General features: G+C 39.7%; 1 pseudogene; it reads right to left on the bottom strand.

Moving 5' to 3' along the window:
• PANTROV1R-PS258 (vomeronasal 1 receptor panTroV1R-ps258 pseudogene) lies at positions 33,442 to 34,270 on the bottom strand (annotated as a pseudogene).

Here is a 72,089-nt window from a genome sequence, read left to right as displayed (position 1 = left end):
GGACTTTCCCACACTGTGCCTTTATGATCAGTCTGAAAGAGTGTAGGCTGGAACACCTACCCACATGGACCTGGAAAGAGTGAGAAGTGATTGAAAAGAGCTTCAGGAAAGCTTAGATGCCCAGTGGGTTAATGCCAGACCAAGGATACTCAGAGCTACCTGCCATCAAGTCGTTGGGTTCCCGAGACGTGGGTGTGAGAGAAAGAAAGAGAGCATGTGTGTTTTGCCATGAACTGTGGCCCCAATATATAGTGTTTCAGTGGGGGAGAAGCTGAAGGACAAAGACTCTTCCCAAGTTAGCCTGTCTCCTCTCCTGTCACCCTATGAGCCCCTGAGCCCCATAGGGATGAAGACTATTGAAGGCTCCATTGCAAACCTGGTCTTTCCTCAGTGCTGCAAGACCTATGCCAAGGAGAAAGGAAAGGTATGCCTTTGGGTGTTCCAGACACACATCTTTCTGAAATATTTCTCCAGCCAGTTGTTGCAGACAAAAGATGACATTTCTGGGAAGATGGGGACTTATGTACAGACCAGTACCCAAGCCATCAGGTCTTGTGGCCTAAAGGCTATGCTTACTTAAGTCCAGCCAAGTGCCTGGGATGGATGCTTTCTGCATCTCCCCAAGACTCACCACTCAGCCATAGCCTCAAACCTGTGGGGAAGGAAGTTGTCTCCCCACCCTGCAAGAGGACAAATAACTGATTTCTGTTCATTTTACTCTGTTTTAAAATTCTCTTAAAAAAAAAAAAAAGCCTATCTGAAACTAAAAAAAAAAAACAAAAAACAAGGAAAAAAGATGTCATACTTACATAGGTGAAAAACACACAGATATATCAATAAGCAACAAACACAGCTAATTCACATGTATATTAAACATCACATTGAGATAAAATGTATCGAGCTAAAAATTATCATTCAACTCATGATATCAAGTTTTAAAAGCAAAAATACAATTAACTGATCTGAGAAAACTTATCCCCCAAGAAAAGAAACACAATAACACGGAATCGAAAATAAGAAGAGAGATTTTAATGCATAAAATCCTGAATACAACATAGATTTACAATGAAAAATACCTTTTTTTTTTTTTTTTGAGACAGAGTCTTGCCCTGTTGCCCAGGCTGGAGTGCAGTGGCGCAATCACGGCTCACTGCAAACTCTGCCCACTGGCTTCATGGCATTCTCCTGCCTCAGACTCTCGAGTAGCTGGGAATACAGGCACCTGCCACTATGCCTGGCTAATTTGTTGTATATTTAGTAGAGACGGGGTTTCACTGTGTTAGTCACGATGGCCTCGATCTCCTGACCTCATGATCCACCCACCTTGGCCTCCCAAAGTGCTGGGAATACAGGCATGAGCCACCACACTCAGCTGAAAAATGACTCTTTAGATATCTACAGCATTCAACTGTGTGCACTCATGAAAAGCAGACATTTTAAGTCATTGGAATTTAATAAATTGCAGTAAAATTATACAGAAAATACATTACAATCATTAATAACAGGCTCTAATGAGAATAATTTAATAAATAATCATTAAAAAGACAGGAGAATTTTATTATGTTCTCAATATGTTGCTGCTCTTCTTACCACAAAATATAATAAAACTATACAACTATAATATAGTTTTCAGGAGCTAAAAAAGCCTTATATTTCCAAATAAAAGAACAACATAAATTTTGCAAAATACGATGAGCATTACTGAAGTATAAAGTCACTATCTGGAATTAAAATATACCATCATTTAGATAAAGACTAAAAAAAGAATATAAATGTTAATGATTCCTTTCTGCCTACACTGAGCTTAAAATTACAACCAAAAATTTTAATAAATATGTAGCACCTACAAGAAATTTTATTAATAGATTACATAATGTGTAAATTTTAGCAATTTATTTTAGAAGTTTTGAATCTAAAAATCACCAGCTTGACATTCATTTGAGAAAGTGAAACATAAAGGAGAGTAACATAAGCAAGATGACAGAATGGGAGGTTCTGCATGCACATCCCCTACCACATAATGCAGCTGCCACAGCAACATAAGTGGACTCATGAAAGCCTTGGGATCCAGTTCAGAGTTTGTGACATCCAGCTGGAGGCAAAGACCAAGGAAGACATCTTTAGAGGGTAAGCACTTGACCAAGTGACAAGCTTGCCAATCATGGTCCCGGCTTCAAAACAGAATACTGCCACATCTTACTGTAGACTTGGCTATAACTCATTTGACCTTGGTCCTGACAGTGCAACAATCTGCAAAAAACACAAGAGAATTCATACTCACCTGAGACTTAGGTGACAGGCCTGCAGAACTTGGTTCTCTCTATAGTCCCTGAATTAGGCAAAACACACCTTCTTTCCTTCTCCAGCCATGGTATGGAAGAAATATTCACATTGATATGATGAAATGCTAACTAACAATATGAAAAATACTAAAATATAAATGTCACTAAAAATGGTAAATACATACTGAAATTCAGAATACTCTAAATTGTTATCATCTTAAACTAGACTATTAAAATACAAGATGTTTTACATAAGTCTTATGATAACAACTAGGAAAAAAAAAACCATAGTAAAGAAAAAGAGAAAGCAATTAAAGCATACACAAACAACAAAAATTACACATTGGATATGGTGTCTCCTGCTTATAATTCCAACACTTTGGGAGGCCAAGGTAGAAGACTCATAAGCTCCTTGGGTGTTGTGGTACGTGTCTGTAGTCCAAGCTACTTGGGTGGCTAAGGTAGGAGGATTGCTTGAGCCCAGGAGGTTGAGGCTACAGTGAGCTGTGATATGCCACTGTACTTCAGTCTGAGCAAGAAAGCATAACTTTGTCTCAACAAAAATTAGCAATACCACAGGAAAGACAGAACCAGAAAAAAAGGAAGCAAACTTAAAATGGACCGAAAACTACAAATTTACAATAGTAACTGCTTACCTGTCACTACCTTACAAATAAAAAGATTAAGTTATCTACTCAACAGATACTGCTGTAGACTGAATGTCATCTCCAAAATTTAGGATAAAATTTAATAGCCAATATGATAGAATTAAGAGGTGGAACCTTTAAAATTTAATTAAGCTATAAGCACTCTGCCCTCATGAATGGATTAATGTTCTTATTATGGGAATGGGCTAATTTTAACAAGAATGGATCAGTTATATATTAAAAAAAATAGCTCTCTCTCCCTTACATCTTTGGCCGTGTTAATATCCAGCAACTAGACCTTCAACAGATGCCAGTATCATGTTGTTTTGCCTTCCCAGCCTCCAGAATCATGAGTCAAATAAAATTCTATTCTTTATTAATTACCAGTCTGTGATATTCTGTTATAGCAGCCAAAAGAGACTAAAGCAGACAGAGTGGATAAATGAATCTTTTAAACCTCGTAATATGCTGCTTACAGGAGACTCAATTATGAATAAACAGCATAGTCTAAAAGTGAAAGGATAGAAAATGATATTCCATGCAAATAATAACCAAAGGAGTGCAATGGCAGTTATGCTTAAATTAGACAAAATAGACTTTCTAGCAAAGTCTCTCACAAGCATGAAATGAGTTTACCATACAATAATAATAGAGGTTAATTTGTCAAGAGATTATAGCTATATTTATGCACCCAAAACAGAGGCTTCTAAATATAAAAAGCAAATATTGCCAGATCTGTAGGGAGAAGTAGAAAGAAATCCAATAATAGAAAACTTTAATGAAATGTATAATAAAGGACAAATAGTTAATAGCATTGTAAATGGGCAAGGGAAAGCTGGTCTCATGTGTTGCATTTGAGAATGCAGCAAAGAAAGTGGGAACTGATAATTTTACTGCAAGCCTGAGTTAGGCTGAAAAACAAGGTGGTTGATTAGAGGTCCCACTTGCCATACATTAAAAAAACACAGGAGAAAACCAGTCCTCCTCTGGAGTGTTAAAATAATTAAAGAGCAGAATATTAGACTAAAGTGGCTCTAGTGCCCTGTGTTCATAGTTAAAAAAAAAAAAAATCTAAAACCTAACTCAAATACATTTCCTATAAACCATTATCTTACTTAGCCTGAAACAAAATGTGGGTTTAACCAATGACAAACATGCAATTAACCTCTGAATATGTAACCAGGAAATTTCCATCTAGATAGTTCAAATAAGGCAACTACATAACTGTAACCAATTCTTGAATTTGGGTTGCTGTCTCATGCATCTTATGAAAGTGTTTCCTTTATGCCCCTTGGGTGGACCACAAATCATGGCTGGGTGCTTTCCAGTTCACCAATCACTGTTTGTTCAGATAAACTGGTTAACGTTTTAATATAGACTCCCATTAATTTTTAACAAGAGAGACTGGGGACCGTATGGGCCGCAGCTCCTCCCATGCAAAAACCCAGTCGCGGGTTTTCCCTGATGACCCACCTGGCATCCCTGAACAATCTGGGAAATACTCATGGCTGTGGGCGCAGAGCAGGGCACTGCCCAGGGACAGCACCGGATGGGCCAGGCCGGATGTGGGGGTCCTCGCTGCTGGCCCAGCGGCCATCTTGCAGCCACAGGGGACTGAGGGCCAAGCTGCGGGAGACTCGGAGCTAACCGTGGGGTGGCCGGTCCTGCCAGTTTCACGGCCTGCTCTCCCCTCTCGGGATGCCGAACCCCGCATACTCACCATTTCCCAGCTTCCAGGATGTCCTGATGCCCTAACTATGCGTCCCCAATAACCTACAGATCACAGGGCAACAGGGGCTGTAAGAGAGTAGCCCAGGGCTCCCAAGGTGGAGGAGGAGTAAAAGGAGACGGATCCCAAACTCCTATGCCAGCGCCAGCGAGAGACAAAGACCCCGCCAAACACTGGAAGCCACGCTCTCCTTTCGTCTCGTCTCCAACTGCAGGCCTGATTGGGCGGTTCCCACATCAGTGTCACTGATTGGATAAAACTCCGGGACACACCCACCCCCGCCTGACTCCTGCCCCTACCCCCACTCCCGCTCAGCGTTAGTGCATTTTTGTTAGTTTGTTTTACTTTAAGTTCTGGAATACGTGTGCAGAAAGTGCAGGTTTGTTACATAGTTTTACATGTGCCATGGTGGTTTGCTGCACCTATCAACCTGCCATGTAGGTTTTAAGCCCCACATGCATTAGATATGTGTCCTAATTCTTTCCCTCCCCTTGACCTCAACCCCATAACAGGCCCCAGTGTGTGATGTTTTGTTCCCGGTGTCCAAGTGTTCTCATTGTTCAACTCCCACATATAATTGAGAACATGTGGTGTTTGGTTTCCTGTTCCCGTGTTAGTTTGCTGAAGATAATGGTTTCCAGCGTCATTCATGTCCCTGCAAAGGACATAAACTCATTCCTTTTATGCCTGAATATTATTTCATGGTGTATATATGCCACATTTTCTTTTTCCAGTCTATCAATGCTGGGCATTAGGGTTGGTTCCAAGTCTTTGTTATTGTAAACAGTGTTGCAATAAACATATGAGTGCATGTGTCTTTATGCTAGAATGATTTATATTCCTTTGGGTGTATACCCAGTAATGAGATTGTGGGGTCAAATGGTATTTCTGGTTCTAGATATTTGAGGAATCACCACACTATCTTCCATAACAGTTGAACTAATTTACACTCCCTCCAGCAGTGTAAAAGCGTTTCTATTTCTCCACAGCCTCACCAGCATCTGTTGTTTCCTGACTTTTTAATAATTGCCATTCCAAATGGTGTGAGATGGTGTCCCATTGTGGTTTTGATTTGCATTTCTCTAATCATCAGTGATGATGAGCTTTTTTCTTTTTTCTTCTCGTGTGTTTGTTGACCACATAAATGTCTTCTTCTTCCTCCTCCTCTTCTTCTTCTTCTTCTTCTTCTTTCTTCTTCTTCTTCCTTTTCTTTTTATTTACTTTACTTATTATTATTATTTTTAAGACAGAATCTTGCTCTGTCAGCCAGGCTGGAGTGCAGTGGCAGGATATCTGCTCACTGCAACATCTGCCACCCAGGTTCAAGTAATTCTCCTTCCTTAGCCTCCCAAGAAGCTGGATTTACAGGCCACCCGCCAACACACCCTGCTAATTTTTTGTGTTTTTAGTAGAGACAAGGTTTCACCATGTTGCCCAGGCTAGTCTTGAACACCTGACCTCATGATCCACCTGCCTACAAGGCTGAAAGTGCTGGGATTACAGGCTTGATCAACTATGCCCAGCCAAATGTCTTCTTTGAGAAGAGTCTGTTCATATTCTTTGCTCACTTTTTGATGGTTGTGTGTGTGTGTGTGTGTGTGTGTGTGTGTGTGAATTTGTTTAAGTTCCTTGTAGATTCTGGATATTAGACCTCTGACACATGGATAGATTGCAAAAATTTTCTCTCATTCTGTAAGTTGCCTGGTCCCTCTGATGATAGCTTCTTTTGCTGTGCAGAAGAAGCTCATTAGTTTAATTAGATTTCATTTGTCAATTTTAGCTTTTGCTGCAATTCCTTTTGGTATTTTATTCATGAAGTCTTTGCTCATGCCTATGTCCTGAATGGTATTGCCTAGGTTTTCTTCTAGGGTTTTTATGGTTTGGTGATTTACATTTAAGGCTTTAATCCATCTTGAGATAATGTTTGTATAAGGTGTAAGGAAGGGGTCCAGTTTCTGTTTTCTGAATGTGGCTAGCCAGTTCTTTCAGCACCATTTGTTAAGTAGGAAATATTTCCCCACTGGGGAAAGATTCCCGAAAATCTTTCCCCATTTTATCAGGTTTGTCAGAGATCAGATGGTTGTAGATGTGCAACATTATTTCTGAGATCTCTGTTCTGTTCCATTGGTCTATATATCTGTTTTGGTATCAGTACTGTGCTGTTTTGGTTACTGTAGCCTTGTAGCATAGTTTGAAGTCTGGTAGCAGGATGCCTCAAGCTTTGTTGTTTTTGCTTAGGATTGTTTTGAGTTGACAGGAAAACAAGCTTGTATAGTTGGGGTCACATGCCCAGAGTATCACAGCTAATTAAGAAGTGAGCTGAGACTTGAAATGCACATGCTCTTTCCCTTACCTGGGTCATTGTATAATGCATCTTAGCAGCTATTTAACAGTAGGAATTAGAACATTTGGACATCTTTTTAGCAACCTTTTAACCTGCATTTTGGTAATGCAGTAAAGACCTTCATCCCATCCCTGAGCCCCTCTCTCCCAATGCTGCACCCCACTGCTGACCACACTGTGGTGTGGCCGTTAGGAATCAGGGGGTCAGTGGGCGGCGGAAATAAATAAGCAAGGATTATGTTGCCCAAATTTGCTCATCTTAGAAAGTCTCCTCAACCATTGTGTGTGAAGTGATTATTCCACGGTAATTGTGCCCTGACTGTGCTGCATCTCATTCTGACTTGTCTTTTTGAAAATCACTGGATTACTCTCATGAACGGGGGCATTTCTCTTTCTATTTGAAAATGGTCAACTGTCCTCTGCAGGTGTCCTGACTTGCTAGTTTAGACCCTGAAGGTAGCGGTGAGAAAATATTTGGGCCACATCAGAATACCTATTCTCACCTGGAGGATATATAGAAATGTCTTAACAATATCTAACCATTTTCTCGATAACCATTATATTTAACAGTGATAGCTTGGAGGGAAGGGAAGGACACAGATGACACAGTCTTAAAAGTTTAGTTTGTTTATAAGGTTTTTTTTTTGTTCTTGTTTAGTTTTGCTTAGTTTTTGGATACGAGGTCTTGCTCTGGTGCCCAGGCTGGAGGGCAGTGGCATAACTCATCATCATAACTCATAATTTGGTTGTAACGGTTCTTTAACATATATTTTTGCTGAGAGTGGTAGCTCACACCGGTAATCTAAACAGTTTTGGTGGTCAAGGTGGGATGATCGCTTGATCCCAGGAGTTCAAGACAAGTCTGGGCAACATAAGTAGGCTCAGTCTCTAGAAAAAAATTTAAAAATTGGCTGGGTGTAGCTTTGCATGCTTGTAGTCCCAGCTACTTGAGAGGCTGATTTGAAAGCATCACTGGAGCCTAAGAGTTTGAAGATGCAGTGACCCATGATTCAGCCACTGCACTGACAGAGTGAGATGTGTTTGTTTGTATGTGTGTGTGTATAAACAATTTGTATGTGAAAAAAATTCAAGCACAGGATAAAAGTGAAAGCCCATGGTGGGGGATGTGGAGAAAGGTGAGTATGGCTCCAGCAACTCAGTGAGACTTGGTTTTCCATCTTGAAGAATTGCCCATCCACAGTGAAACCACAGCCTAGCAAATGCCAGTTCTCAAACTACACTTGCTGGGATACCAGTATGTAGCCTTTTGAAAAAAATAAAATCTTTCACCTAAAAGAAGGACAAGAGAAAAAGAGGGTTTCACATCCAAAGCCTTCATTTTCTTTACGAATCAACAGCCACTTGTCATTTGAGTTGTCCAAAGGCGACTGACAGCACTAACACACTTAATGAATCAACCAGGAAAAATGGGCCTCTCAGGTAAGGAGGAGGCACAATGGTCACAAAACCCAATCCATTCTCAGCTTTGCAACGTGCTCGCATCTCAAGAAGTGGTGTTAGCCATGTGAACCGTATTCACTGGACAAGGCCAGAGGAAAGAATATTTAGTACAACACAACTACGAGGCTGCAGATCAAACTGGTAGTGGGAGCATGCATGAGGCTTCAGTGGCCGAGACACTGGTGGCTACCCTTGGGTGTCACTTAAACCTTCCAGGTGAAGGAACTTTTTTTTCCCAATTGGCTCAGAGAAACTAATCAACATTAAAATTGAGATTTGTTTTTCTTTTCAAAATTTCTAAGACATAGAGGACTCTCTAACACTTCAAAAGACATTGAGCTATACATGCAGCTGACGACCTGCCTGCTCTGTAGAGGGATGGCAGGGCAGCAGCCACCAGCTTTAGTAGCTTTAAGCTCCTCCTCTCATAGGGACAGGCCACCCCCACACAACCCCCCTAACTTCATAGGCTCTGGCTGTCAGGTGCACCTGGGGGACTGTCTTTCTCCCATCTCATTCATTAGCTCTCCAAGACAGTCTAGCTAAATCTAAAACCTACCTCAGGATGGTGAGTTGTAGACTCTCCTCCATTCTCCCGGTGCAGTGTGACGACTGGAGAGTGCTCCTCCATCCTCTTACCTCAAATGATGTGAAAAGCACCGGTTCCTGGGCAGTTAGATGTTCACTGACATAACAGGCCCAGCATGTGCAGGGCCTGGCCCCACAGCCTGGCACCTCTCCCCTACCTGGCCTTCACGCCGGACTTTTCTCTTCTGCCACCAATGTCAGGTGATGGTCACCTGTGCCACACTCTCATGAACTTGGTAAGTAGCAGGGGTGTAAACCCCAACAGATTTCCTGTGACTCTACCCTCTTACCTCCCACTCAAGTGACATTATAAGCATAATTTTACATTTGATCTAATTGACGCATAATTTTTTTAATAACATTTCTGACAGCCCACACAACCAAATGAGTCTGGGTTACAGTACACAGGGGCGAGGCTGGGGTAGCAGGTTTCACTTACTTTATTCCAATGTGAAATGAAGATTGATGATTTAAAAACAAGACAAAGTTGTTTATCGGCTGTGGGGTTGCTATACTTGCTAGCTCATGCTCGCTTCCTTTGAAACAAGGTATCTGCACAGACCATATTCATAAGCAGCTCTTCGCAAAACCCCAGACAGAAGCCCCAGTCAGACACAGCTCCCTCAGGCTCACAGGGCAGCAACCTCCTCCTCCATGTTAGGCTCTGACAGCAGGCAAGGGAAGGAGCACAGGCAGCAGGGGACACGGAGATGTCCAGGACTGTAGGGACCCCCAAATGCCCCAGAGCTATTCTCTGTAGAAGGGCGCACGCACGTCTCACTCTGTCAGTGCAGTGGCTGAATCATGGGTCACTGCAGCCTCAAACTCTTAGGCTTCAGTGATGCTTTTACCTCAGCCTCTCAAGTAGCTGTGTGGCAAAAAGCCTCCTATTTTTTTCCTTAAAACCTGGACTTTAAGCCAGGTTGGGCCTGGGGATAGTGGCAGCAAAAGCAGCAGCCAAATGTATACGCTCCAGATGTCTACACTCATGGGAACAGGCACATTCCACAGTTGCTGGAGCACGAGAGGCCTGAGAGGCACCTGTTTCCCAGCTGCTAACTGATGTCCACAAACCCCATTCACGTGTCTTCACTTAGGTCTCTGCATCGTATATTCGCTCAGCCAGTGCAAACACATCTTCTGGGAGGCATCATTAACTGCAGCACCAGCCCCACTTGTTCTGGGAGGGAGTCAGGAGGAATCTGCTCAGCTCCTAATCCCCCAGGACAAAGGTGCTGCCCCCTTTTCAGCACTCACATCCAGCAATGCCATCTCGGGATGGGTTTTTCAAACACAAGCAGCATGAGGTAACAAGCACGGTGTGATAGGCTCATGGCCATGGGCAACCAGCTGCTGGGGAAGCAGCACAGGGCAGGCACATCTGTGGGTGGCATCATGACAAGCCCAGGCAGCCACAGCCCCTACTCCCAACAGCCCCAACCCAGATGGCATTCAAATCTTCCCGGATAGTATTGGGGTACCCGATGCCCATCACTCGCCCGCTCATTAGCATGGCATTTTTGGTTACTCAGGGACTAAGGAGAGGGGGTGGGGGATGTAGATCCAGGGTGGGCACCGCCTCACAGCCAGAGCCCACTTGACTGCAGTCCAGCAAGCAAGCCCAAGCAGCTCAGCTCTAGTCACCTCCGGCTGCACTTTCTGTGTGTACTTTACACAAAGGTAGCAAAAAGAGGTCAACATTAGCTGTTATGACATGAAAGTCTATGCCCCATTAAGACCTTCTTAAAATGCTATTGTCTTAAGCCCTCTTTATTCTAATAAAATTTATACAAATAAACACATACAAGCTGAAACTACTATAAATGAAATATTAGGATTTTTTAAACCCATAAACAGACACGTAAACAGTCACTGTTTGATTGCAGAGAGAGTGAGATTCTACGGCAGGTGACCACAAAACAGCCTCACAAAACCCCAGGCAGGTCAGGCAGTCTGAACACTACAAGGCCACGTGATGGTCACAGAGGATGACAGCTCCCATGACTATTCTAAGGCACTGTGTTAGCTTCTCACTCACAGTCTCAGAATACCCTGTGAGAGGAGGCCCCGCCTCACTAGAGCACAGGAGGTTCCTGAGCTCTTCCCAGAAAATGGTCATCAAAGGGTGGAGCAGGGGGAAGCCGAGACAGAACAAGTGAGTCCCTAGGGTCTCTTTAACCTCCCTCAGCTCCTCCACATGGGTCCCTGAGGGAAAATGACCAGCCTCCTAACCCCCTTGATAGGGTTCCAGTCCTGCAGGTCTGGACTCTCTCATTTTATGCTACCATAGGGGGTGACAATGCAACCCCAGGCCCCTTGTTAGCCATCCCTCAATGCCAGGCCAGGACCAGAGCCCTTTGCTGACACAGCCCAGGGGATGCTCAAGGCCCACCTCAGCGCAGTCATCTGTAGTGTACTGAGAAGAGCAAGGAGGTGCAAGTAGACACATATCCCCATGGGCATGGCCTCAGGCATGTTCCACAGGCTCAGGGCCTCGCTGATGAGCTCACGGCCCTCCTTCAGGAAGCCTGCAGATCACACCCTCAGGGAGCAGTGCTCAGATGAGCAGGCAGGCCCCACATCCCCCACCCTATGATGCTGTGCTCCACTTTGCAGGCTTCTGCATTGGCCAGTCCCCACTGCTTTCTGGTGAGATGTTCAAGTTGAAGTGAATGTTGAAGGCCACAGAGTTGATGGAGCTCGCTGCCTTGCACATGTTGTAAATCACCTCCTGGCTCCAAGGGTCAGCTGTGGAGACACAGCTTGTTGGGAGGTAGCCCCACTCCACCATCAGTGGTGCTGGATTGCCCTGATCTGCACCTTCCAGGTCCTTGCTGAGATGTCTGCATGCTTCTCTAAGGGACTCGGTCACGAGGCACCCCTGGCAAGGACCAGCTGGCAGAACAGGCTGGACACTCTCCCTCAGCCTCCCCAGTAGCCCCGCCTGTGCTGTCATCTGTGCTGATGATCTCCGTGGTAAGATTATGGGAAACTTTTTAAAGCATCTTTTCCCCGTTCACTTCCCTATCTTAATAACAGCACTGATAACTTTTAAGCCCTAGCAAGCTGAAACTGCAAGACACATGATTTTCTGCCTTAGAAGGGCCGTGTTTGGGCAGTGTGTGCCCAGGTGAGAGCCCCATGGTTGTTAGTGGAAGCGGGGAGCTGGATGGGCCTGGCCCCATAGCCTAGGGAAAAGTAGGACCCTCTCCTTCCAGAGCATGAAAGTCTTAGAGGCCGGAAAAAGGTGCTTGGGTGGCCTGCCAAGAAACAGAAGGCTAGAAGGCCTGGAAGGAGCCCCAACAGCCTTCAAGCTGCCTGAGAGGGCTGGGCTCATTCCAGCTTTCTTTGCTTTCATCCTGTTAGCAAGAAAACCTGCTCACACATGGCAGGTGGGCCTGAAGCTGCCATTCCCTCACCAGGGACTATAGGCACCTTTAATGTGGCTCTTTCTTGAAGCAGCTGCCCAGGTCGGTTCTTGCAAAGCAGTTCCCTTATTATCCACAGGTCCTTGTTCCAGCCCTGTGTCTGCAGAGGGACTAGGTAGGGAGACAAGGGCTCAGCCTGTGTCCCGCAGTCTACTCTGTGATATCTCTTTTGTTACTTCCTCACAGACAGCCTCAAACTTCCAAATGAACAGAGCAGCATGGAGCCAGGAAAGTGCACAGAATTCTACCTAGTACCCAGATGGAAAGGGGTTCCCAGTGAGAGCAGGCCCAGGCTGCATGTACCTCTCCAGGAATGTTCTCATGGTCCACCTTCAAGGTCTACATCCTCTGTGTTCATGCAGTCCATGGCAGGCTCTGCCTGGGGAACCGTCCAGCTGCACACCTGCAATGTGGTGGTGACCCTCTTGAATGGGTGGTTGTGGGCCCCATGGCAGGCAGCAGAGAGGGAGATGCTCAGCCCACCAAGCCCAGAGCCCTGCCACAGGCTTCCGTGAGGCCTCCACCTGCTCTGGGTTCTTGCCCTGAGAGGCTGCCCTGAAGTCAAACAGAAGCAGGTGGGCCTCTCTTCCAAGGCTGCTCTCTCCCCCACTGACAGCTCCCTAGAGGGGAACTCAGATGGTGGCAACAGTTTCCTCAGGCAGAAGTACTGGAGTTTCGGCTGACCAGTTCATTTCATACCACCACATGACATGACACAAAGCAGGGGCTGTGGGACAAAGGCATTGCCTTTTCTTCTGGCATGAGGAATGGCTTAGGAAGCAGGGGCTGGTGGGACTGGGGTTGAGCGATAGGTTGTGGGCCACAAGGAGTGGTTGAACACTGAGTAAGTGTCCTGGTTATCTGTCCACAGACCCAGAACAAGTGGCATCCCAGGAGCCTGGGAGGGGCTGGCAGAGACTTACTGGTTCCAGCAAAAGCCCCATGTGGATGTAGTAATGCGGCCTGCTGGTCCTTGGCTGTAATTACAAACAGGTACGTGAGTTCCCCATGCATCTTGCAGCTCTCAGAGTGTGTTCCAGCTGTTCATGGTAGGCATTTTTAGTCACTGAACATGCTTCAGGAATGGCCAAGCTTGATTAAGCCAGGTGTCTTGCTGTGAGACCCTCCACCCAACTGAGGACCCTCTTCCTTGTTCCCCCTGGCAGTTTCACCTTCCAGTTCTGGTTCTGGAGACACAATGGCCCCTCTTGGACCCCTGGAAGAATGTGCTCAGGTGACACACAGTCGACAGGGCCCATTTCCAAGCCATTCTTCCATTTCCCACTGTTTGAGGGGCCTGAGGCTGGTGAGGAGCACAGGGCCAGCTGTCTGCACCTAAATGTCATGCTGGTCTGGATGTCTCAGCTCCAGAACCCTCCAGGTGAGATGGCCTGGTCCTCAGCACCTGGCCTCCATGCTCCTTTTTCCTGTGTTCAATCCTGGCCCCAATGCCTCCCACAACTCTCAGGTCACCATTGGAGAAGATGCTCAGGAAGAGCAAGCAGCTGCAGTCAACCTGCTGAAGGTGGCTTATGGGTCCAGGCTCTTGAGCTGGTCTTGGACATGGTACATGTGGATGCAGGCTTTGGGCAGTGTGTGTAGCTCTTTCCGGAAGGAGGGGAAAAAGGTGTTACCAGGGTCCTACACCCTAGAACGACCCATCTAGCACAGAAAATAGTTAGTAAAGTGCTATCATGTGTGATTTTAATTTACAAGTTTAGGCTTTCATTTTCAAATTCCACAATAAACACGTAAGTCGGGTTCTCATTTCAACACACACATGCACACACATTCTCTCACTCTCCCTCTGTCTTAGAATCTTCCAGTGCATTCACACTGAAAGCCAAAGTCCTCCCAGAATCTTGTGAAAACCTAAATGATCTGAATAGTTTGTCATTGCTTTTCGAGATCTAGGAAAATCTCTGCACATTTCTGGAGACTGCTGTTATGCCATTTTTAATAAATCTGTTGTGCTTCAATTCAGAAGTGTGTGAGGGGAGTTGTGGAGGAATTGGCATTTGGTTTAGAAATTTCAGGAACACCAGAGACAGATGACACCTGTTTTCTGCTTTATAATGTCAAGTCTTATGAAGGCTAAAACCTAATTCTACAAAATAATTAGACTGAAAAACTTTATAGGCAAAAATTATCTTATTAAATAGGAAAATCTAATTACTTTATTTTAAAATTTTCTTTTTCTTAGTAGGATCTAATCATAGAAATTTAAACTCTGTATGGCAACAGCCTCTACTGTAGGATGGTTTATTGTATGTACTCGTTTTACAGACTTCTTACAAAAACTTTTTCCGTAAGGGAAATTAGAATACTGTTCAACATATATTGAATTCCCCATTATTATCTTATTTCTCACATATTACTTTATGATTCTGTCTTCTTTAATATGAAGATTACTATGACTGTGTTTTCGATTTCTGAATTATCATGTGTCACATTTGTCTGTAATTTCAGTTTCAAAAGTTGTAAAATAGCACGCTCCAAAGCATATATTCTGTATAAATTATATAATTAATAATTTATTAAAATATTTGGCTTGTATGTTTAATTGGCTCTAGGCACAATGTTACTATTAGCATTTTCTTCCAGTTTTCCCAAGTTTTATTTGACTAATAGTACAATTTATTTCTAATTTTTATTTTATATATCAATGTTTTATACTGTATTTACAATATTTATATTGTTACCTTATATAAAAATGTAAGACTTTTCTATTAAAGGCTAGATTACAGCCTTACCATTTTGTGTAAGAAAAGCAGCAATGCATCAGGACTATAATTTAAAACTTTCTCCAGTATTACTTAAATGCTTATTCCTTAAAGCTTTCTCATCACAGCTCTTTGTAATAATTATAATGTGTTTTCTCTGAAATGTTGTTGCCCTAACTGTATCCAAATAATTCAAAATTTACACTTTTCAAGGATTCACAGGAAAAGTTGAAAATTGTAGTTACCTAGGATTCTTTTTCAGTTGGACACTATGTTTATTCAGGATTTTATGGATTAAAGTTTCTCTTAATTATGTTTTATAATTTTATGTTTCTGCATTTTTTAGAGTAGGCTGACTCACATCAGTTAATTGTGTTTTTACTTTCTACCACTTTATTATGATTTTGAATTACATTATCCAAATAAGAATTTGGGGGTTAATATTTCTTTTAACTTTGTTTTGCAATTTTACATTTCTGTCTTTCATGTTTTAGGGAACGGCACCTTACATCAGTTTATTGTTTTTAGTTTTAATTTATATAATATAATTTTGTATGACAATATTCAACTCTGTACATCTTAAGACAGTGTGGGGCAAAAGTCAAATATGAACCATCCCTATGTCTTTTGTTAATATAATGATTTAAATGTTTCTTTTCTTGTATAAATACTGACCCTATTTTGTTTATGATTTGTATATTTTCTTCTTGTTTGATGGCCAATAATTGATTCTGTCTAAGTGAGTAATCATGGAAATTGTCTGAATTTCAACATCTATTGTTTATATTATTTTAGTGTGACAGAAAGATTTATGCGAGTTGAAGATAATTTTTCAAAAACTTTGTAACTCTGTCTCTTCGGGTGTCTTTTTTTTTTTTTTTTTTTTTTTTTTTTTTTTTTTTTTTTTGACAGACTCTCACCCTGTTGCCAAAGTGCAGTGGCACAATCTTGGAACACTGCAACCTCCACCTCCCAGGTTAAAGCAATTCTCCTGCTGCTGCCTCTTGAATAGCTGGCATTAAAGTTGTGCACCACCACGCCTGGCTAATTTTTGTATTTTTCATAGAGCTGGGGTTTCACCATGTTGACCAGGCTGGTCTTGAACTCATGTCCTCAAGTAATCTGCATGCCTCAGCCTCCCAGAATGCTGGGATTACAGGCATGAGCCATCGCTCTTGGCCCTTGGGTGTCACTTTTTAATTTTGATTGTGGTAAAAATACATAACATAAAATTTAGAACCTTTAATATTTTTCTTATACAATTCAGTCACGTTAAGTGTATTCACATTGTTATGCAACATATTTGTGAAATTTTTTTTCTTTTGCAAAACTAAAACTCAGTACACATGAAATGACAACTACCCATTTTTCTTACCACCTGGCTCCTAATAAAAATCATTCTATTTTCTGTTTCTAAGTTTCAATACTTTAGATATTACATATAAGTAGAATCATGGAGTATCTTTTTTTGTGACTAATTTTACTTAGCATCATGTTCTCGAGATTTCTCTTTATTGTGGATGGTACAAGATTTTCTGCCTTTAAAAGCTGAGTAATATTCCATTACTTTTATATTACAAATTATATTTATTTATTCATTCTATAGGGGAAGTTTGTGTTGCATTCACCTATTGGCCTTTGTAAATAATGCTGCAATGAATATAGGTGTGTAAATAACTATTTGCTCATATGTGTGAGGTTTACGTCTGTGCTAACTTCTGTTTTAATGGAAAAATTGTGGGTCTTTATGCCAGATACAAACTATTTTCATTACTGTTGCTTTGTAATGTACTTTGAAATAAAAAAAAAAGGTGAGGTCACTAATATTGTTTTTTTTTAAACATTTTTGGGCTCTTTATGGTCGCTTGAGATTCCATGTAATTTGTTGGTTCCTTTTTCTTTTTCTAAAAAAAAAAAAAAAAAAATGTTAATTTAAAAGGGACTGCATTGAATCTGTAATTCGCTTTAGGCATCATGATCATTCTTCATAATATTAAGTTTTACAACCCCTAAACATGAGCATGCTCAAAAGTGAGTTGTTTAATTTCCATATATATGTTGCTATTTTTGTTTTCTTCTGTTATTGATTACTAGTTTTATTCCATTTTGATCAGAAATAATAGTCATTGAAAGGCTAAACCACTCTGGGAAGTGACTTCCATTACAGAACATTACAAAGATATGTGAGGGCACCACTTGTGCCCTGATGGGCTACAGGGATGAGTTCTCTGAGATGATACATTGCAGACAAATGCAGGGAACAATAGAACCCCTTTTTCATGTAAATTCTTCCCTATTTTTGTAGAGTATTAGTGATAGTGGTGGCTTTTAAGTCTTGGAGAAGGTCTGGCAGTACTGTGAAGCTGCCTGCTACAGATGACACCAGGGGTGAATAATTAAAACTATACAAACTGTAGTAACATGAATAAATACAGCTTAGTGTAAAGTAAAAACTACACGAAGGCCTTCTCTGATATTTCTAGAAGAATGTAAAAAGGGACTTTACACTTAACCAAGGTGCCATTGGGACTACTTAAGGTTAGATTTTTGGGGGGCAGATCTTTGGGTTACTCATGGAAACCCCCTAAGAGAGAGCCCAGAGAAATTCCATATTTGGGTCTGGATCCTGGGCCCATCCTGGTTTTGTCAGGCCCCTCTCTGTAGAGACCCCTAGGTGCCTGCTCACACTGTAACTCACTATATGCCATGCTTGGGGGTGAGGTGAACCTGCCAGTTGTCCAAGGAGATGAGGGAGTTGAACCCATCAAATATCTGCTCACTGATTTTAATGCAGCTCTATAAAGAGTGTTCCCAGCAGCGAAGCTGAAAAAAAAAAAAGACAAAAGAGAAAAAAAAAGTCAATTGTCTGCTTTGTTTTTACCACCAGGCGACACCTCCATTAGAAATTCTGTTTCCTAGATCTGGAACATAGGAGCATCCGCATAGACCCCCAGCCAGTGAGGAAACCAGAGGACAGCTTAAGACCTTGGGATTCACATCTGAGTAGACGCACATGGTCCGCAATGCTCAACTTTGTATTCCACCAACCATGACCTGGGTATGAACATGACAGAACCACCAGGGTTCCAGTGCCTTACAACCTGCCCCTGTGAGGAAGAGGCCCCTCGTTTTCTTTCCTGCTCCCCCTGCAACACATGGCAATGGTAGGCAGGGTCGGGTTGCCCAGATTAGATGACAAGGGTGGCCTGGCATAGACGGACCTGCCCTGGGCTACACTGTGTTACCTGTGTATGCCTGTTGTCGAATGGCCGGTGGTATCAAGGATGTGGGCTGAGCCAATATGTATATTGTCAGGAAAGGCTCTCATTTTGAGCCTTTCTCAGGCAACAGCTTAGGAATATAGCATACAACGAGAACGCAGTGCTCTCTCAAGCATCTCCCATGAAATTAGCTAGATACAGGGCTGTATCTAGAAGGTGGGTGTCTGGTTCCCAAAGTTCTAAATTCTGTTAGGTTTTGTCATGAGAGAAGTCTGTTAACTTCTTCAAGGTTTTATCCCCTGAGCCCTTTTCCTACATAAATCTATGCAAAGGCCCTGCTGGGCTGCTGATTGCTCACCCTCATCTCCCATGTCAACTCTTTACCTGTAAACAGTTATGCAAACACAATTATGTCCCTTACTCCCCAAAAAGATCTAAATGCAGCCAGGGCCCCAGGTTTGAGAGAACAGAGTTGGGTTAAAATCTTCTTTTCCTTTTCATTTCTGTGACCATATAAAAATGACTGTGTGCTTTAGGTCTCCCCAGCCCTGAAGTATGCATAATGGGATTATGCCAGCATCAACTTCCAAAAACCGTCATTGGAGATATATGATATAGAATGAATCAAAATCGGTTGGAGGCAGTGGCTCTTGCCTTTAATCTTAGCAGATTGGTAGACCAAGGCGGGTGGGACACTTAAGGCCAGGGGTTTGAAACCAGCCACGGCCAGCATGGCAAAAACCCTTCTCTACTAAAAATGCAAAAATTAGCCAGATATGTTGATGCATGCCTGTAATTCCAGCCACTCAGGAGGCTGAGGTGTAAGAATCACTTAAGCCCAGGAAACAGAGATTACATTGAGCCATGATCGTGCCAATGCACTCCAGCCTGGGTGACAGAGCGAGACTCTGTCTCAAATATATATATATATATATATATATATATATATATATATATATATATATAGTTATAGTTATATATTATATATAACTATATATAACTATATTTATATATTATATAACTATATATAATATATAAACTTATACATATATATCTTTATATATAAAAGATATGTATTTTATATATATGGCCTTATTTTTCCATTCCATAGCAGAAGAGGTTTTTGCATTCTACAGCAGAAGAGGTTTTTCCATGCTACAGCATTTTTGCATTCTACAGCAGAAGAGGTTGAAATCAAAAGAAAATCAGACACTGTCTTCTGGCATTAAATATTCCAGTGCTATCCATTATATTTAGAATGATATCTATATGCCTCATCTCAGCCTATGTGGTGGACGCCTCCAACAAAGTCTCACAACAACACTAAGTTATGAGTGACTCTGCTATTTAAAAATGCAGCTCACCACTCAGTGCCTCAGAAGCCAGTACTATAACACCGGGTTTCCAACAAAGAGATGGGATTCCAGATCGTCTGTTTCCCTGTGCTTACTTAAAGGTAGTAATATTCTCAGAAAGGTTTAAGAGGTGGCTTCCGGTTTAGCAGGGAATTGCTGAAAGGAAAAATGTATGGAAAGTCATTGGGCATGAGCAGCCATCTTTTCTTGCTACACAGAGATCACATGTGCAAATTTGGGGAGACTTAGTATAAAACATGTGATAGAAATTTGGGCTCTGACATCAGTGAGCTTATTTCACACAGACTCCAGTTGACCATATTAGTTCCGACAAATTTTAGCCAGTTTTTAGAAGTCTCATAAGTGGAATACATTTCAGTCTTTCAACAAGTTGTATCTTTTCTTATCTGTCATTCTGCAAACTGAAGAATTTCTGCTAGTCATTGGTTGAACTCTTTGGGGACCTAGTTCTAGTTTCTGTCAAATAGAATACAACAAATGTGATAGGTTTTCACTTCTGACTTAGTTCAGGCTTCTATACCAAAAAACATAGACTAGGCAACTTATAAACAAAAGACTTTAGTTATGAAGGCTAGAAATTTGAGATTGGGCTTCCAGCATGGTTGGAGTCTGCTAAGGACTCTCTTCTGAGTTTCAAACTCCAGACTTCAGGTTGTATTCTCATTTAGCAGAGAGAGGGAGAGACAGCCTACTGCAGTTTCTTTTAAAAAGCCAGTAATCTCTATCATGAGGGCCTCATTTTTAGGACTTAATTACCTCTGATCTGCTAAGGCCATTACACTGGGGATTAAGGTTCTGGAATGTGAATATGGTGGGGAATCACATAGTCTATTGCAACTTCCAAAGTTATATTTCTAAAAAAGCTTATTTTCCCCCTACCTGCTCTGTCCTGTGCTTCCTCTCTCAATCTCTCTTGTCTCCCTTTCTCTCTTTTTCTGTGCATATGTCTGTCTATCTCTTTCATTTTCCATCTCTCTATTGTAATCCTCAAGATGAGGAAGCGATCTCCAGTGTCCTAAGATGCTCTAGGCACAGACTCACATGATAGAGAACTGAGGAGATGCCCAGGCCAATCGACAGGAAGCAACTTGGGCTCTCACTTCACACTAAATTGTGCCAATTTCCATGAGGCAGAGTGGAGGCTGATCTCTCCCCAAATCCAGCTTCAGTTGAAATCACAGCTCCAGCCTCATAAGAGACCTTAAGGCAGAGGCACCCAACTAAGCTATATCGAGATTCTGGTTCACAAAAATTGTGAGATAGTATTTGTCATCAAAATGTGCTAAAATTCAGGGCTATGTTGTTAGAGCGGGGCAAATGACTAACCTCCTCTTTCAGGCCCCAGGATCCTCCCTCCCCTCTGTTCCTTTCTTTCTCAGGCTGCCTGCAGCCACACTTGTCCCTTTATAACCTCCTCTGTTGAACTCTCTTTTGCCTGTGAGTCTCTTCACAAAGAGTGGCTTTTCTCTGACACACTTTCCACACCTGCACAGGACTGGCTCTCTGTTGTCATTCTGGTCACAACATAATGTCAGCTCAGTGAGGCATTCATGTCCCCTCCAGGCAACCTCTCCCCAACCCTCCCTCCCAACATTCTAATTTATTTCCATTATACAATGCTCTTTTCTTTCGCATGTACTTGCTTTAGTGTTTTTGTTCAGCAGTCCTCAGACTGTGGGCTCCCCGCGGGGATGCAGGGATAACATAATCATTTTTGGTACCACATGGTGAATCTACCAAAGCAGCTGCCACAGGGTGAGTGCTAGGGGAAGAGTCGCTGAGTAAAATAACATGGAAAATCACGAAGTCCTTCTTCCTGCTTTTGGCCGCCCAATAATATGGAGATCAAGAATGATAACAGGAGGTGAAGGATCTCAGGCTGACTCTCCCCCTGGCTCCAGCGGCTCCTATAAAGCCCAGCGAGCATAAGAAACACGGGGTCTGCCGCCACCTAGAGGCCTCCACTAGCACTGTAGTCGCAGGAAGAAGCATCACAAAACAGGTACCTGTATTGGGGAATTCTCAAGGCAGTGGCTCTTCAGGGACCCCTGGGGAAAAGGAGCAGTATCTGAAGGCTCCAAGGGCCATAAAAGTGACCTCGGAAGCCTCCCTTGATTCCTATTTTCCTCAGCCTCTTTGGGTGTGCTGTGCACTCATTAAACATTTTAGCAGCATTCAGAGACATTATTTTCTTCCACTTCTGAATGAGGACCTCAAGGACAGCCCCCAAAACTAGTATTTTTTCTGGGCCCCACACTCCAGAGTCCAGTGCATTGTCACATTCTGCTTTATTCCAAGTCCTCATCTGCCCAAGTCTCTAGGCCTCTCTCTTCTCTGAAGGACCTCTAGAAACTGAAAAGCCTCTTCCAAGAGTCTCAAAGCACAGTGAGTTACCAATGAAAAGCCAAGGGCAGCAGACACTTATGAGTATCTAGAATCCTTGGTATTATCCCTTTTGAGTACCCCTATTTATGAGGGAGAAAACAAAGCCTTTCTTTCCCGTAGCCTCTCTTTATATCACATGGGGTGGTGCGGGGAGGGCATAGCTCATTTTAGTTCCAGGTGCCCACAGAGGTGGGAGTCACAAACCCAGTCCTGTCTTCTTGAAACAGCTGGGGAGGTCCCCAGGCCTGGCAGAACCCAGGGAACTTGGAGGATCCTTCATCACATGCTGTCAGCTCCTGGACATGTGGCTGGGGGAGTGGATGCCTCTGCCTCATGGCAAAGCTGCCTCTACTATTTCTTCCCCTTTTGTCACTTCTCTGGTTTCCTCTTCCCTAACCTCACCTCCATGATCTCAACCTTAGAATCGTGTGTGTGTGTGTGTGTGTGTGTGTGTGTGGTGTGTTTGTGTGTGCATGCCTGCACACCTATGTGAGAATAAGGAAGAGTAGAAAGCCCAGGTAGAAAGTAGAGCACAGGGTTTTCCAGGACTTAGGGGTGCTCATTTCCAAAGCAAACCTGATGGGTGGGGTGCATGCAAGAGCTAGGAAGCTGGCTCCCTTCCTAATACTCTGTGCTCTTCCCAATTTCTGGGATCTGGACCAGTCTTTGCCTTTTTGGGGGGCCTCAGTCTTCCTGTTGTAAAATGAAGAGTTCGTCACAAAACTGTATAAAAGCACATGCTCAGTGAAGACAGGGTGTCATGCTCAATACCAGATAGAATATCGGGATGGGGAGAGTTTGGGCAGACTTAGGTGTGCACGGGTGCTCAGGCCTCTGAACAGGGCCAATGCAGGTGAACATAAAGCACAGCACAGCCAGATTTTCTTTCCAGGGCTATGGGATGAAATAATGCACCACAGGCTCTGCTCTTGAGGCTGGTCCCGCAAGATTTTCCCACCTTCAACCAGCAGCTGTTTGATGAATTTCATGTCCTGTGAAGCCCATATCCACCCCCATTACAGTGAGGGGCACAGGGCACTAGACGTGTAAAATAATGTCTTTTGCCTTTTTTTCCTTTTCTTTTCTATTTCCTTTTCATTTTCATTCTTTTTTTAACTGAGTGGATGTTTCTTCTTTCTCTTTTTCTGTTTTGTTTGTTTTTTAACTAATTTTTAAGAGGTCTTTACAGGTCAGCTGTGGTGCCTCACATCTGTAATTTCAACACTTTGAGGGGCTGAGGCGGGTGGTTCATCTGAGGTCAGGAGTTCAAAACCAGCCTGGCCAAACTGGTGAAACCCCATCTCTACTAAAATTACAAAAAATTAGCCGGGAATGGTGGCACAAGCCTGTAACCCCAGCTACTCAGGAGGCTGAGACAGAAGAATTGCTGAAACTTGGGAGGCGGAGGTTTCGGTGAGCCGAGATTGCACGACTGCACTCCAGACTAGGTGACAGAGTGAGTCTCTGGGGAAAAAAAAAAAAAAAAAAAGAGAGAGAGAGAGAGGGAGAGAGAGAGTGCTCTTTATGGAAATGCGAGCCCCTTTGTAATTTCATGAGTTGCAAATATTTATTCCAATTTTGGAATTTCTTTTCTTATTGTGGTGTTCTCTTTAAGTTTGTTTTGGATGTTATTAGTGTTTTGTTTTGCTTTGTTTCTATGTAACTTCTCCCTAAATTGATTTATAGATTTCCATTTTCACAATACAATATTTTGGCAGAAATCTTGTGGAAACTGTCTAATCAGTTTTAAAAATTTAAATACATATAAAAAATCGAAGAACTGTAAAAACTGTCCTGAAGAATAACAAAGTTTGTGAGCTTAAAATGACATATATTCAGACTTAGATTAAAGCTATAGTAATAAAAGCTATCTATGGTAGTAATGCAAAAATAGGCACAAAGAAAACTAGAAAAACTTGAAAGTCCAACTCAGACACACACATTTGGACGTTTTGTATGTTACAAAAAAGGCACAGAAGAGCAGTGGAGAGAAGACAGTCTTCTCGGTAATAGCCTTGGGTCAACCGGTTATTTATGTGAGAAAGAAATACTCCTATCTTATATTATTAACAAATTCCAATGACAAGTGGATTTTAAATTTTAAGGTCAAAGTTGAAAACAATATTTCTAGTTGATAACATAGATAAATATGTTCATGACTGGCACACGCCAAGATTTCTTGGGACATAAAATGCATTAATTATCAAGACAAAAATATGACAAATTGGACTTTGTTAGAATTAAAACCTTCTCTTCATTAAAAAAAACCTTCCGGAGAGCTGAAAAGCAAGAACAAAGTGGAAATCAACATTTGTCATATATTTATGTGGCAAAAGCCTTCTATCTAGATTATTTAACTAAATCCCATCAATTAATAAACAAAGATGCAATACATTGAACAAAATTGGCAAACATGTGACTAGGAGTTCCACATAGAGAACCAAAGGGTGAACAAGTAGATTAACATATCCACATCCTTATGCACCAGAGCAATGCATATTAAAACTATAATTTAATACCACTATGAATAATTAACATTTTTGAAAACTGACAAAATTAAGTACTAGTGATGATGTCAAGCAACTGGAACTTTCTTATACCATTCTGTGTGTAAACTGTTATAACCTCATTCAAAACCTCTTGAGTAGTATCTCCTTACATACACGATGTATGTAAGCACACTCTAGGACCCAGCAACTCTGCTACTAGGTATATACACCCAATAGAAATGCCAGCATATTTTCCAATGCAGAAAAGTGCTCGAAGCAACATTATTTGGTAATTTTCCAAACTGAAAAAAAACTCAAATGTGCATCAGTAATAAAATAAATAAATAAAACAGCTACATATTCCTTTATAAGGGGGACATTATCCAGATATAAAATTAATTGGATACATATTAAAATATACAAAAATCTAACAAACACAATTTAATTAGATTTAAAAGTCCTAGCCAGAGCAATCACCCAATAGAAAACAAAAAGGCCTACAAATAGAAAAAAAAATTGAATTCTCTTTCTCCATTTGCAATATGAGTCACTACATAGAGAATGCTAAAGCCCTTCCAAAACTCCTTTTGGAGAAAACTTGAAAAGCTTCCTGAAATGGATAAGCAAGTAAAGTTTCAGGACACAAAATCAATGTACAAAAATCAGTAGCATTTCTATGCATCAACAACTGTGAATTCCTGAACATCTTCTGGGTTTATTGCATTTTCAGTTTCTTCCCTCAGTTAACTATACATTTTTTTTCTTTTTTCAGCTAAAGTAATTTATTCTTCTGTATAATTTCACCTTGTTAATAAACCCCAGGCAAAAAAAAAGTGAGAATAAAATATTTGTCTGCATCCTGTTTCCTCATTTTGAAAACTAGTCTAGATGAAAGCTATACTCGTTCTAGGGAGTTGGCATAGACAGCGTTTATTTCCATTCTCAGCAGGGATGCCAGCCAGAAAGAGGGAGTTCCGCATTTTCACTTTGGTTAGACAGGACTCTGGATGGTTGTATGGGAAAAGATCCAAACTCTAAGAGAGTCAAATCGGACATTGCAAAGATTTATGCATTTACTCCGGGAACAATTATTGTGTTAAATTTTGTGCAAAACACTGCGCAAAGAGCAATTAAAGTGAAAATTATTGAGGCATTACCTTTACCTTGGGAAACTCACACTAGTCAGATTCTCCGAGTCCCAGAACTTAACAACAACCTAGTAAAATCTTGTTCAGAGTGAAGAGAGGGTGGGGGCAGGAAGGTAAGTTTAAAAATTAGGCTGGTTGACAAACACCGCATATTCTCACTCATAGGTGGGAATTGAACAATGAGATCACATGGTCACAGGAAGGGGAATATCACACTCTGGGGACTGTGGTGGGGAGCGGGGAGGGGGGAGGGATAGCACTGGGAGATATACCTAATGCTAGATGACGAGTTAGTGGGTGCCTGCACAACGTGCACATGTACCCTAAAACTTAAAGTATAATTAAAAAAAAAAAAAATTAGGCTGGTTGAATGAGATAATTACCCCGAGTAAGGCAGTGGAAGTATGGATGGCTTTGGGATGGGTGAAGACAAACGAATCTCAGCAGAGGGTGCAGATAAAAAAGGGCAGAAACCCAGGAGGCTTATGCAGGAAGAGGAATGAGTTTGCTGGACTGGGGAGAGTGACAGTAAAAAGCAGAGGATAATAGGAATCTGTGGTCATCTAGGGACTATAGGGTGGATTAGTTGAGGGTTACAGAATCAGTGAGCTACTTTTGAACAGTAGGATGGATAAAGAAGAGCTATATTTTGGAATAATTATGTAGCAATTGTGGTTAGGAGCAATAGAAACTCAAAGTATTACATAAATATGTTTTCTTCTTATTCTCCCACACAAGCCTTTTGCCTTTCCTCTTAAACTGAGAAAGGAGTGGTTTGCTATGATGTTTTTAAATTCTCACAGGCAAGCATTACTCTTTGCTGCCTTTTAGTAAATGTTAGTTTTAACCAAATTAAGAAGATTGAAAGGATCTTCTGGCTCATAATGGTTCAGTGGAACATCTCATATCTTCTACTAGTTTTCAGTATAACTGAAATAACTGAGTGTCAATACTCCATGGAGGGGTGCTCTGCTTGCTAAGGCTCCCTCCTCTGGGCTAGGCCTTCTACACCATGGGTGTCCTGCTGTGGCTGGAGCTGGAATATGGATTGACCTCTGTGGGTCTTCCTAGCACACAATAGGTGTGCCAGAATCAAGCTCCTCCCTCTCACCATTTATTTCTCCATTTGTCCCTTGTTGGGAATGGAGAGTCCTGCAACTGAGTTCAGCTCAGAGTTGAAATTCAAATCTCAGCTGATACTTGGTGGATGTTGACTTTTTTGAGAAGAACTTGGGAGAATAAAACATTATAAAGGCCCTGGCCAGGCACGGTGACTCATGCCTGTATTCCTGGCATATCGATTGGCTGAGGAGATAGAATTGCTTGAGACCAGGAATTTGATACCAGCCTCGTCAACATAGTGAGACCCCATTTATAAAAAAAAGTGAAGCATTAAAAAAATTTAGCCAGCTGTAATAGTTCCAAACTGTAGTCTGAGCTATGCTGGAGATTGAGGCAGAGGATCACTTGAGCCAGGAGTTCTAGGCTGCAGTGAGCTATGATCACGCTACTGCACTCCAACCAGGCAACCACGCAAGATGTTTCAAAAATAAAATCTTTTATTATTCTTCACCCCTATAATCTCTCCAGAACTTGTGCACTATGTAGCAGAAAGAATCAAACTCCCCAAGAGTTTGGTTCTTGCTTATGATTTGGTTTTCTGCTGCTTGGCTGCCCCCTCATGTCCCCATTTTGTATAAAATAAGATCCCCCAGGTGAAGTGGAGTTTCTCTCCAGCAGAGGGTCTCACCAAGGCCCCAGGACTGGCACTTTAGGTGGAGGCTTGCCTTTCAACCTCTGAATAATAATTGACATTAAAATTGAGAAGTTTTCCAGACACCAGCTTCCTGAAACGAGCATCCAGTCAGAAGACAAGATGTGGTAAGTGGCGAAGGTGACCCAGGCTGAGTGGTGAAGTCCACCAGCATATCTGAAGACTGAGCTAGGGGAGGGTTTCCCTGATGTTCACTCCTTCTGCCCTCCATAAATTCCTCTACTTTTCCCAAACTTCCCTCTGACATCCTCCAAACTTTCTAACCTCCCAGGGCTTTCTTGCCAGGGAGTCTAATGAAGTAAAAGTTTTAAAATTCCTTTGATTTTAAAAATAATTTTATTGATTCTTAAAATGTACTGACACAAAATTAGAATATCAATTCTTAAAATGTTTAAAAAGTAAATTAAGTGTAAGCTTACATTTAATTAACTTATTTGATTCCTAATTAAAATACAAAAAAAATTTTGACACAAGGTCTTGCTCTGTCACACAGACTGGAGTGCAGTGGTGAGATCTTGGGTTATTGCAACCTCCACATCCTAGGTTCAAACAATTCTCATGCGTCAGCCTCCCAAGTAGCTGTGACTACAAGCACACACCACCAGTGGCTAATTTTTGTGTTTTTAGTAGATATGAGGTTTTGCCATGGTGACCATACTGGTTTCAAACTCCTGGTCTCAAGTGATTTACCCGCCTCGGCCTCCCAAAGTGCTGGGATTACAGATTTGAGTCACCACACCTGACCTTAAATTTTTTAAAAATTATAGGTAAATTTAAATTACTCAGAAATAGAATTAAGCGTTGAATACCCTGAATCTTTTTCTCATGCATAAGCCTTTCTAATCTTTCTATTCAAATTTAGGATTTGATTCAGTTCTAGTGTTTTAAAACCTGCTTTTTTCCTTCAAAGAAATGCAGACCATCTCACAGGCCAATGGACATCACGGACTTTCTGATGCTTAGTGGCTGACTGGTTGTTTATCTATGACCTCCCATAATGTACTTAAGTAACAAACACCCTCTTGATGATGGGGTTAAGTTGTTAAAATTACCTTGTCTTTTCTGAAGCACTACGTGGAAAATATTAGATCTCGAAAGAAACACATAGACCCATACCACACACTTCCTTTGAAATTCTCTACTGCTTATTTAAAGAGATGTTTATTCCTGACTAAGGTCCTACGTTACACTCTCTGTAGAACTTTTGGAAACTATAAAAGTACAAGAGAATCAATAAAGCAATTTAATTTCTCACAGGATCCTGATTCCTATAAGAAACACCTCAATTCCTATAATTTGGCATATTTCCTCTCAGTCATTTTTCTACACATTTTAAATTTTGAGCTCTAATGTAAAAGTTGGGTTATACTTTTTAATGTATGACTTTCATTAATATGTTTAATGGTATATCATCTCATTAGCACTTCTCCATGTCATAAAAAAATTATTTGTACATCCCATTTTTAATACATATGTGTAGCTCCAAAGAAGAGGCATATCTTTTTTACTCTTCTAATCCCCTATTATTGGAAAATTTTGTTTTGCCAATTCTTTGAGATAAGAAACTTGTTAGGGTTAATATTTTGGTCCCCATTTAAATTTTCTAAGAGTTGCCTTTCTGTAAGTGGCTACGTGACTGTTACAAGGAGAAGAGCCCTCCTGAAGGGGTGTGCCATGGGGTTGAGGCCTCCCTGCAAAGTGCCTTCCTTGTGGCAGATCCCCATGTGTCTTTCTAAAAGCAGCACCGTCAGTCTGAGCGTGCTTAGAATTCTGCAGCTGTGACCCCTCTCGAATCTTCCTTGAATTCAAGTGCAACTAATCTCCTCCATGGTGGACACCAGGAAGAAGGCTGCAGAGTATTCTGTGACCCTGAAGAATGGCACGATGTTCTTGATGAAGAGGGTGGATATTCCTGAAGGAGAAATAATGTTTTCTCAACAGCAGAAGTAGATAACGAGTCTGTTCAATGACCGGGTCATGGAAAATCCTGTTCTCTACAGGTTGATGCTACATTCCAGGCAAACCCACAACCTCGGCGTATACCAGAGGCTTCAGAAACACAAAGGAGCTCATACGAGATGAACACCAGGTAGCAATGAAGCCTCAAGAACTTCCACTGGAACAGAAGATAATAACTTACTCTGAAGAATTGTTTGCATCTCCCTGCCCACTTCCTAGCTACTGAGTGGAACTATGCAACTCAATTGCATGCAACTATAAATATAGCTACAACTATGAAAAGAGCTGAGATTCTAAACCACAAATACAGACAACTACGAATATAGATGAGTTGAAAAACTGTAAACCTTCTTAAGAGAGTACAACATGTAACAACGGCTCCCATTAGCTCATGTTTAGGTACCACGGAAATAATAGCAGGAATGTTTTATGTTCACATTCCAAACAAAACCTATTATCATTCATCGTCAGTTCATTTAGTCCTATTTTACTCATATTTGCTTTACTCTGTCTTGTAAGCACATATGCTTCTCCGCTAGAATTAGAGAAATAACTTAGTCCACTGATAGTGTCTCAAAGTTATGTAAGTCATTCTATCAGAAGCCTGTTTATAAGAGTACTTGGCACAGTTATTTCTGTGGGTCTCTGAGACATTCTTATTTTGTTGAAGACAAAGCCCTGTGGCCTGGAACTGATTTGCAAGCACTTTTAGAAAAATAGCGGAGTACAACCAAAAGTACATACTAATGAAAAAGTAAGCCATGCTTTCAGGGATGTAGTTAGTTGATACACTGAAATGTTCTTTTATATAATGCAAATAGCACTAACACTTTAAAAAATAGAATTATATTATGCACAGTGAGGGAACTGGAAATATTTTTTTAAAACTTTAAATAATTTCTGGGTTATTTATGTTAATAACAATTATGTAAAAAGTTTAACCTAGGGGAAGCTAAGCATATGTCTGATTATTTAATATAACAAGATGTAAATGGGCAAATTTCCATTTATGATAGTAGGACATTAAGAGTTTGTTCTGATACAAATACCAAACATAAAATGTAAGTAAGAAATAGAAAAAAAATGACCTGTGTATGTTGATTATTTATATGCGTGTATATTACTATGCAAAATTATATATTTTAGTAACTTAGATTATGTAAATATGTATTGTATTTTAGGCAGCAGCAAATATTACCATTTTTTAATGTGCAGCTTAGATAAGAGTTGATGATTACAATTTATTAATATTAGCTACTTACAACAAACGTTATGCAAAAAGAAATTCTAAAAATAATTTTGTATTAACTTTGAAAATTTAAACTCCTTTCTACAAAAGTTTTTAAATTACAGATAATAAAACAGAATGTTTATAAAAAGGAAAATGCTACTGAGAAATAGTTGGGTTTTGATTCATTATTTTTTCTGAATATTAGTACTTGGAGCTTCACTGTTAATAACTCCAATAGGCTACACAAATTTTCCCTTCAGTAAAATGGCAAAACAGAAGGCATTCAATTTTTAAATATATGATGCAATTTTATTACCATTTTTTCTATATAAATGACACAAAATTTAGACCAATAAAAACAGAATTTCTTCCATGAAATTTCAAGAGCTGAGCTGGGAAGAGCTAAACTGCTTAATATCAGAGTTGGAAATTAAAGCAAGAGGCCCACATCAAAGCAATAGTTAAGCCTTTTTGTCTTCCTTTCTGTGATGGTGTTAAGCAACAGGCAAAATCAGATGAAGCACCGACTCCTCATTGTTCCATTTTTTCCTCATGGAAAAGCACCAGAAAAGGGTCAGATGGATCAGCACAAACATGGGGCACTGTCTCAGTGCCAACGTGGCCCCCTCATAAAAAACAGGCCTGCAATTTTGTGGAAAAGGGGGCAGGAGGGCGTAGAGGAGAATGTATGAGCAAGATTAAAAAGAATTGAGTATTAATAGGAATGTAAAAATATTACTATCAAAGTTCCATTTCTTCTCCAGAAACAGGGATCTGAACAAAAATTTCTGAAGCAGGCCTCAACCAGAAGCCCCTCAGGAAGGTGCCCCTGAATCTAGATGCCTGGACTGCGAATGAAAATCTACGTGCGAGCCTCAGTGGCCAAGATGGCCGGTATTGTTTATTTCAACCCCTCAGAGACGGCAAAGCACTGACATTTGTAGGCTTCTCCTGAATGCACATGTCAGCAGCAGTGTGACAACCAATGCTTTCAAAGATATAATGTGGGTATCAGAATTTCTGGCAAAAATTTAAATAATCTTATCTTTTTAACCTCAAATAACCATATATGCTGAGAAACTTCAAAGGCATGCACCTCCACAAATAATTTTTCAGGAAAGAACTAAAGAAGCACAGCTGTAGGAGAAAAATTAGGCTGGAAGTTGATGCTGCCTTTGGGAATTGCTAATAATGGAAGCACAGGTTGTTAGAATTTAACATGTCTGATTGGTGAATATAATGTCACAGCAGCATAGATGCAGGAGTATTCGGATCTGACCATGCTATGTAAAGCTAGAATCCTTACATTTTCAAAAGTTTAGAAAAATAGGTTAGAGTAGTTAGTGGAGGTGGTATTTCTCCTCTTTGGTTGATTTGGGAATTAACACCAATCCTCACATTAGTTTCTGGTTCATATGTACACCATGTGCTTTAATCAGGACAATTTAAGTAAATACATTGACTTAATCATTTTCAGGTGTCTGTAAAGGGAGCATTATTAATATTACAGATAACTTTTCACTGGAATAAAATACCTCGACCGAGAATCTTCAATGGCCCCATCAGTTGAGGTCAGTCATTTATAATAAAATGAAGTCTACTATTCTTTTTAAAATATACGAAGTAAAAGTCATCAAGATCAAAGTTATTCAGAAACAAAATTATAATAAAAACACGACTGTACCATTAGATCTTAATAAATCCCAAAATTGTATTTAAGGAGTAGAAAAAATATACGTAGTTATGATGTTTAAACACATTAGAGGAAAAGTTTAAAAGTAAGATCAAAATAAGGTATATTATGAAAATAATTAGGTAAAAATTTTAAATGTAAAGGATAGAATACATAGAAAAATTACATAAATGAAAAAAGACATTATTAATTAGAAGATAGAATGAAGTGAATATTTAGAAGTCCCAATAGGGATAAAACAAATAAACAATATGAAGAATTAAAATACATAAAAATCTAGAATAAGTCATGCTGTTTAAGTACAAGTTTAAATAAATAAAATGGAGTGAATGTCAAATAGGGAATTAAAAATATATAATTATTAAAATAATTAATTATAATAGCTTAAAGGCATACTGATCAAAAGAAAAACAATAGTTAAAAGCATAATACCAAAATAGAGAAAATCATGTAAAGCCATCTAAGATAAAATTCAAATTAATTATAAAGCAATGAAAAGAAACGTATTTCTCAATATGTGAATAAGATCAAGAATCCAATAGATTATGGTCTTCAAAGTTCTGAGGGAAAAACATGTAAATTTAAAATTACATATATTTGAAAAGTTATTTTTCAGGTTTGAGGACAAAATGTAACTTAATACACAAAAACAATGTAAACTGAGTATATTTACCTCAGTAAAATGCATTTAAAATTTTCAGAAAATTTAGTTTATGAAGGAAAATACTCTTCCTGAGAACAAACGTTGAGACAAAATAAATGTGCAAACATCTAAATAGATCTAAACTATATTAACACCGTGTCAAATTATACACAATGTGTGATATATCCATGTGAAGCATATTTATGGAAGAATAAAAGAAAATGTTATCCCAAGGGTTATATTAAACAAAAGAGTAAATTTGGTAATAGATGAGTAACTTATTTTATATCAGTATAATGTGTATTTAAGAGATTTCTGTCACTAAATTCTTAAATATTGAATGCAAATCCTATATACTGTTTGAACAATACTGACTATTATTTTCTCAGCAAAGATCAGCACTGAAAGGCTGACTCCTGCATAGCCACTGACCACAGCTTCCGGAACACCAAACGCATTGAATCATTAATCCTGAATGTGGCCAATGAGCATGAGATGAGGAAATCTACCCAGTTCATGACCACAAAGCAACTCACCAGCAGCTGGATGGTCTGGGGAGCTTATTTCCCTGGAGAGACTCTTAGAGAGTGACTCCTGCTATACAGATGCTGAGACTGCATTTTGTGCCTGGAGGAGAGAATTACCATGTGTGATTTGAGAGCATCAGTGTTCCTCCAGAAGAGACATTTCTAAATGCTGCTAGTGTGAAAAACGAGCTTATGTTCACGTAGCCCCTGGGGGAAGAAAAACAGTAATAAACAAGAAAAATAATTCTTGCCCAGGTTACATTTGATTTAGCTTTAGTGGGGTAGAGTCAGTCACTATTAATACAGAAGTTGAGAATCCATGAGAGGAAGACAACACATAGTGTATAACTAAAATGGGTGAGTTTGAAATTCACCAACCAGTAGGTTCTGGGATTAATGGCAATGGCTTATAGTATGCTCAAAGAGCAGGTGGTGCATGCGAAGAAGCTGCTCATTATCATGTTAAGGTAGACAGCAGGCTTCTATTTGAGGCCACTCTAGAGAACATCTTCCCAATCTGTCTGTAGAGGACAAGTTTGCCATGGATGGAGCATCACTATGTAGATGAAGGCCAAGTTACTGATGCCCTCGTCACAGGACCTGGGCCTGCAACCAAAAAGCATGCAAAAATCCAGAAGACAGGAAGGAAGATGACATAGGTTCCAATGCTATGGAATAAAAAGCAATTTTATGGCACTATTATTTGAAGATGTGCTCTTTATCAGTAAAGTAAACGTATATGTGGAAAAACAAACAAGAGAACTAACAAAGTCTCTTCTTAGGAAATCTCTGTAATTATGTCAACCACGACCACTACTCTCCTCAGTGTTGACTATCATGGTTACCTCAATCAAAAAGTCCTGCGTCATCCCTAGCAACCCCACGGGCACCATCTAGCCAGCCTGCTCTTTCCTTCACTTCCCATGAGCATCAAATCTGCAGTGATGCCATTGACACCCCCTCTTTTTGTGATTTTATTATCTTCACACTTCCTGAACAATTTTAAGTGCCATGTGTCCCGGAAGTTGTTAGTTTATTTGTATATCTTCTCTTAAATTCCACAAGATTATGGACAATGACTTGTGAACATTTTATCTGCTTACCTGGTACAGTGTTAGGTTAATGTTTTCCAAAAAGGCGAATGACTGGAGATAAGCAGACAATCCATTGGTCAGTTTTTTTCACTCCACTAATTAATATGAGGTGGAGAGAAGTTTTAATGTGTAATTGAGCAAACTTTCTTCATCAAACTTTTTAATAAGAACAGTAATCTATTTATGAGGATAGAGCACCCCTGACCTAAACACATCCCGAAAGACCACACCTCCCAATAGTGTTGCTGTGAGGATTAAGTTTCAACATAAATTTTTAAGGGAAACAAAAACAAGAAAACCATGCCTCATGTCCCCAGTTTATTTTTTTCTTCCACACAAAATACAATTATTCCATCTACTAGCTTCTATAATTCTTAGCTCCTTCCAGAGTCAACGTTAAAATCTAAGTTCAAAGCCTTGTCCAAACCTCATGTGGATGAAGTTCAAGGTATAATTAATTCTAGTGCAAATTTTTCTTTTGCTGTGAATCTATGAAATCTAACATGTTACGTGTTTTTGAAATACAACGGTGGGAAAGGCAAAGGACAGACATTGCTGTTTCAAAGGGAGAAAAAGACAAGAAGAAGTAAATAACAGGTCCGAAGTGTGTTATTAAAAAAACAACAACAAGGCAGGCCATGCTCGGTGTCTCATACCTGTAATCCCAGCACTTTGGGAGGCCAAGGCAGCTGGATTGCTGGAGGTCAAGAGTTCAAGACCAGACTGGCAATATAGGGAAACCCCGTCTCTACAAAAAAAAAAAAAAAAAAATAAGCCAAGTATGGTGGCATGCACCTTTGGTCCCAGTTACTTGGGAGGCTGAAGCAGGAAAATCACTGTAGCCTGGGTGGCAGAGGTTGCAATGAGCTGAGATCACACCACTGCACTCTAGCCTGAGCAACAGAGTGAGAATCCATCTCAAAACACGTGAATAAATTTTAAAAATGGACAAAAACTGCTCAAATTTGAAAAAAAGAAATGGACAAAAAAACCCTCAAGAACTTTAATAGACTTTGACCAGTATAAATTTAAAGAAAACCAAACTGAGACACAATATAAAACTGTTAAATATCTCATAGAAAATGTTTCAAGAATTTCAAGAGAAAAAACATTAAACACATTCAGTTTAGTCCCACTAATACTATCAACAGATGTGCTTAAGGATATTTTGCAGTTCAGAGTATGGGATGATATATTCAAGTACAAAAAAAAGAAAAATTACCAACCAAGAACATTATATATGGCAAAACTCTCATTGAAACATCAAGGTGAAATTAAGATTTTTTTTTTCAGATAAGCTAAGGCTAAAGGAGTTTATGACCACTAGGTTTGTTCTTCAAGAAATGCCAGAAAGTCCCTTAAAATTAAAAAATGAGAGTACCAAAAAGAATACAAAACTGTAAAGCTCTGTTGTAAGGTAAATATATAGAGAAATATAGCATCTTGTATTATTGTGATGTTGGTAAGTAACTTTGATTCCTTTATGGAATTTGACAGAAAATACACAAAAAATATTATAAGTGTATGTTAAATACACCATATAAAGAGGCCTAAGTTGTGACATCAAGAGCAAAGTGTGTGTTGGGAAACACAGTTATGTAAAAGACTGGAGTTTTTATATGCCACTGGAGATAATATCACATTAAAAGAGATTGTTATGACTTTGAGACGTTCCATGTAATCTGTATAGTAGCCACAAAGATAGTACATATAGAATATACAGAAAAGAAAAAGAAATAAAAACATATTAGCACAAAAATTAGACAAAAAAGGAAGACAGTAAGAAAGAAAATAAATAAGTAAAAGAGCTACAAAAGAAACACAATACAATTAACAAAATGGCAATAGTAACTCCTTAACTACAAATAATAACCTTATATGTAACAATGTTAAATTATCCAGAAACAGACACAAGGTCACTGAAAAAATAAAAATAGAAAATCAAATAAATTCTGTTTATAAGAGGCTCACCTTTTATTTAAGAATAAACATGGACTGAAAGTGCAGGGATGGAAAATTATATTCTATATAGTAACAAAATCAACCAAAATAGCATCCAGAATAGAACAAAGTTGGTCACATTTACATTAGATGATTAGACTTTAAGCAAAAAACTGTCATGAAGACAAACAAGGACATTATATAATAAAAGTAAATCTCCAAGAAGATATCATAATTAAAATATGCACATGTATCAGCAACTATTCCAAACATATAACACAAATAATGACAGAATTAAAAGGAGAAATAGGCTGAGTACAGTGGCTCACGCCTGTTTGTAATCCCTGCATCTTGGCAGGGGCTGAGGCAGGAGGATAACTTGAGCCCAGGAGTTGAGATTAACCTGGGCAAGATAGCAACACTTCGTCTGTATATATATATAAAAAAATTATAAACAAAAGTAATGGGAGGACTGCACACAACCACCAAAATGATAGGAGACTTTAAAATAATGGAGAGGACAATCTGGCAGAGCAACATGAAGACAGAGGATTGAGCAAGGAGTGATTCAACCAAATCCAACAGACATATAGAAATGATCTTCTCAACAATGGACTGTACATGCTTCTGGTGCACACATGGAACATTCTTGAGACTATATCACAAATCGCACCACAATTCAAGAAAATTAAAATCATACGAAGTATCATTTGCAACTAAAATGGAATGGAACTAGAAATGAATACCAGAAGAAAAATTTTAAAATTTGCAAATACATAAAATTCAAGTAACATGCTCCTAAACATTATGGGTTAAAGAAGAAGTCACAGTGAAAATTTCAACATAACTGTTGACAAAAAGCATAACAAAATTGTTGAATGCATCTAAAGCTTGTATTCAATTGTAGTAGTAAATGTGTACATTTAAAAAATCTATCTAAATCAACTACTAAATGAAACCAAACATAAGTAAAGAATAAAAATTTCAGCAGTTATAAATAATAACAATTACAAACCATAGAAAAATCAATTAAAGTTTGGTTTTATTGAAAAGATTAAGAAAATTGACAAACAGATTAAAAGAAAAAAAGAAGATATATCAGATAATTAAATTCAGAAATAAAAGAGGAGCTATTACTACTGATGCCACAAAAGTAGGAAAAGAAGAGATTATAAAAGCTTAAGTCCAAGTATATGCCAAAAAATGTGAGAAGCTAAAAGGAATAGACAAATGTCTAGAAATATAGATTATACTACAAATAAAACATAAAAAATTCTGAATAGGCATATAACTAGTAACAACAACCTCCCCTCAAAAAGCCCAGGCCTGGATCACTTCATTAAATTTTTTTTTTTTTTTCAAAATGTTAAAGCAGGGTTAACACCAACCATTCTTAAACTACTTCAAAAAAATGAAAAAGAGAAAACAATTTCCAACTTGTTTTATGAGCCCAGCATTAACATAACACCAAACCCCACAAAGATACTAAGAAAAAAGAATACAACTACAAATCAATTTTCCTGATGACTATTGACATAAAAATTCTCCTCAGAACATTAGAATACCAAATTCAATAACATATTGCAAGGGTTATACACCATGACCAAGAGGGTGTTATCTCTCCAATATAAGTATTGTTCAACACGTGTAAATCAGTCTATTTATTTATTTATTTATTTAATTATACTTTAAGTTCTAGGGTACATGTGGAAAACGTGCAGGTTTGTTACACAGGTATACATGTGCCATGTTGTTTTGCTGCACCCATCAACTCGTCATTTACTTTAGATATTTCTCCTACTGCTATCTATCCTCCAGCCCCTCAGCCCCCGACAGGCCCTGCTGTGTGATGTTCCCCACCCTGTGTCCAAGTATTCTCATTGTTCAGTTCCCACCTATGAGTGAGAACATGTAGTATTTTGTTTTCTGTCCTTGAGATAGTTTGCTGAGAATGATGGTTTCCAGCTTCATCTATGTCCCTGCAAAGGACATAAACTCATCCTTTTTTATGGCTGCATAGTATTCCATGGTGTATATGTGCTGCATTTTCTTAATACAGTCTATCACTGATGGATATTTGGGTGGGTTCCAAGTCTTTGCTACTGTGAATACTGCTGCAATAAATGTATGTGTGCATGTGTCTTTATAGTGGCATGATTTATAATCCTTTGGGTATATACCCAGTAATGGGATTGCTGGGTCAAATGGTATTTCTAGTTCTAGATCCTAGAGCAATGTCCACAATGTCTTCCACAATGGTGGAACTAATTTACACTCCCACCAACATTGTAAAAGCCTTCCTATTTTTCCACATCCTCTCCAGCATGTGTTGTTTCCTGACTTTCTAATAGTTGCCATTCTAACTGGAGTGAGATGGCATCTCATTGTGGTTTTGATTTGCATTTCCCTGATGACCAGTGATGATGAGCATTTTTACTTGTGTCCGTTGGCTGCATAAATGTCTTCTTTTTTTTTTTTTTTTTTTTTTTTTTTTTGAGATGGAGTCTTGCTCTGTCCCCAAGCTGGAGCGCAGTGGTGCGATCTCGGCTCAGTGCAAGCTCCGCCTCCCAGGTTCACGCCATTCTCCTGCCTCAGCCTCCCGAGTAGCTGGGACTACAGGTGCCCACCACCAGGCCCAGATAATTTTTTTTTTTTTTTTTGTATTTTTAGTAGAGACGGTGTCTCACCATGTTAGACAGCATGGTATCCATCTCCTGATCTTGTGACCCACCAGCCTTGGCCTCCCAAAGTTCTGGAATTACAGGCATGAACCACCGCACCCAGCCTAAATGTCTTCTTTTGAGAAATGTCTGTTCATATTCTTTGCCCACTTTTTAATGGGGTTGTTTGTTTTTTTCTTGTAAATTTGTTTAAGTTCTTTGTAGATTCTGGATATTTGCCCTTTGTTAGACGGATAGATTGCAAACAATTTTCTCCCATTCTGTAGGTTGCCTGTTCATGCTGATGGTAGTTTCTTTTGCTGTGCAGAAGCTCTTAATTTAATTGGATCCCATTTGTATATTTTGGCTTTTGCTGCCATTGCTTTTGGTGTTTTAGTCATGAAGTCTTTGCCCATGCCTATGTCCTGAATGGTATTGCCTAGGTTTTCTTCTAGGGTTTTCATGGTTTTAGGTCTAATATTTAAGTCTTTAATCCATTATGAATTAATTTGTGTATGAGATGTGAGGAAGGGATCCAGTTTCAGCTTTCTACATATGGCTAGCCAGTTTTCCAAGCACTATTTATTAAATAGGGACTCCTTTCCCCATTGCTTCTTTTTGTCAGGTTTGTCAAAGATCAGATGGTTGTAGATGTGTGGTGTTATTTCTGAGGGCTCTGTTCTGTTCTATTGGTCTATACATTTGTTTGGATACCAGTACCATGCTGTTTGGTTACTATAGCCTTGAAGTATAGATTGAAGTCAGGTAGCATGATGCCTCCAGCTTTGTTCTTTTTGCTTAGGAGTGCCTTGGCAATATGGGCTCTTTTTTGGTTCCATATGAACTTTAAATTAGTTTTTTCCAATTCTGTGAAGGAAGTCCTTGGTAGCTTCATGGGGATGGCATTGAATCTATAAATTACCTAGGGCAGTATGACCATTTTCACGATATTGATTCTTCCTATCCATGAGCATTGAATGTTCTTCCATTTGTTTGTGTCCTCTTTTATTTCGTTGAGCAGTGGTTTGTTGTTTTCCTTGAAGAGGTCCTTCACATCCCTTGTAAGTTGTATTCCTAGGTATTTTATTCTCTTTGTAGCAATTGTGAATGGGAGTTCACTCATGATTTGGCTCTCTATTTTTCTGTTGTTGGTGTATAGAAATGCTTGCGGTTTTTGCACATTGATTTCGTATCCTGAGACTTTGCTAAAGTTGCTTATCAGCTTAAGGAGATTTTGGGCTGAAACAATGAGGTTTTCTAAATATGCAATCACGTCATCTGCAAGGAAAGACAATTTGACTTCTTCTTTTCCTAATTGAATACCCTTTCTTTCTTTCTCTTGCCTGATTGCCCTGGCCAGAACTTCCAACACTATGTTGAATAGGAGAGGTGAGAGCGGACATTCTTGTGCCGGTTTTCAAAGGGAACACTTTCAGTTTTTACCCATTCAGTATGATATTGGCTGTGGGTTTTTCATAAATAGCTCCTATTATTTTGATATACGTTTCATCAATACCTAGTTTATTGAGAGTTTTTAGCATGAAAGACTTGAATTTTGTCGTAGGTCTTTTCTACATCTATTGAGATAGTCATGTGGTTTTTGTCATTGGTTCTGTTCATGTGATGGATTACTTTTATTGATTTGTGTATGTTGAACTAGCCTTGCATCCCAGGGATGAAGCCTACTTGATAGTGTTGGATACGCTTTTTGATGTGTGGCTGGATTTGCTTTGCCAGTATTTTATTGAGGATTTTCACATCGATGTTCATCAGGGATTCTGGTCTAAAATTCACTTTTTTTTGTTGTGTTTCTCTCAGGCTTTGATATCAGGATGAAGCTGGCCTCACAAAATGAGTTAGGGAGCATTCTCTCTTTTTCTATTGATTGGAATAGTTTCAAAAGGAATGGTACCAGCTCCTCTTTATACCTCTGGTAGAATTCGGCTTTGAATACATCCGCTCCTGGATATTTTTTGGTTGATAGGCTATTAATTATTGCCTCTATTTCAGAGCCTGTTATTGGTCTATTGAGAGATTCAACTTCTTCCTGGTTTAATCTTAGGAGGGTGTATGTACCCAGGAATTTATCCATTTCTTCTAGATTTTCTAGTTTATTTGTGTAGAGGAGTTTATAGTATTCTCTGATGGTAGTTTGTATTTCTGTGGGATGATTGGTGATATAACATTTATCATTTTTTATTGTGTCTATTTGATTCCTGTCTCTTTTCTTCTTTATTAGTCTTACTAGTGGTCTATCAATTTTGTTGATCTTTTCAGAAATCAGCTCCTAAATTCATTGATTTTTTGAAGGTTTCTTTTGTGTCTCTGTCTCCTTTAGTTCTGCTCTGATCTTAGTTATTTCTTGCCTTTTGCTCACTTTTGAATTTGTTTGCTCTTGTTTCTGTAGTTCTTTTAATTGTTATGTTAGGGTGTTGATTTTAGATCTTTCCAGATTTCTGTTGTGGGCATTTAGTGCTATAAATTTCCCTCTATGCACTGTTTTAAATGTGTCCCAGAGATTCTGCTACGTTGTGTCTTTGTTCTCATCTTTATTTTTGCCTTCATTTCATTATTTACCCAGTATTCATTCAGGATCAGGTTATTCAGTTTCCCTGTATTTCTACCATTTTGAGTGAGTTTCTTAATCCTGAGTTCTAATTTGATTGCACTGTGATCTGAGAGACAGTTTGTTGTGATTTCTGTTTTTCACATTTGCTGAGGAGTGCTTTACTTCCAATTATGTGCTCATTTTTAGAATAAGTGTGATGTGGTGCTGAGAAGAATGTTTGTCTGTTGATTTGGGGTGCAGAGTTCTGTAGATGTCTATTAGGTCCACTTGGGGCAGAGCTGAGTTCAATTCCTGGATATCCTTGTTAACCTTCTGTCCTGTTGATCTGTCTAATATCGACAGTGGGGTGTTAAATTCTCCGATTATTATTGTGTGAGAGTCTAAGTCTCTTTGTAGGTCTCTAAGGATTTACTTTACAAATGTGGGTGTTCCTGTATTGAGTGCATATAAATTTAGGATAGTTAGCTCTTCTTGTTGAATTGATCTCTTTAGATCTTCCTCCATCCCTTTATTTTGAGCCAATGTGTGTCTATGCATGTGAGATGGGTCTCGGGAATACAGCACACTGATGGGTCTTGACTCTTTATTCAATTTTCCAGTCTGTGTCTTTTAATTGAGGCACTTAGCTCATTTACATTTAAGGTCAATAGTGTTATGTGTGAATTTGATACTGCCATTATTATGTTAGCTCGCTGTTTTGCCCATTAATTGATGCAGTTTCTTCGTAGTATCGATGGTCCTTACCATTTGGCATGTTTTTTGCAGTGGCTGGTACTGGTTGTTCTTTCCATGTTTAGTGCTTCCTTCAGAAGCTCTTGTAAGGCAGTCCTTTCCTGGTGGTGAGAAAATCTCTCAGCATTTGCTTATCTGTAGAGGAATTTATTTCTCCTTCACTTATGAGGCTTAGTTTGGCTGAATATGAAATTCTGGGCTGAAAATTCTTTTGTTTAAGAATGTTGAATATTGGCCCCCACTGTATTCTGGCTTGTAGGGTTTCTGCTGAGAGATCTGCTGTTAGTCCGATGGGCTTCCCCTTGTGGGTAACCCGACCTTTCTCTCTGGCTGCCCTTAACATTTTTTCCTACATTTCAACCTTGGTGATTCTGACAATTATGTGTCTTGGGGTTGCTCTTCTGGAGGAGTATCTTTGTGGTGTTCTCTGGATTTCCTGAATTTGAATGTTGTCCCGCCTTGCTATGTGGGGGAAGTTCTCCTGAAGAGTGTTTTCCAACTTGGTTCCATTCTCGCCATCACATTTAGGTATACCAGGCAAACATAGATTTGGTCTTTTCACGAAGTACCATATTTCTTGGAGGCTTTGCTCACTTCTTTTCACTCTTTTTGCTCTAAACTTGTCTTCTCACTTTATTAATTTGATCTTCAATTACTGATATCCTTTCTTCCACTTGATTGAATCAGGTATTGAAGCTACTGCGTGTGTCACAAAGTTATCTTGCCATGGTTTTCAGCTCCATCAGGTTGTTTACAGTATTCTCTACACTGTTTATTCTAGTTAGCCAATCGTCTAACCTTTTTTCAAGGTTTTTAGCTTCCTTGTGATGGCTTGAAACATGCTCCTTTAGCTCGGAGAAGTTTGTTATTACAGATCTTCTGAAGCATACTTCTGTCAACTCGTCAAAGTTATTCTCCATCAAGGTTTGTTCCATTGCTGGAGAGGAGCTGCAATCCTTTGGAGGAAAAGAGGTGCTCTGGTTTTTAGAATTTTCAGGTTTTCTACTCTGGTTTCTTTTCATCTTTGTGGTTTTATCTACCTTTGGTCTTTGTTATTGGTGACCTATGGATGGGATTTTGGTGTGGATGTCCTTTTTGTTTATCCTGATGCTACTCTCTTCCATTTGTTACTTTTCCCTCTAACACTCAGGTCCCTCAGCTGCAGGTCTGTTGGAGTTTGCTGGAGGTCCACTCCAGACCCTGTTTGCCTGGGTATCACCAGAGGAGGCTGCAGAACAGCCAATATTGTTGCCTGACCCTTCCCCTGGAAGCTTTGTGAAAGAGGCACTCCCACCTGTATGAGGTGTCTGTTGGCCATTACTAGGAGGTGCCTCCCAGTTAGGCTATATGGGGTTCAGGGACCCACTTGAGGAGGCTGTATGTCCATTTTCAGAGCTCAATACCATGTCAGGAGAACCACTGCTCTCTTCAGCGCTGTCAGACATGGATGTTTAAGTCGGTAGAAGTTTCTGCTGCCTTTTATTCAGCTGTGCCCTCCCCACAGAGGTGGAGTTTATAGATGCAAGGGGCCTTGCTGAGCTGTGGGTGGCTACACCCAGATCAAGCTTCCTGGCTCCTTTTTTACCTACTCAAACCTCAACAATGGCAGATGTGCCTCCCTATGCCCAGTGGCACCCTGGCAGGTTGGTCTCAGACTGCTTCACTAGCAATGCTAAGACTGTGGGGAAAGTGCAGTATTTGGGTGAGAGTGTCCTGTTTTCCCAGGTACAGTCTGTCAGGCCTTCCCTTGGTTAGGAAAGGAAAATCCCTTGATCCCTTGCATTTGCTGGGTGAGGTGACACCCCACCCTGCTTCAGCTCAGGGTCCATGGAATGCACCCACTCTCCAACCAGTCCCAATGAGATGAATCAGGTAGCTCAGTTGGAAATGCAGAAATCAACCATCTTCTGCATTGATTGCACTGGGAGCTACAGACCAGAGCTCTTCCTATTTGGCCATCTTGGAATGGGAGTTTAAATCAATCGATTTAATATATTACATTAACAGACTAACAGATACAAAACACACAATATCTCAAATAATGCAGAAAAGTCAATTGACAAAATTAAGCATCTTTTCAAGATTAAACACTCAATAAACTAGAAATAAAAGGAAACTACTTTAATATAATAAAAGACATGTAAAAAACTCATCACCAACTGGGTGCAGCAGCTGGTGCCCATAGTCACAGCATTTTGGGAGGCTGAGGTGGGTGGATGATTTTAGGTCAGGGGTTCCAGACCAGCCCAACCAACATGTTGAAATCATGTCTCAACTAAAAATATGAAAAATAGCTGGACGTTGTGGTGTATGCCTGTATTCCCAGCAACCATGGAGGCTGAGGTATCAGAATATCTTGAACTCAGGAAGTGGAGGTTGCAGTGAGCCCAGATCATGCCACTGCACTCCAGTCTGGGTGACAGAGCAAGACCCTATCTCAAAAGACAGGAACAAAAAAAAAAAAAAACACTCATCACTAACATTATACTGAAATCTGAAGTGCGGAAAGTTTATCCTCTAACTTTAATAAGGAAGCAAGATATTCACTGTTGATGCATCTATTCAAAAACAGCAGTGAAAGTCCTGGAAAAAGCAACTATGCAACGAAAAAAAGAAAACATCCATATTCTAAAGGAAGAAGTAAAATTACCTGTATCTTATGATATGATGTTATATACACAAAATCCTGAATGCTGAACGCAACACCTGTTAGAACTAACACTTGCATTTAGCAAAATTGCAGAACACAAAATTAAGTGTATTTCTCTTCACTACAATGCACAATCCAAGTTTTTAAAATTCCATTTAAAATAATATTAAAAAGAATATACTTTGGAATAAACAAGCAAAGAGATGTAAGACTAGTATACTAGAAATTAAAAGATGTTGCTGAAGGAAATCACAAACAATTGGGAAGATACTCTACATTTATAGATTAGACAACTGATATCCCATATTCATATATTAGAAGACAATGTTCTTAAGTCTATGCTAATGAAATTAATAACAGATTAAGTGCAATAGCTATATAAATCACAATAATATTCATTTGCAGAAATAAAAAATCTTAAAACATATGGAATCTCAAGCCTGAAAATAGGCAATTAAACTTGCAACAGAATGTCAAGTGGGGAGCCCTCACAATTTTTAAATCCAAAACTAGTTGCAGTGCTGTTGAACTCTTTTCAAATGTGGTGGTATTTTGAGGCCAGGTTCTATGGCTTACAGATGTAACCTCAACACTTTGTGAGGTTGAGGTGGAAGGACTGCTTGAGCCCAGGAGTTCAAAACACACTGGGCATCATAGTGAGAACCTCCATCTCTACAAAATAAATAAATAAATAAAAATAAAAATTAGCCAGGCATGGTGGCATGCACCTGTAGTCTCAGCTATTCCAGAGGCTGAGGTGAGAGGATTGTTTAAGCCTGGGAGATCAAAGCTGCAGTGAGCCATGGTCGCACCAGTGCACCCCAGCCTGGATGACAGAGAACCTGTCTGAAAAAATAAAGAGGAGAAAATCAGAAAGGAAATTTATTAAATCAAGACATGTTGATATAGTAAATAATAGAGACCCCCCCTTTCCACAAAAGCCTTGTATATGTGGTCAAAATGATCTTCAAAATGGGTACAAAGGCCAAACTATGGAGAAGGAATAGCCTCCTTTAACAAACAATGGTGGGAAGCCTTGCTATCAACATGTAAAATACAGAGGTCAGAATTGTAGTATATACTATACTTTTAAAAAAACTCAAAATGGATTAAAGACCTAAATATAAGGCTGAAAGCTGTAAAATTCCTACACAAAAATATAGAGGAAAAAATCCAACATTATGCCATTGAATTTGGCAATGGGTTCTTGGCTGCCAGCAGCCCCACATCCCTGGAGCATCCATCCGCTCACCGCTGCCTGGTGCTGGGTCCTCCCACACCTGTGGCGCTGCTTTGTGCTGGGCTCTGAGGGGCAGCAGCCAGGACACCACGCCAAGCACAGGGCACAGGCCGGGCGTTCTCGGGCTACTTGTGGACAGGCTGGCCCCATGCCCGCCTCAGGCGCCGGCGAGAGGACGGCCTGATCCGAGTCTGCGGAAGGAGGAAGAAGCTTGTTTCCTGAGCCAGCAGGAACGCAGAGGTGGATGCGGGACACAGGCACACAGGTGTGGATGCCATAAAAATATATGGCATATATTTTTAAACATGGCCACAATTTGAATACTTAGAATATTTAAAACTCCAAAGATTTTTATGTTGACCCTGCACCAAAATTTATCATTCCGATGACTACAGGGAATTTTAGTAGTAGTTAATTTATAATAAAATTAAACTTTAATGAAAGAACTGACTTTCAAACTTCAGCAAGAGGACAAATATTCAGCCAGAGATGTAAGTTCCCGGTTTCTGCTCCGGGACTTCGCTGGTCTCCCACCGCGCCTCCGGCATCACCCAGGGCTAAGGGGCCACCTGGCCTGGCCTGTGTCCCCTCGTCCCTCCGCTTCCCCACCCAGCTCCTGCAGCGCCCTCCTGGGGCAGCGGCGGCGAGCCGTCCAGAGCCGGAGGTTCCCTCGCCCAGGGCAGCACCGCTCCGCCCCTTTCCACACCTGCCCAGTCCCTGACAAAGGACGCGCCTGGGCCTGGCCCGCTGCCCGCCCCCCAGCGCCTGCCCTGTCCCTGCAGCGGAGATGCTGCCAGCAAGAGGTGCCAGAGGCCGCGGCACAACCCGCCCAGAGAGCAAGTTTCCCACTCACCTGGGAGCGAGGATACGCCCTTCCTGGTAGGAGGTAGGGTTAAGATTCTTTCCTTATTTATTTTACTTAAAACTCGTAGAAGGTTACGATTATATGATGTACCCATGTTTCTCTTAGTAAATTTGAGCATACATTTATTGGTTTTTGTCAGTTTAACTAGTTCTTTTGTTTCTATTATTAACGTGAAATTTAACTTCTATCTGAAATCAGTAAGATAGAGAGATTTTAATGACAAGTGAATATTTTCCCCCCCCTCAGGGGGAATGGAATTGTTAATTGAATAAATGAATTGTGAATTGAATGAATGAATTCATTACCAGGTTAGAGAGTACACTAACCAATCAGTAGTTTTTATCAATCTGTATTCACTCCCTCCTCGCTCTTTGTGTTCTTTGTTTTGTTTGTTTGTTTGTTTTTGAGACAGAATTTTGCTGTGTCGCCCTGGCTGGAGTGATGTGGCGCGATCTTGGCTCACTACAACCTCCGCCCCCCAGGTTCAAGTGATTCTCCTACCTCAGGCTCACGAGTAGCTGGGATTACAGGGGCCAGACACCATGCCCAGCTAATTTTTGTGTTTTCAGTAAACGCGGGGATTCACCACGTTGGCAAGGCTGGTCTCAAGCTCCTGACCTCGGGTGATCTGCCCACCTTGGCCTCCCAAAGTGCTGGGATTACAGGCGTGAGCCACTGCGCCCGGCCTCTCCTCCCTGTCTGTATTATGACCATGCGTACCCATCATTCATTCCCACTTATTAGTGAGAACATGCGGTATTTTGGTTTTTTTTGTTTGTTTGTTTTGTTTTTTGTTTTGCTTTTGCATTAGTTTGCTGGAAACAATGCATCCATGTTGCTTAAAATGGCATAATTTTGATTTCTTTTATGGCTGTATGGTATTCCATGAGTCTTTATCGAGACCACCACTGATGGACGCCTGGGTTGTCTATGTCTTTGTTATTGTGAATACTGCTGCGATAAAAATAGGGCTACGTGTGTCTTTTTGGTAGGATATTTATTTTCTTTCGGATATATACCCAGTAATGGGGTTACTGGGTCGAATGGTAGTTCAACTCTCAGTCCTTTAAGAAATCCCCAACCTGCTTTCCACAGTGTCTTAACTAATTTACATTCCCTCAGAAAGTGTATACGTGTTCTCTATTCTCTACAGCCTCACCAGTATGTGTTTTCTTTTGACTTTTCAACAAAAGCCATACTGACTGGTGTGAAATGATACTTCATTTCAGTTTTGATTTGCATTTCTCTAATAAATAATGGTGATGGGCACTTTTACATATGTTTGTTGGGTGCTTGTGTGTATGTCTTCTTTTGAGAAGTGTCTGTTCATGTCCTTTTGCTCACTTTTTAATGGAGTTACTTGCTGCTTGCTTGTTGATTTAAGTTCCTCATAGATTCTGAATAATAGACCTCTGTCAGATGCCTGGTTTGTGAATAATGTATTTCATTCTGTGGGTTATCTGTTTACTCCCTTGATAGTTTCTCTTGTTGTGCAAAAGTTTTTTGGTTTAATTACATCCCACTTGTCAATTTTTGTTTTAGAAGCAATTGCTTTTGAGGACTTAGCCATAAATTATTTGCCAAGGCCATTATCGGGAAAAGTATTTCCTAGTATTTTTTTCTCGCTGTATATATGTTCTCTTGCTGAAGTTTGAAAGTCAGTTACATTATTAAAGTTTAATTTTATTATAAAAATAACACTACTAAAAATTCCCTGTAGTCATTGGAATGATAAATTTTGGTGCAGTTTCATTATAACAATCTTCAGAATTTTCAATTATTCTAAGTATTCTAATAGTGGTCATGCTTTAAAAATATATGCCATAGAAGTTATGTTATTTTAAAATGCCATTCTTTATTATGGGAAGAAGCAGTAAATTTAACTTAACTGTAGCAGCCTGGAGAGCTGGATAAGACATCCTTTAGAGGTCAAATTTTAATGAAGCACATCATTAAGGCAAAAAACAGTTTTTTAAGTTATTCCACTACCTGTACAAATATTATTAGAAGAATGTTCAGAAATTAAAATCTGTGTTTGTTAAAACTTCATTCTCCTGGGGGTTTTAGAATATAATTAAAACTAAAAGTAAAATTCTAAGCCCCCTGTCAACTGAACATGCTTCCTCTTGACCAAGGGGACCCCAAAAAATAACTAAAAACTGAATTCCTGGCTACGACAGAAAGAGAGGCATTCTGTGTGGGAGATGCTCCAGAGGAAAAGAAAAGGCACACACAGAATACCTTTAAAGGTAAACAAACTTTATCCCACATAAATGGCAATGCATAGAATAAGCAAATTGATATAATAAGCAAATTGCAGTGGGCAGGAGAGATGAATATATATATACATATATATATACACACACACATATATATGTAATGGAGGATAGACTATGGAGGATTCATCACCAGACCGAGAAACAACAGCCTGGGCTCCAGATTCAGCCACTTGTCCACACAAAAATAAGCAGAGGTCTCATGAACCTTCAGCATGGTTTGGGATTCCAGCTCCTTTTGTAATTAGTCGTTTGGCATGAGGCCCAATCATGAGGGCCCTTTGCAACTGAGCTCAAGGAACACAAAAATGTCAATTTGTTTTTGTGATTGTTAGTTGTTTTTCAATAACTAATATATAGGAATAGATTGAAATATAGACTTCTCTGAAACAGTGCTGGATGAATGCCTCAAGGGGCTCACACAGCCTGGTCCAGGACGTGGTGACCATTATTTATATCGACGTTCAATTGAGTTCAAATATATTATTTAACTTTTCCTCTCTATTCGGCCCCATTTTGATACTCAGTTGGAGAAAATACCCTTACAGATATACGGGGAATATGTAACTGGTAGAGGTTACAGAAGCAGGGTAAGCAGAGGAGAATTAAAAGCACAATTAATAAAACCACACCCACCAAGGCCAATGCCAATTCCAGTTGGACAGACAATTAACGATTGAGTCCTGACAGTTAGATTCAAACAGTTTTGTTGTCCTAGTGTGTCTTGGGCGAGGAGAGTAACATTGTGAGAATTGTCAGGGATACACATACAACATTCAGTATGAAGCAAGGCTCAAATCCTCCTTGGGCTGCGGTAAGCATACCTAATACCATTCAATTTTGCAGCACAAGAGTACGCAGCTGAGCAAATTCATCTGATAACAACATAAGTCCAGTGCTACTATCATTAAGAGCTTTTTCTACATGTAAGCTTAATATTTTAATTTGTTGCTGAAGCAGAATTGTACCAGCGGCAGAGGAGAATACTGTGATAGGGTAGCACCACCAGGGATTCTGGCGCATTCATAACCAGTGATGTTTGGAAGCATCTAGGTTTAGGAAAGAGATTGTGTTTCATTGGGGGCAGTGTTGTTGATTTGGAGTATTTGTTGACAATTATCTGGTGGGAGAAACCCCAGAGTAACATTAAAGGAGTCACTTAAGGCCTCCAGACAAATGGGAGGCTATATGGAATTCAGCTACCAGTATGGTAGGTTCCCAGTCTTTCTGGGCATATTGGGTAGGATACAAAGGCCTTTGACGCATTGCAAAAGTGGATTTCTCCTTTTATCAGACTTGGGCAAAAATAGACTGTTTGGTTTTGTTAAAAGAAGTCCAGGTGGGATTACAGGTGCTATTCTCCTGACCCCCTTGGTAGCGATGTAACCACTTGGAAATGTTGGCAGACACAATTTTTAAGGGAGCCCATTCCCTGCAGCCTGTGGAAATTCGACGAATAGGCAGCACTGACTGCAGTTGACTTCTTTTGCAGCGGTGGCTACCCAGTTGATAAATTCATTCTTGGCTTCAGACACAAAGACGCAGGTGCTGACCATCAGTCGATAGGCTATTCCCTGTAATAAGAAAAACAGAGGGGAACATAACAATGTTTTAAAATTTTTACTATCCCCTTCATTTTCTGCACCCATATTTTGGCCCCAGGATTTACACTGCCCACATAGGTGGACTCAAATCCTCCAGTTCTATATGTTGTTTCTATTGGGGCAGAAATTTCCTCAGGGGTTAACTGCTGAAAGGGTACTTTCAGTAGCTGAGCAATTTGCATCTGCAACTTTATGGCAAAAGGGTCTTGGGTGGTATCATGTTAAATGATTTTCAATTCTCCCTGGTAATCACTATCAATTACACCACCATACACTATGATGCATCTCATTCCAACACTTGGACGTGTTGGAATCCATTCATCCACATTTGAGTTTGCAGTTATGGTGGGAATTTTGGCCTGTTGGCCTGCCTGCTGATTAAATAGTCTGTCAAGAGAAAGCAGACATGCATGAGCATCAACATAACAGTGTTAATGGTAGGGTGCCCAGGGATTCAGATATCTTCCCAGTATTGTTTCCCCAAACCTCTTATTCCCAATTAACCATTTGTCTCATTGCCATTGAGGCATCTAGGTAGTAAGACCATTTGCTACTGACCAAGAGTTGGTATACAAGTGACAAATACCTCTGGCCTCCTCCTGAATAGCTGGGAAGATGGCTGCTAGTTCAGCCAGCTGGCTGCTGCCACCCCTTCCTTCATCAGAAATGCTTATGTTTTTAACAGGATTATAAGCCATGGCCTCCCAGCATCGGGTCCCACCAATGTATTTGGTGGATCCATCAGTAAACTAGGTCTGTTTCTGATTCTTTGGACAGGGCACGTTTCTTTCCCTATCTGCAGGACTTGCTTGGCGGCATCCTGAGTTGGCCAATTTTGTAAAAACGGTACCCCTTTGGTCCTGGTTTAGCCCTATCTTGTATACACCATTCCATTATGTGATGCTACTTTCTTGAGCATGCCTTATTCGATGGGTTTTGGGAAACCACATGACCTAAGTCATAATAGGAATTTCAGGCCTTATGAAGACATCATGGTTGAAGCAGAGGGGCTCCATTTGCAGCAAAGCCCAATAGTGAGCTAACAGTTTCTTCCTGAAAGGATTATAAGCTTTGCCAGCCTCTGGCAGCTTCTGGGTTCAAAACCCCAAGGGTCCCCTCTTCCCATCTTGTTTCTGCCAAAGGAGCCAATTAGCATGTTAATCCAGTACAGTTGTTTGCAATTCTAGTGGTCCATCCCGTATGGGCCATCCAGGGCCAGCTGCACTGCTTGCTTAGCTTGCTCAAAGGCTGTGTTCTCTTTCTACCTCCAGTGAAAGTCATATTTTCTAGTGACTGCCTACAGAGGTTGTAAGGTGTTACCCAAATCTGGAAGATGATGTCTCCAGAATCCAAACAAGCCAATAAATTTCTGGGCTTCCTTTTTAGTGGTAGGGATTGCAAATTCTAGTATTTTAACCATAGCCTTTGGTAAAATGGACGTTTTTCTTGCATTCCATAGGATGCAATGCAATTTTACAGTTTGTGCAGGTTCTTGAATTTTATTAGGGTTAATTTCCCATCCTTGAGATAGGAGCTGGGTTTTTACCCACTCCAAGACCCGGCTGACTAGTTCTTCAGTTTTACTCTGGCCACACCACTTGGACAGCTGTTTTTTACAGTAATAATCTGTTAGCTTTGAGCCTGATCAGTCAAGACATAGGCCTGGCATTGAGCCAGGGCCAGTCTGGGAGTCAGATTAGCATTTTCTTTTTCCAGCTTACATTTCTTTTGTAGCAACTGATTTCTGTCTTGACACATTAATTTATAAGCAATAAGCTAGCACCATCTATGCTGGGAGATCCCTTTGGCATCTCCTTTGCTGACTGAAATCCCCTGCAGCACTTCAGGCACAGTCAAAGGTTCAAATTCCAGTAATTTAGATACCCAATTTTCACTAAGGTCAGTTCCCCTGGACCATTCAGTTGCCAAGAGGGAGAACTGGAGGAGTTCCCATCCCCAGATGTGGGAATTCCTTGAGCTTCCAGCCCTGTTCTTGCAGCCAAAAAGTGAATCCTCCAGAGTCTAGTGGGTGTAGGGGCCAACTCTGGAGCCCAGGCTGATGCTTCCCAGACTAGTGATGAATCCTCTATAGTCTAGTGAGTATATATACACACATACATGTATCTGCATTGCTATTTATGTGGGATAAAAGTTTGTTTACCCTTAAAGGTATTGTGTGTGTCTTTTCTTCTCCCCTCATGCATCTCCCACACAGAACAAGAAGACAGACAGGCCTTGTTATACCACTGTTTGCTGTTAAACCTCTGTTTGCTGTTTAAGCACAACAAATCATCAGCACTAATGTTAAAATGGAGATGATAAGACTGACAAAACTGACTCTGTGGCAATATAATATCAAATTATTGGCAAGATTTAAGGCAGTGCAAGGCAAGTGTTAAGCTATGCCTGCAGGTCAGCAATCTCACCACACAGCATCCCTATGTCCACTTAAGGGTTAAAACTTTTACTTCTGCTGACTCAAAGTTTTAGATAGAGCATTACTCCTTTAACTGTTAACCAAGAAGTGACTGAGGGAGACCTTAATTGATAGAGATCCATTTGTCCAAGGCTGATTACATGCCTAGGAAAATATACAAGTTGAACAAAAGATCTGTGCTTTTATCAAAGAGGGTTTTGGGAGCTTCAATATTTAAAGTGAAATGAGAAAGGAGGCAGAAAAAAGATGAGGAGATGGTAGGCAGTGAGACAAATGGTTACATTTTGTGATGCTCTGATTAGCCTCACTAAATCTACGTTTCACATGCAAAAAGAGAGAGTAGAGAAAAAAAGGCATTTGTGCAATTATCTCAGAGGCAGATGGAGAGATGGTTCCTTGTCTTGTCTTTGTCCTGTGAAGATAAGCTGGTAATTGACATTCTCAGGTGAGATTCAACAGGACTTGATATTAGGGCTAGTTTATTGAGGGGATATGTATCCTGAAAGATTTAGGGGCTCAGAAAGAATCTTCTTGTGAGTAATTTATGAGAGAGATTATCTGGAGTGATAAGTGTCCTTCTGTCATTGTAGGAGCCTGAATTATGAATGAGGCTATGACACAAGGTTGTAAAATTACAGCTATCTGTTTAGAAAAAAATGAAAAACAGTACTATGTTACTCAGTTCCAAAGCTTAACTTTCCCTTTGACATACTGAGTCTGGTGGTCCCAAAATTCTATTTTCTTTTACAACACAATTGCAAATTCAAGAACCTCTGAATCTACCTATAACCTGTAAGCCATTGCTTCAAGATATTCCACTATTTTGGGTGAAACCAATGTATACCTTCTATGTATTGATTTATATATTCCCCTATAATTTTCTCCCTCTCTAAAATGTAAAATCAACTGTAATTCAACAGCCTTGCATTCAGTTTCTCAGGACTCCTTAAACCTGTGATTCACTAGGCCACAGTCATTCATATAAGCTCAAAATAAACCTCTTTGAAATACCTTAAAGAATATGGTTTTTCTTCTAAAATTATGTAATGTAAATTATAGGTAAATCATGGTAGTTGGCATTTTTCCACGCATCAGTAAGTTGTCTCACAGTGACCAAATGTAACTTGCATAAAATAATTTGATATTATCTTCAAAATAATAGCAATCTCACTTAAGATGTTCCTTATCCAGCATAGATTTAATACCTAATAGATAATCTATAACATAAAGATTCATTATTTATGTCATCTTCTCCACCATTACCCATGATGATCACATACTTTGGGACTTATTCTATGGAGAGTAGCGTAAAGTGAAGTCATAATAATGAGCACATTGATATGCATTATCTGTCTTCTTCTTCTTTATTTTTTTATTTTTATTTTTTTACAAAGTCTTGCTCTTGTTGCCCAGGCTGGAGTGCAAAATTTCCATCTCAGCTCACTGCAACCTCTGCCTCCGGGGTTCATCAAGTGATTCTCCTGCCTCAGCCTCTCAAGTAGCTGAGATTGCAGGTGCACACCACCATGCCTGGCTAATTTTTGTGTTTTCAGTAGAGACGTGGTTTTTCCATGTTGGACAGGCTGGTGTTGAATGCATTATGTGTCTTCCAAGAGTGGTCAGGGGATTCACCCTAGTTTAATTGTCACTTCTTATAGTGAGTGCTGAGGTTTGTATTCAGATTTTTACATTTTGGATGTATTTATTAGGACCTGATTACACTCTTTTACACTCTGACCATACTATATGACTTCTATAAATTTTAATTCTATATCACTTCTCCAGGTACATACCATATTTTCCAAGACACATGATTATTTTCATGGTGGATCTACAAGATTCAGCATATAGTCATATAGAATATACTTAAGTTCAAGATTCTGAAAAAAACTAATAAATTTATATTATATCTGCGTATTTGCATGCAATATGTATACACAATACTTTAAATGTAAATATGCTAAATTATCTATTATTTATCTGAAGTTCAAATTTAACTCTGTCTTTTGTTATCTCTCAACTCCAATCCATGGGAACTTTGTTGCTCTTCTGTCCAAGCTTAGTTCCAACTACCTCCAGAGACCCTTTGGAGAAAGACACCAGTTTTTGAGCCAACTACTACAATTCTTATAATGTGGATACCATTGTGCCTTAAAGTCAATTTTTTTCTTACTATTCCTGTGTCCAAAATCACAGTAAAACACAAACAGTATGACTGTGCTGATATGTGTTGGTGGCAGCCATCAATTATTTGTTTCTGACACTGAAGATAAATATGTGTATTTATGAGATTAATCTTTTAGCTCAAGAATACAATTTTCCTTTTATAAACTCAAATTTGGATAAATTTTTTTTTTTCCAAAATGATGTATTAGAGACTTTTAGCATGCCTCAGCCACATGGACATAACACAATAGTGCATAAATGTCAACTCTTTGAGCTTTAATTTAAGAAGAAGAATGGGAATCCACCAAAATCATGAAGGACACACCAGATCCAGGGAAGGAGAATGCAGGCAAACTGCCCCCATGATGGCATCCAGCTAATAAAAGTGAGTGAAGTAACAGTAAGTAAAATATATTTTAAATATATTCTAAATATATATGCAATATGTATCTATTCTAAATGTATATGCACCCAAAATTGGAGCAAATATATTCTTAAAAGAACTATGTTTAGACCGATGAGGAGATTTAAACAGCCATAAAATAATAATAAAGGACTTCAACACCTCAATGACAGTGTTAGACGGATCATTGAGGCAGAAAACTAACAAAGAAACTCTCCATTTAAATTCAATGGCTGACCAATTAGAATTACAGTACACTGCACTCATCAACCACAGAAGAGCATACATTGCTGTATCATCTGTGTGCAGATGAGTATGCTGCTCAAAGAAATTTACAGATTTAATGTTTTTATTATCAAACTACTAATGTCGTTTTTCGCAAAGTAAAAAACATCTAAAATTTATATGCAACCTAAAAGGAGTCTGAATAGCCAAGCCAAAGGAATACTAAAGCAAGAGACATCATACTGCATGACTTCAAACTGTACTGGAAGACTATAGTAAGCAAAGTAACATGGTACTAGTAGAAAAATGGACACATAGACCAATGGAACAGACTAGAGTACTAGAAACTAAGGCCACATGTCTGCAACCATCCCATCTTTAACAAAGTGGACAAAAGTAAGCAATGGGAAAAAGACATTTCATTTAATAAATAATGCTGGGATAACAGGCTAGTCATAACGCTGAAGAATAAAACTAGACCCACATATTTCACAAAATACAAAAATTAACCTAAGATTGGTTAAAGAGCTAAATGTAAAATCTCAAGCTATAAAAGGTCTAGAAAAAACCTAGGAAATACTTTTCCCGATAATGGCCTTGGCAAATAATTTATGGCTAAGTCCTCAAAAGCAATTGCTTCTAAAACAAAAATTGACAAGTGGGATGTAATTAAACCAAAAAACTTTTGCACAACAAGAGAAACTATCAAGGGAGTAAACAGATAACCCACAGAATGAAATACATTATTCACAAACCAGGCATCTGACAGAGGTCTATTATTCAGAATCTATGAGGAACTTAAATCAACAAGCAAGCAGCAAGTAACTCCATTAAAAAGTGAGCAAAAGGACATGAACAGACACTTCTCAAAAGAAGACATACACACAAGCACCCAACAAACATATGTAAAAGTGCCCATCACCATTATTTATTAGAGAAATGCAAATCAAAACTGAAATGAAGTATCATTTCACACCAGTCAGTATGGCTTTTGTTGAAAAGTCAAAAGAAAACACATACTGGTGAGGCTGTAGAGAATAGAGAACACGTATACACTTTCTGAGGGAATGTAAATTAGTTAAGACACTGTGGAAAGCAGGTTGGGGATTTCTTAAAGGACTGAGAGTTGAACTACCATTCGACCCAGTAACCCCATTACTGGGTATATATCCGAAAGAAAATAAATATCCTACCAAAAAGACACACGTAGCCCTATTTTTATCGCAGCAGTATTCACAATAACAAAGACATAGACAACCCAGGCGTCCATCAGTGGTGGTCTCGATAAAGACTCATGGAATACCATACAGCCATAAAAGAAATCAAAATTATGCCATTTTAAGCAACATGGATGCATTGTTTCCAGCAAACTAATGCAAAAGCAAAACAAAAAACAAAACAAACAAACAAAAAAAACCAAAATACCGCATGTTCTCACTAATAAGTGGGAATGAATGATGGGTACGCATGGTCATAATACAGACAGGGAGGAGAGGCCGGGCGCAGTGGCTCACGCCTGTAATCCCAGCACTTTGGGAGGCCAAGGTGGGCAGATCACCCGAGGTCAGGAGCTTGAGACCAGCCTTGCCAACGTGGTGAATCCCCGCGTTTACTGAAAACACAAAAATTAGCTGGGCATGGTGTCTGGCCCCTGTAATCCCAGCTACTCGTGAGCCTGAGGTAGGAGAATCACTTGAACCTGGGGGGCGGAGGTTGTAGTGAGCCAAGATCGCGCCACATCACTCCAGCCAGGGCGACACAGCAAAATTCTGTCTCAAAAACAAACAAACAAACAAAACAAAGAACACAAAGAGCGAGGAGGGAGTGAATACAGATTGATAAAAACTACTGATTGGTTAGTGTACTCTCTAACCTGGTAATGAATTCATTCATTCAATTCACAATTCATTTATTCAATTAACAATTCCATTCCCCCTGAGGGGGGGAAAAAATATTCACTTGTCATTAAAATCTCTCTATCTTACTGATTTCAGATAGAAGTTAAATTTCACGTTAATAATAGAAACAAAAGAACTAGTTAAACTGACAAAAACCAATAAATGTATGCTCAAATTTACTAAGAGAAACATGGGTACATCATATAATCGTAACCTTCTACGAGTTTTAAGTAAAATAAATAAGGAAAGAATCTTAACCCTACCTCCTACCAGGAAGGGCGTATCCTCGCTCCCAGGTGAGTGGGAAACTTGCTCTCTGGGCGGGTTGTGCCGCGGCCTCTGGCACCTCTTGCTGGCAGCATCTCCGCTGCAGGGACAGGGCAGGCGCTGGGGGGCGGGCAGCGGGCCAGGCCCAGGCGCGTCCTTTGTCAGGGACTGGGCAGGTGTGGAAAGGGGCGGAGCGGTGCTGCCCTGGGCGAGGGAACCTCCGGCTCTGGACGGCTCGCCGCCGCTGCCCCAGGAGGGCGCTGCAGGAGCTGGGTGGGGAAGCGGAGGGACGAGGGGACACAGGCCAGGCCAGGTGGCCCCTTAGCCCTGGGTGATGCCGGAGGCGCGGTGGGAGACCAGCGAAGTCCCGGAGCAGAAACCGGGAACTTACATCTCTGGCTGAATATTTGTCCTCTTGCTGAAGTTTGAAAGTCAGTTCTTTCATTAAAGTTTAATTTTATTATAAATTAACTACTACTAAAATTCCCTGTAGTCATCGGAATGATAAATTTTGGTGCAGGGTCAACATAAAAATCTTTGGAGTTTTAAATATTCTAAGTATTCAAATTGTGGCCATGTTTAAAAATATATGCCATATATTTTTATGGCATCCACACCTGTGTGCCTGTGTCCCGCATCCACCTCTGCGTTCCTGCTGGCTCAGGAAACAAGCTTCTTCCTCCTTCCGCAGACTCGGATCAGGCCGTCCTCTCGCCGGCGCCTGAGGCGGGCATGGGGCCAGCCTGTCCACAAGTAGCCCGAGAACGCCCGGCCTGTGCCCTGTGCTTGGCGTGGTGTCCTGGCTGCTGCCCCTCAGAGCCCAGCACAAAGCAGCGCCACAGGTGTGGGAGGACCCAGCACCAGGCAGCGGTGAGCGGATGGATGCTCCAGGGATGTGGGGCTGCTGGCAGCCAAGAACCCATTGCCAAATTCAATGGCATAATGTTGGATTTTTTCCTCTATATTTTTGTGTAGGAATTTTACAGCTTTCAGCCTTATATTTAGGTCTTTAATCCATTTTGAGTTTTTTTAAAAGTATAGTATATACTACAATTCTGACCTCTGTATTTTACATGTTGATAGCAAGGCTTCCCACCATTGTTTGTTAAAGGAGGCTATTCCTTCTCCATAGTTTGGCCTTTGTACCCATTTTGAAGATCATTTTGACCACATATACAAGGCTTTTGTGGAAAGGGGGGGTCTCTATTATTTACTATATCAACATGTCTTGATTTAATAAATTTCCTTTCTGATTTTCTCCTCTTTATTTTTTCAGACAGGTTCTCTGTCATCCAGGCTGGGGTGCACTGGTGCGACCATGGCTCACTGCAGCTTTGATCTCCCAGGCTTAAACAATCCTCTCACCTCAGCCTCTGGAATAGCTGAGACTACAGGTGCATGCCACCATGCCTGGCTAATTTTTATTTTTATTTATTTATTTATTTTGTAGAGATGGAGGTTCTCACTATGATGCCCAGTGTGTTTTGAACTCCTGGGCTCAAGCAGTCCTTCCACCTCAACCTCACAAAGTGTTGAGGTTACATCTGTAAGCCATAGAACCTGGCCTCAAAATACCACCACATTTGAAAAGAGTTCAACAGCACTGCAACTAGTTTTGGATTTAAAAATTGTGAGGGCTCCCCACTTGACATTCTGTTGCAAGTTTAATTGCCTATTTTCAGGCTTGAGATTCCATATGTTTTAAGATTTTTTATTTCTGCAAATGAATATTATTGTGATTTATATAGCTATTGCACTTAATCTGTTATTAATTTCATTAGCATAGACTTAAGAACATTGTCTTCTAATATATGAATATGGGATATCAGTTGTCTAATCTATAAATATAGAGTATCTTCCCAATTGTTTGTGATTTCCTTCAGCAACATCTTTTAATTTCTAGTATACTAGTCTTACATCTCTTTGCTTGTTTATTCCAAAGTATATTCTTTTTAATATTATTTTAAATGGAATTTTAAAAACTTGGATTGTGCATTGTAGTGAAGAGAAATACACTTAATTTTGTGTTCTGCAATTTTGCTAAATGCAAGTGTTAGTTCTAACAGGTGTTGCGTTCAGCATTCAGGATTTTGTGTATATAACATCATATCATAAGATACAGGTAATTTTACTTCTTCCTTTAGAATATGGATGTTTTCTTTTTTTCGTTGCATAGTTGCTTTTTCCAGGACTTTCACTGCTGTTTTTGAATAGATGCATCAACAGTGAATATCTTGCTTCCTTATTAAAGTTAGAGGATAAACTTTCCGCACTTCAGATTTCAGTATAATGTTAGTGATGAGTGTTTTTTTTTTTTTTTTGTTCCTGTCTTTTGAGATAGGGTCTTGCTCTGTCACCCAGACTGGAGTGCAGTGGCATGATCTGGGCTCACTGCAACCTCCACTTCCTGAGTTCAAGATATTCTGATACCTCAGCCTCCATGGTTGCTGGGAATACAGGCATACACCACAACGTCCAGCTATTTTTCATATTTTTAGTTGAGACATGATTTCAACATGTTGGTTGGGCTGGTCTGGAACCCCTGACCTAAAATCATCCACCCACCTCAGCCTCCCAAAATGCTGTGACTATGGGCACCAGCTGCTGCACCCAGTTGGTGATGAGTTTTTTACATGTCTTTTATTATATTAAAGTAGTTTCCTTTTATTTCTAGTTTATTGAGTGTTTAATCTTGAAAAGATGCTTAATTTTGTCAATTGACTTTTCTGCATTATTTGAGATATTGTGTGTTTTGTATCTGTTAGTCTGTTAATGTAATATATTAAATCGATTGATTTAAACTCCCATTCCAAGATGGCCAAATAGGAAGAGCTCTGGTCTGTAGCTCCCAGTGCAATCAATGCAGAAGATGGTTGATTTCTGCATTTCCAACTGAGCTACCTGATTCATCTCATTGGGACTGGTTGGAGAGTGGGTGCATTCCATGGACCCTGAGCTGAAGCAGGGTGGGGTGTCACCTCACCCAGCAAATGCAAGGGATCAAGGGATTTTCCTTTCCTAACCAAGGGAAGGCCTGACAGACTGTACCTGGGAAAACAGGACACTCTCACCCAAATACTGCACTTTCCCCACAGTCTTAGCATTGCTAGTGAAGCAGTCTGAGACCAACCTGCCAGGGTGCCACTGGGCATAGGGAGGCACATCTGCCATTGTTGAGGTTTGAGTAGGTAAAAAAGGAGCCAGGAAGCTTGATCTGGGTGTAGCCACCCACAGCTCAGCAAGGCCCCTTGCATCTATAAACTCCACCTCTGTGGGGAGGGCACAGCTGAATAAAAGGCAGCAGAAACTTCTACCGACTTAAACATCCATGTCTGACAGCGCTGAAGAGAGCAGTGGTTCTCCTGACATGGTATTGAGCTCTGAAAATGGACATACAGCCTCCTCAAGTGGGTCCCTGAACCCCATATAGCCTAACTGGGAGGCACCTCCTAGTAATGGCCAACAGACACCTCATACAGGTGGGAGTGCCTCTTTCACAAAGCTTCCAGGGGAAGGGTCAGGCAACAATATTGGCTGTTCTGCAGCCTCCTCTGGTGATACCCAGGCAAACAGGGTCTGGAGTGGACCTCCAGCAAACTCCAACAGACCTGCAGCTGAGGGACCTGAGTGTTAGAGGGAAAAGTAACAAATGGAAGAGAGTAGCATCAGGATAAACAAAAAGGACATCCACACCAAAATCCCATCCATAGGTCACCAATAACAAAGACCAAAGGTAGATAAAACCACAAAGATGAAAAGAAACCAGAGTAGAAAACCTGAAAATTCTAAAAACCAGAGCACCTCTTTTCCTCCAAAGGATTGCAGCTCCTCTCCAGCAATGGAACAAACCTTGATGGAGAATAACTTTGACGAGTTGACAGAAGTATGCTTCAGAAGATCTGTAATAACAAACTTCTCCGAGCTAAAGGAGCATGTTTCAAGCCATCACAAGGAAGCTAAAAACCTTGAAAAAAGGTTAGACGATTGGCTAACTAGAATAAACAGTGTAGAGAATACTGTAAACAACCTGATGGAGCTGAAAACCATGGCAAGATAACTTTGTGACACACGCAGTAGCTTCAATACCTGATTCAATCAAGTGGAAGAAAGGATATCAGTAATTGAAGATCAAATTAATAAAGTGAGAAGACAAGTTTAGAGCAAAAAGAGTGAAAAGAAGTGAGCAAAGCCTCCAAGAAATATGGTACTTCGTGAAAAGACCAAATCTATGTTTGCCTGGTATACCTAAATGTGATGGCGAGAATGGAACCAAGTTGGAAAACACTCTTCAGGAGAACTTCCCCCACATAGCAAGGCGGGACAACATTCAAATTCAGGAAATCCAGAGAACACCACAAAGATACTCCTCCAGAAGAGCAACCCCAAGACACATAATTGTCAGAATCACCAAGGTTGAAATGTAGGAAAAAATGTTAAGGGCAGCCAGAGAGAAAGGTCGGGTTACCCACAAGGGGAAGCCCATCGGACTAACAGCAGATCTCTCAGCAGAAACCCTACAAGCCAGAATACAGTGGGGGCCAATATTCAACATTCTTAAACAAAAGAATTTTCAGCCCAGAATTTCATATTCAGCCAAACTAAGCCTCATAAGTGAAGGAGAAATAAATTCCTCTACAGATAAGCAAATGCTGAGAGATTTTCTCACCACCAGGAAAGGACTGCCTTACAAGAGCTTCTGAAGGAAGCACTAAACATGGAAAGAACAACCAGTACCAGCCACTGCAAAAAACATGCCAAATGGTAAGGACCATCGATACTACGAAGAAACTGCATCAATTAATGGGCAAAACAGCGAGCTAACATAATAATGGCAGTATCAAATTCACACATAACACTATTGACCTTAAATGTAAATGAGCTAAGTGCCTCAATTAAAAGACACAGACTGGAAAATTGAATAAAGAGTCAAGACCCATCAGTGTGCTGTATTCCCGAGACCCATCTCACATGCATAGACACACATTGGCTCAAAATAAAGGGATGGAGGAAGATCTAAAGAGATCAATTCAACAAGAAGAGCTAACTATCCTAAATTTATATGCACTCAATACAGGAACACCCACATTTGTAAAGTAAATCCTTAGAGACCTACAAAGAGACTTAGACTCTCACACAATAATAATCGGAGAATTTAACACCCCACTGTCGATATTAGACAGATCAACAGGACAGAAGGTTAACAAGGATATCCAGGAATTGAACTCAGCTCTGCCCCAAGTGGACCTAATAGACATCTACAGAACTCTGCACCCCAAATCAACAGACAAACATTCTTCTCAGCACCACATCACACTTATTCTAAAAATGAGCACATAATTGGAAGTAAAGCACTCCTCAGCAAATGTGAAAAACAGAAATCACAACAAACTGTCTCTCAGATCACAGTGCAATCAAATTAGAACTCAGGATTAAGAAACTCACTCAAAATGGTAGAAATACAGGGAAACTGAATAACCTGATCCTGAATGAATACTGGGTAAATAATGAAATGAAGGCAAAAATAAAGATGAGAACAAAGACACAACGTAGCAGAATCTCTGGGACACATTTAAAACAGTGCATAGAGGGAAATTTATAGCACTAAATGCCCACAACAGAAATCTGGAAAGATCTAAAATCAACACCCTAACATAACAATTAAAAGAACTACAGAAACAAGAGCAAACAAATTCAAAAGTGAGCAAAAGGCAAGAAATAACTAAGATCAGAGCAGAACTAAAGGAGACAGAGACACAAAAGAAACCTTCAAAAAATCAATGAATTTAGGAGCTGATTTCTGAAAAGATCAACAAAATTGATAGACCACTAGTAAGACTAATAAAGAAGAAAAGAGACAGGAATCAAATAGACACAATAAAAAATGATAAATGTTATATCACCAATCATCCCACAGAAATACAAACTACCATCAGAGAATACTATAAACTCCTCTACACAAATAAACTAGAAAATCTAGAAGAAATGGATAAATTCCTGGGTACATACACCCTCCTAAGATTAAACCAGGAAGAAGTTGAATCTCTCAATAGACCAATAACAGGCTCTGAAATAGAGGCAATAATTAATAGCCTATCAACCAAAAAATATCCAGGAGCGGATGTATTCAAAGCCGAATTCTACCAGAGGTATAAAGAGGAGCTGGTACCATTCCTTTTGAAACTATTCCAATCAATAGAAAAAGAGAGAATGCTCCCTAACTCATTTTGTGAGGCCAGCTTCATCCTGATATCAAAGCCTGAGAGAAACACAACAAAAAAAAGTGAATTTTAGACCAGAATCCCTGATGAACATCGATGTGAAAATCCTCAATAAAATACTGGCAAAGCAAATCCAGCCACACATCAAAAAGCGTATCCAACACTATCAAGTAGGCTTCATCCCTGGGATGCAAGGCTAGTTCAACATACACAAATCAATAAAAGTAATCCATCACATGAACAGAACCAATGACAAAAACCACATGACTATCTCAATAGATGTAGAAAAGACCTACGACAAAATTCAAGTCTTTCATGCTAAAAACTCTCAATAAACTAGGTATTGATGAAACGTATATCAAAATAATAGGAGCTATTTATGAAAAACCCACAGCCAATATCATACTGAATGGGTAAAAACTGAAAGTGTTCCCTTTGAAAACCGGCACAAGAATGTCCGCTCTCACCTCTCCTATTCAACATAGTGTTGGAAGTTCTGGCCAGGGCAATCAGGCAAGAGAAAGAAAGAAAGGGTATTCAATTAGGAAAAGAAGAAGTCAAATTGTCTTTCCTTGCAGATGACGTGATTGCATATTTAGAAAACCTCATTGTTTCAGCCCAAAATCTCCTTAAGCTGATAAGCAACTTTAGCAAAGTCTCAGGATACGAAATCAATGTGCAAAAACCGCAAGCATTTCTATACACCAACAACAGAAAAATAGAGAGCCAAATCATGAGTGAACTCCCATTCACAATTGCTACAAAGAGAATAAAATACCTAGGAATACAACTTACAAGGGATGTGAAGGACCTCTTCAAGGAAAACAACAAACCACTGCTCAACGAAATAAAAGAGGACACAAACAAATGGAAGAACATTCAATGCTCATGGATAGGAAGAATCAATATCGTGAAAATGGTCATACTGCCCTAGGTAATTTATAGATTCAATGCCATCCCCATGAAGCTACCAAGGACTTCCTTCACAGAATTGGAAAAAACTAATTTAAAGTTCATATGGAACCAAAAAAGAGCCCATATTGCCAAGGCACTCCTAAGCAAAAAGAACAAAGCTGGAGGCATCATGCTACCTGACTTCAATCTATACTTCAAGGCTATAGTAACCAAACAGCATGGTACTGGTATCCAAACAAATGTATAGACCAATAGAACAGAACAGAGCCCTCAGAAATAACACCACACATCTACAACCATCTGATCTTTGACAAACCTGACAAAAAGAAGCAATGGGGAAAGGAGTCCCTATTTAATAAATAGTGCTTGGAAAACTGGCTAGCCATATGTAGAAAGCTGAAACTGGATCCCTTCCTCACATCTCATACACAAATTAATTCATAATGGATTAAAGACTTAAATATTAGACCTAAAACCATGAAAACCCTAGAAGAAAACCTAGGCAATACCATTCAGGACATAGGCATGGGCAAAGACTTCATGACTAAAACACCAAAAGCAATGGCAGCAAAAGCCAAAATATACAAATGGGATCCAATTAAATTAAGAGCTTCTGCACAGCAAAAGAAACTACCATCAGCATGAACAGGCAACCTACAGAATGGGAGAAAATTGTTTGCAATCTATCCGTCTAACAAAGGGCAAATATCCAGAATCTACAAAGAACTTAAACAAATTTACAAGAAAAAAACAAACAACCCCATTAAAAAGTGGGCAAAGAATATGAACAGACATTTCTCAAAAGAAGACATTTAGGCTGGGTGCGGTGGTTCATGCCTGTAATTCCAGAACTTTGGGAGGCCAAGGCTGGTGGGTCACAAGATCAGGAGATGGATACCATGCTGTCTAACATGGTGAGACACCGTCTCTACTAAAAATACAAAAAAAAAAAAAAAATTATCTGGGCCTGGTGGTGGGCACCTGTAGTCCCAGCTACTCGGGAGGCTGAGGCAGGAGAATGGCGTGAACCTGGGAGGCGGAGCTTGCACTGAGCCGAGATCGCACCACTGCGCTCCAGCTTGGGGACAGAGCAAGACTCCATCTCAAAAAAAAAAAAAAAAAAAAAAAAAAAAAGAAGACATTTATGCAGCCAACGGACACAAGTAAAAATGCTCATCATCACTGGTCATCAGGGAAATGCAAATCAAAACCACAATGAGATGCCATCTCACTCCAGTTAGAATGGCAACTATTAGAAAGTCAGGAAACAACACATGCTGGAGAGGATGTGGAAAAATAGGAAGGCTTTTACAATGTTGGTGGGAGTGTAAATTAGTTCCACCATTGTGGAAGACATTGTGGACATTGCTCTAGGATCTAGAACTAGAAATACCATTTGACCCAGCAATCCCATTACTGGGTATATACCCAAAGGATTATAAATCATGCCACTATAAAGACACATGCACACATACATTTATTGCAGCAGTATTCACAGTAGCAAAGACTTGGAACCCACCCAAATATCCATCAGTGATAGACTGTATTAAGAAAATGCAGCACATATACACCATGGAATACTATGCAGCCATAAAAAAGGATGAGTTTATGTCCTTTGCAGGGACATAGATGAAGCTGGAAACCATCATTCTCAGCAAACTATCTCAAGGACAGAAAACAAAATACTACATGTTCTCACTCATAGGTGGGAACTGAACAATGAGAATACTTGGACACAGGGTGGGGAACATCACACAGCAGGGCCTGTCGGGGGCTGAGGGGCTGGAGGATAGATAGCAGTAGGAGAAATATCTAAAGTAAATGACGAGTTGATGGGTGCAGCAAAACAACATGGCACATGTATACCTGTGTAACAAACCTGCACGTTTTCCACATGTACCCTAGAACTTAAAGTATAATTAAATAAATAAATAAATAAATAGACTGATTTACACGTGTTGAACAATACTTATATTGGAGAGATAACACCCTCTTGGTCATGGTGTATAACCCTTGCAATATGTTATTGAATTTGGTATTCTAATGTTCTGAGGAGAATTTTTATGTCAATAGTCATCAGGAAAATTGATTTGTAGTTGTATTCTTTTTTCTTAGTATCTTTGTGGGGTTTGGTGTTATGTTAATGCTGGGCTCATAAAACAAGTTGGAAATTGTTTTCTCTTTTTCATTTTTTTGAAGTAGTTTAAGAATGGTTGGTGTTAACCCTGCTTTAACATTTTGAAAAAAAAAAAAAAATTTAATGAAGTGATCCAGGCCTGGGCTTTTTGAGGGGAGGTTGTTGTTACTAGTTATATGCCTATTCAGAATTTTTTATGTTTTATTTGTAGTATAATCTATATTTCTAGACATTTGTCTATTCCTTTTAGCTTCTCACATTTTTTGGCATATACTTGGACTTAAGCTTTTATAATCTCTTCTTTTCCTACTTTTGTGGCATCAGTAGTAATAGCTCCTCTTTTATTTCTGAATTTAATTATCTGATATATCTTCTTTTTTTCTTTTAATCTGTTTGTCAATTTTCTTAATCTTTTCAATAAAACCAAACTTTAATTGATTTTTCTATGGTTTGTAATTGTTATTATTTATAACTGCTGAAATTTTTATTCTTTACTTATGTTTGGTTTCATTTAGTAGTTGATTTAGATAGATTTTTTAAATGTACACATTTACTACTACAATTGAATACAAGCTTTAGATGCATTCAACAATTTTGTTATGCTTTTTGTCAACAGTTATGTTGAAATTTTCACTGTGACTTCTTCTTTAACCCATAATGTTTAGGAGCATGTTACTTGAATTTTATGTATTTGCAAATTTTAAAATTTTTCTTCTGGTATTCATTTCTAGTTCCATTCCATTTTAGTTGCAAATGATACTTCGTATGATTTTAATTTTCTTGAATTGTGGTGCGATTTGTGATATAGTCTCAAGAATGTTCCATGTGTGCACCAGAAGCATGTACAGTCCATTGTTGAGAAGATCATTTCTATATGTCTGTTGGATTTGGTTGAATCACTCCTTGCTCAATCCTCTGTCTTCATGTTGCTCTGCCAGATTGTCCTCTCCATTATTTTAAAGTCTCCTATCATTTTGGTGGTTGTGTGCAGTCCTCCCATTACTTTTGTTTATAATTTTTTTATATATATATACAGACGAAGTGTTGCTATCTTGCCCAGGTTAATCTCAACTCCTGGGCTCAAGTTATCCTCCTGCCTCAGCCCCTGCCAAGATGCAGGGATTACAAACAGGCGTGAGCCACTGTACTCAGCCTATTTCTCCTTTTAATTCTGTCATTATTTGTGTTATATGTTTGGAATAGTTGCTGATACATGTGCATATTTTAATTATGATATCTTCTTGGAGATTTACTTTTATTATATAATGTCCTTGTTTGTCTTCATGACAGTTTTTTGCTTAAAGTCTAATCATCTAATGTAAATGTGACCAACTTTGTTCTATTCTGGATGCTATTTTGGTTGATTTTGTTACTATATAGAATATAATTTTCCATCCCTGCACTTTCAGTCCATGTTTATTCTTAAATAAAAGGTGAGCCTCTTATAAACAGAATTTATTTGATTTTCTATTTTTATTTTTTCAGTGACCTTGTGTCTGTTTCTGGATAATTTAACATTGTTACATATAAGGTTATTATTTGTAGTTAAGGAGTTACTATTGCCATTTTGTTAATTGTATTGTGTTTCTTTTGTAGCTCTTTTACTTATTTATTTTCTTTCTTACTGTCTTCCTTTTTTGTCTAATTTTTGTGCTAATATGTTTTTATTTCTTTTTCTTTTCTGTATATTCTATATGTACTATCTTTGTGGCTACTATACAGATTACATGGAACGTCTCAAAGTCATAACAATCTCTTTTAATGTGATATTATCTCCAGTGGCATATAAAAACTCCAGTCTTTTACATAACTGTGTTTCCCAACACACACTTTGCTCTTGATGTCACAACTTAGGCCTCTTTATATGGTGTATTTAACATACACTTATAATATTTTTTGTGTATTTTCTGTCAAATTCCATAAAGGAATCAAAGTTACTTACCAACATCACAATAATACAAGATGCTATATTTCTCTATATATTTACCTTACAACAGAGCTTTACAGTTTTGTATTCTTTTTGGTACTCTCATTTTTTAATTTTAAGGGACTTTCTGGCATTTCTTGAAGAACAAACCTAGTGGTCATAAACTCCTTTAGCCTTAGCTTATCTGAAAAAAAAAATCTTAATTTCACCTTGATGTTTCAATGAGAGTTTTGCCATATATAATGTTCTTGGTTGGTAATTTTTCTTTTTTTTGTACTTGAATATATCATCCCATACTCTGAACTGCAAAATATCCTTAAGCACATCTGTTGATAGTATTAGTGGGACTAAACTGAATGTGTTTAATGTTTTTTCTCTTGAAATTCTTGAAACATTTTCTATGAGATATTTAACAGTTTTATATTGTGTCTCAGTTTGGTTTTCTTTAAATTTATACTGGTCAAAGTCTATTAAAGTTCTTGAGGGTTTTTTTGTCCATTTCTTTTTTTCAAATTTGAGCAGTTTTTGTCCATTTTTAAAATTTATTCACGTGTTTTGAGATGGATTCTCACTCTGTTGCTCAGGCTAGAGTGCAGTGGTGTGATCTCAGCTCATTGCAACCTCTGCCACCCAGGCTACAGTGATTTTCCTGCTTCAGCCTCCCAAGTAACTGGGACCAAAGGTGCATGCCACCATACTTGGCTTATTTTTTTTTTTTTTTTTTTGTAGAGACGGGGTTTCCCTATATTGCCAGTCTGGTCTTGAACTCTTGACCTCCAGCAATCCAGCTGCCTTGGCCTCCCAAAGTGCTGGGATTACAGGTATGAGACACCGAGCATGGCCTGCCTTGTTGTTGTTTTTTTAATAACACACTTCGGACCTGTTATTTACTTCTTCTTGTCTTTTTCTCCCTTTGAAACAGCAATGTCTGTCCTTTGCCTTTCCCACCGTTGTATTTCAAAAACACGTAACATGTTAGATTTCATAGATTCACAGCAAAAGAAAAATTTGCACTAGAATTAATTATACCTTGAACTTCATCCACATGAGGTTTGGACAAGGCTTTGAACTTAGATTTTAACGTTGACTCTGGAAGGAGCTAAGAATTATAGAAGCTAGTAGATGGAATAATTGTATTTTGTGTGGAAGAAAAAAATAAACTGGGGACATGAGGCATGGTTTTCTTGTTTTTGTTTCCCTTAAAAATTTATGTTGAAACTTAATCCTCACAGCAACACTATTGGGAGGTGTGGTCTTTCGGGATGTGTTTAGGTCAGGGGTGCTCTATCCTCATAAATAGATTACTGTTCTTATTAAAAAGTTTGATGAAGAAAGTTTGCTCAATTACACATTAAAACTTCTCTCCACCTCATATTAATTAGTGGAGTGAAAAAAACTGACCAATGGATTGTCTGCTTATCTCCAGTCATTCGCCTTTTTGGAAAACATTAACCTAACACTGTACCAGGTAAGCAGATAAAATGTTCACAAGTCATTGTCCATAATCTTGTGGAATTTAAGAGAAGATATACAAATAAACTAACAACTTCCGGGACACATGGCACTTAAAATTGTTCAGGAAGTGTGAAGATAATAAAATCACAAAAAGAGGGGGTGTCAATGGCATCACTGCAGATTTGATGCTCATGGGAAGTGAAGGAAAGAGCAGGCTGGCTAGATGGTGCCCGTGGGGTTGCTAGGGATGACGCAGGACTTTTTGATTGAGGTAACCATGATAGTCAACACTGAGGAGAGTAGTGGTCGTGGTTGACATAATTACAGAGATTTCCTAAGAAGAGACTTTGTTAGTTCTCTTGTTTGTTTTTCCACATATACGTTTACTTTACTGATAAAGAGCACATCTTCAAATAATAGTGCCATAAAATTGCTTTTTATTCCATAGCATTGGAACCTATGTCATCTTCCTTCCTGTCTTCTGGATTTTTGCATGCTTTTTGGTTGCAGGCCCAGGTCCTGTGACGAGGGCATCAGTAACTTGGCCTTCATCTACATAGTGATGCTCCATCCATGGCAAACTTGTCCTCTACAGACAGATTGGGAAGATGTTCTCTAGAGTGGCCTCAAATAGAAGCCTGCTGTCTACCTTAACATGATAATGAGCAGCTTCTTCGCATGCACCACCTGCTCTTTGAGCATACTATAAGCCATTGCCATTAATCCCAGAACCTACTGGTTGGTGAATTTCAAACTCACCCAT

The sequence above is a fragment of the Pan troglodytes genome, chromosome Y (genome assembly GCF_028858775.2).
Source record: "Pan troglodytes isolate AG18354 chromosome Y, NHGRI_mPanTro3-v2.0_pri, whole genome shotgun sequence".
In the NCBI taxonomy this organism is placed as follows: domain Eukaryota; kingdom Metazoa; phylum Chordata; class Mammalia; order Primates; family Hominidae; genus Pan; species Pan troglodytes.
The sequence above is the reverse complement of the archived record's forward strand: the minus strand, read 5'-3'. Positions and strand labels throughout refer to the sequence as shown.